The sequence below is a fragment of the Phyllostomus hastatus genome, unplaced genomic scaffold, assembly GCF_019186645.2.
Source record: "Phyllostomus hastatus isolate PE091 unplaced genomic scaffold, TTU_PhHast_1.1 phas_contig_80, whole genome shotgun sequence".
NCBI classification, from domain to species: Eukaryota; Metazoa; Chordata; class Mammalia; order Chiroptera; family Phyllostomidae; genus Phyllostomus; species Phyllostomus hastatus.
Genome location: NW_025333960.1, coordinates 25,620,364 through 25,692,452, shown reverse-complemented (window position 1 = coordinate 25,692,452; position 72,089 = coordinate 25,620,364).

Sequence of the window (72,089 nt, the reverse complement as noted above, 5' to 3'; positions counted from 1 at the left end):
TCTATTATGAAAAATTACTTTTAATAATACTTCAGCTAACAGCTAGATTAGATTTTTCTTCAATTTATTTGCTTCCAGAGAATTCTTAATTGCTTGTTGAAGCCGTTTTACGATGACTGCTTTAAAATATTTGTCAGAAAATTCCAACCTATGATTCATCTTAAAGTTGGCCTCTGTTCACTGTTTTTTGTCATTCATGTTGTGATTATATCAGTTCTTGCTTCCTGCATATCTTGAACATTATATTATCAGACTGGATTCTATTCAGTCTTTCTTTTTAGCACCTTGTTTCCTTTAGATTGTAGCATGAGAGCTGGGTGGGTGTGTAAGTTCAGCTCACTGACTCATGCTGCCTTTTAGCAGAAGGATGCCTTCGAAGTTCAACTCCTCTCTCTGTCCCAGAGAAGGTGGGAAGCTGACTTGCATCATTCGTGGCTTCCTGGGATGGAGACTCAGGGTGGGATGTAAGATGGGGTTCTTGCTGAGCCCTGAGGTAACAAACAAAGGTAGGCAAAGAGGAAACACTTCCTACTTTGTTGCTGCAGGGTGAGTAGGAAGTTTAGTTCATCTCGGGGCTCTGAGGACACCAGGTAAGGGAATGGGAAGAAGCACAGTGCCAAGCAGTTCCACCTCCCACTACCTCCTCTGCCTGGTAGATGCCAGGTGGAAGTGGAGGTCCAGTTCTCAACTGGCCTCACTGACATCAGTGGTGGCAGAATGCAGAGTACGTATCAGCCCTAACTTTCAGCGCCTCATTCAGTCTCGTTAATACTTTTAATACCCGGTGGAGCTAGAGGCTCAGAGCCCTACCAGACCCTGCTGACAGCTGGGAGGGGGTGACGCATATTGGTGATTAGCAGCCCACCTTGCCCCACCTTATCAAGTTGTTTCTTCTGTTGATGGACCCAACTGATACTTCCCTGGGATGAAACTCCAAGCACTGTCTGCTTTCTGCTGGTAGAGGCTGGATGATCAACTCCTTCCTCAGCCTCCCCAACTTGTGAGAGGGGTAAGGAAGAGTGTAAGGTAGGGGTACAAATCAACACCCTGCCTCTCCCTCCTGAAAACATAAGTGTGGTGGTAATATTTTTTCCATTAACTGGGGGAGGCAGTATTGCTAATGTTACTTATTGCTGTAAGAGCACTCTTCTTGTTTCTCCGGCAAGGTAGTAAAAGAGGCTTTCCATGAAGTTCTTTTGGTCTGCATCTCTTGGTGGCTCTAGGATGGAGCCTGCTACAGTGCCCTGCCTGTCATACGTGGGAGGCAATGAGAAAATCCGGGGACTCCCCAGTGGCCAACCTCAGGTCCCAAGGACCTTAAGCAGCCTGTTTTCTTTCCAACTTCCAGAGTCTTCCTATGCTTATTTGATGTGTTATTTCCAGTTATTTTCTTAAATTATTTTTTTTTTAATTTTTTAAGTAGGATGTCCTGGACAGGATAAAGCTACTTCATCTTCATAGAGCCAGAAGTCTCCTACCGTCAATTTTTTTTAAAGCAAAGAATTGGAAACCACTTGTCTTGCAAAAATATATATTCTCCAGTCCTAGAGTCAGTCGTTTTCTTCTTTTTAGGAAGGTGGATTTTAAAGAGTTTAATGATCCTTATTAAATAATTTAAAAATAGTTTTTAATTTTATTTGCTGTTCTTTTGATTAAAGCCACCTTTAATTAGTCCAATAAAATATTTTTTATTTTTATCTCATGCATTTTCTATAATTTTTCTTAAAAATTGTAGCTAGATATTGAGTTCATGGATTTTTGTTTAATGGAGTCCCTCACTGACACCTGTAATTACAATTTTCATTTTAACATCCTGGGGTACTTTCTGCCTCGAGATGATGTACTATGATAAGATTTGTTGTCTTTTTATGTTATTGTTGTGTTGGTGGTGGGGTGGGGTAGAAGAGGCAAGGAGAGGTAGGAAAAAACACAACTTGATGCCTAGACTCCAGGCTATTCTAGGGCAGAATCACTTTGTGAAGGAGTGCCTAAGGAGTAAGAATCAGACCTTAAAACTATCAGTGCTCATGAATCTGTTAAGGACATGTAGACTTGTTTAAAATCACAGATTCAGATGAATTCTTCTTGACTCTTTTGCATTTATGACTTTTTTTGCTTTCTCTCTGAGTATCTTTGCCTGAAATTGTGAGAGGGGAGTATTAACTGCCTGGACATATCTTGGTTGGATGACCCAAACCTCCTACATTTTCAAATGCAGTGGGCTCAAGGTTACTTCTTTTGGGTCTTGTATGCTAATCCTATTGTGTGCTAATGTAGGAGGTGCTGGATTTAAGAAAATTCCTTCAAAGTCGCCTTTAGTCTTAGAAAGTGTACTACTCCTGTTTCACTCAGACAGGTAAAATTGTTTCTTTTTCCCATTGTATCTGTTTCTTTCAGAAGGAAGCTCTACTATTCTTCATTAAATGGAGAACGTAAAGATACCCACTGTATGTTTCTCTCTGGGTTAAAAGAGAATTGATGGGAAGGACTGCAGATGCTACTGAATAATTTGAACTTTGTGTGGGTTGAAGCTGGGAGTTTTCCCATAATTTTTCTCTAAAAAATAAAAAAGTTGGGCCATATTTATTTAGGTTTAGGTATTATATTATGCCCTTCTTATGATTTTTGATGTTTTCCTTTTCTTATATTTTCATAATCCATTTTTCTTTTTCATGTTTGGAATGAGAGGATCAGTCAAATCAGCTTATGAAATACCCATTTTACTTGCCTAAAATATTATGTACAAGCAAGTCAGTGAAAGAATAATAGCTATGGGTAAGAAAGTGATAATATGCTTTTTCCAAAATAGTATTTTCATATAGTGCATATTATTATTTACCTAAGGCTGCCATACAAATAACCTCAAACAGAGTGGCTTACAATAGAAATCATTCTCTCATAGTTTTAGAAGCCAGAAATCCAAAATTAAGGTATTTGTCAGAGGGGCCATGCTCCCTCTGAAAGCACAATAGATTTCTGTCTTGCTTCTTCCAGCTTCCAATGGTTCTAGGCTGCCCTTGGCCTGTGGCTGTAAACCCTAATCAGCCTATGATTCACATGGCTCTTATTAACACTGCTCTTCCTCCCAGTCTGTCTTCTCTTCTGTCTCCTATTCAAACACTTGACATTGCTTTTAAGGCCCACTTAGATGGTCCAGGATAATTTAATTTTCAATTCATTAATTATATTTGCAAAGATCCTTTTCAAAATAAGTCACATTTGCAGCTTTTGGAGTTTATAATATACACCTATCTTTGTGAGAACCCCCATTCAACACATTAGAATAAATATGGCTAGCTGAATTTCCTTGGGTGCCTCTTAAACAATATTTGCTTTAAATAATAAAACCAATTTGCTGAGGTAAAATTCCATTTGCAATTTCAACAATACTATTTAGCCAACTGTTCCCCATACAAAAGCCAGAGGTATAAAAACAAATGTATATAAAATCTGTGGTTTCCTTCACAGCACCTGGTATGCCATTATATATCAGAAAAATACTCAGTAGGTAGATCATCTGCATAGAAAACATAGGCTTAGCCCTGGCTGGGTAGCTCAGTTGGTAGAACATCATCCCTACAGGCCAGGACTGTGGGTTCAATACCAGGTCAAGGCATGTAGAGGAAGCAACCAATGAATGCATAAATAAGTAGAACAACAAAATCATTGTCTTTCTCTCTCTCTTTCTCCCTTTCTATAAATAAAAAAATAAATAAAAATCATATGTGTTTAAAACTGCAGATTTTTAGAAGCCATTTCAGACCTTAAGCATTCCATAATTTTTGACGTGCACTAGAAATCTCCATTATTAACAAGTGATCCTCACACAGACTAAATTTTAAGAATCACCACAGATGTCATTTATTTCTTCCTATCCTTTAGCCTTCTAATGTTGGGTAGCATTTTTATCCTTCATGTTAGGCTGAGTAACAAAGCAGTCAATTCACCATCTTCATTGTGCACCACTAGAGATTTGCTGCTTGTCAAGAGTTTTTGTAAATTTAACGATACAAAAAAAGTGTGGGTAGAAGACCAGTTACCTGTCGTGGCACTCACTATCAAATAATTTTATTTCTAATTTGTGAAGCTTAAATTGGAAGGAGTACAGGTTGTATTTTTTAAAATTATTACTCTTTATTTCTCTGCTAAATTAACGATAAAGTAACAAACCATTTATTCCCACAGATTGACATTAATGTTACCTCTGAAAATAATTAACAAGACTCACAAGACCCATGTGGTCTTAATGAACAGTTTCCTTTTTTCCTTCTTACTGGTGAGTTTGAGGCAAACTATATAAAAATTAGATCCTTATTTTTGCTATTCTTAACAAGACATTCTTTATTCTTCACAATAATGCTTCTTATCATTAATATTTATTGAAATATAATGAAAAATACCAACCTACACAGTTTTAAGTTAAAACTTCAGAAATAAGTTTCATAAATGAAAAATCTAAGTCAGATTTTAAAGGAATGTGTTGGCATTTGAGAAGTCCATCAAAATGATCATTTTGTGATCATTTCAATGAAGTCTTCACTGAAGGAAGGAATATATAAATCAAGAAAAAAATATTTAACTAAGTCCCTAATGTTTAAATCTGTTTGAAAGGAGCTTTTGAAAACTTCAGAAACTACAAACAAAATAGTGATAATAGAAATCTATAAAATTAATGTAGAATCTTAAATGGAAGAATAAAATAACTACATTTTGTGCAGTTGGGTATTTAGAAGCTTTATATACCCTGCTTTAAAATTTTTATTTTTTGATCATTTTATTGTCTTTGGTTCCACTCTGAATGAATAGGAACCCTGGGAGAGTTGTGAGAGAAGGAGTGAGGTGATCTCGTGTATTTTTGTCAAATTAAAACAATTGGATTTAGGTACGAGAAGCTTCACATGAAAAGGTAGTGTAACAAGAGGAAGGAAATACAATGATTAGACAGAAAAGAACTTTTCACTAAGAAGGGACGAACAAGACTAGAAGGAGCCAGCTATGGAGGAGTGGGGTGACTCCTCCAGAAATATTTCCAGCAGGAAATATTTCTCTTGAGCTCCGCCAATTCTCAGGAGGTTATTTGCAGGATAGAAGAAGGGTGGTTCTTTGTAGTAAGCCACATCCTGGAACACAGAAGGGTGGGTGGGTGGGTTTCCAGGACACTCACTCTTTTCCAGGATCACAGGACTCAGGGGAAGTTCAATGATGTTGATTTTGAAGAGGAAACTCTATCTGACTGGTGTGGGAAGAGACTCCTGGGAACGAGGGTGGAATTAAGGAAGCAGCTTATCACAATGATGCTGACTTGGACCCAGTGAGTGGTCAGATTTTACATAAACTTTGAAGGACTACTATTAAGGTGTACCCATATTACCATGTGAACAGACAATCTGATACTTGCAACTGCTGCATTGAATTTTCTCTTCACAGTACATGGGAAAAGCAGTTACTTGGACATGGAGTATGCGCATCTTGACTTTACCTAGGTTCTTCTGGACTTCTCTACAGGAAGAATGCAAGTCTATATTTTTATCAATGGTGCATGGAGTTTCCTCTATCCCCAATACCCTTGAAATCATCCAATTTTATAGTTTTTCTAAAAATCCCACTTTTATCTGAATTGGCCTTTAAATGAATATTCGTAAGTTAGTGGTTCTTCATATGTATAAATAAATTTGGGTTTTACTCAGATTTTTATTTTGATTCTTTAATTTTCATTAACATTTTTTGTATTCCAGATTGGCACTACCCAGTTGTGTAACCCCTAACCACAGATGGCTTTTAGAGTTAAATTTAATGATTTAAAATGAAATAAATTTAAAAATTTACTTCCTCAGTTGCAGTAGTCACATTTTAAGTGCACAATAGCACCATTTCCATCATCAGCGTAAGTTTTTTTTATTTCTATTTTATTTTTTAATTTTTTAATTACAGTTGATATATATAGTATTATGTTAGTGTCAGGTATACAAACTGGTGGTTAGACATTTATATACTTTACAGAGTGATCACCCTGTTAAGTCAGTGCCCATCTGACACTATACAGAGTTGTTACAATATTATTTATTCTATTTCTCAGGCTGTAACTTACATCCCCGTCACTGTTTTGTAACTGCCAATTTGTAATTCTTAAACTGTTCACCTTCAGAAAAAGTTTTAAAATGTTAAATATCTTCCTTCATTCTCTCATGCCTGTAGGAACATCATTTTTGGTGTACTTTTTGAAATACAAATTCCAGTAGAAATTTGTATAAAAACTGAAAAAAACCCTCTTTATTAACAAAGTGTCCCACATTAAAGAGCACCAAAAATTCCAATCAGATGGGTATTTTCTGTATATAAAACAAACTTATGAGAAAACTTAAAGTCTGTCTATTGGATCTATGTTTTTACTACTTTATTGCTTGAAAAAACTGTGGGCCAATCTATCAGTTTTGCTACTTCCTTTGAGGGTATATAAATACAAATGTTTGCAGACAGTTGAGTTTTATGTTTAGGATTTAAAATGCAAATCCTGATGTTGAACTTGGACTCAACCAGTCTTTTGAGAGCACCTGGATAGATAGTAAGATTTGAAATTTGGAGGAAACGAGGTATCTGATTAATGCCAGGTTATCACAAATTTATTTTATGAGGGTATGTACCTGAGATAACATTCATCAGAATAATTTGTAAATCCTCAAGACACTGGACCAATGATAATTTCCTAAACCAGAAATACTTGATGAGAAAAATTATAAGACATGATTGAGAGTAATCCTGTAGAGATGAAATATACATTTTTATATGCTTGCATTTTGTTTTACTTTTCTTTTGTTTTACTTTTTTCTCTCATTCTTCATACTTTTCTGTCACATGCCATGTCAGAATCACATCTGATTGAGGCAAATGTCTCACTGCTGGCTGGAGAAAACCATGGTTATACTAATGTGCCGTGGTGAAAGAAATGAAAGATTTTTTCTTTTTTTTATTAAAGATTTATTTATTTATTTTTAGAGACGGAAGGGAGGGAGGGAGGGAGGGAGGGAGAGAGAGAGGGAGAGAGAGAGAGACACAGAGAGAGAAACATCAATGTGCAGTTGCTGGGGGCCATGGCCTGCAACCCAGGCATGTGCCCTGGCTGGGAATTGAACCTGCAATGCTTTGGTTCGAAGCCCCCACTCAATCCACTGAGCTACGCCAGCCAGGACAAGGATTTTTTCTAGTCTTTTTAGTTCCATAGTTAGCTCTTTTAGCTGCCAAAAATCAAAGGATCCCCCCTGCACTGGCCTCAGGCAAAACCATTCTTTATCCCCTGTTAATAATGAAACAGATCACTGTATGAATTTTATTTATGATTTATTTCATTTCCCAATATTGATTTTACCCACACAATTGCTTGTCCTTCTGCCTAAAGTAGGGGATTTTCAAATATTTTGGCTGTTTGATCCCTGAGATGCTGTGAAGTGACCACGGTTGGCAAAGGAAACAATGGCGGAAGGTGTCTGCTACACCAGGCTGCACATCTTCCCTAGCTCCATTCTCAGACTCGCTCCTCTGTGCTCGGGCCCCTCTCACATCCCGCCACACCTCTCCTCTGCTGCTTTTAGAGCATTGGAGAACAAGATCCTTCTTCATTTAGTAAATTAACCCAGTAATTAGTAACTCAATTAATGCATTAATAATAATTCACAAAGAAAGGGACTTACTGCATACCATCTTTAGGCACAATATAATTGTATCCAAAGAAAACTTCAGCAGAATCACCTTACTTACTGTATTCAATAATATATTTTTCACACTGACAATAGCAAAAGGATACTTTCCCAAGGTAATATAGGCCCTTGAATAACTTGCTTAAGGATAGTCCTACTCTACTGACTCCATCTACTGCCCACAAGAGAGGAAATTGTGGCATGTTGATGCCAGTGGGTTTTAATGAAACAGAAATTTGGCAAATCTTGGATATTTGGGAGGCAGCTAAATTATATTAAGTAAAATGTTTTGTTAGCATGTTTTAGTGCTTGGCTTAATCTTCATGAAAATGGTTAAGCATAAGGTATTATAATAATATCTGGCAGATGAAATAATAAGTATTCTTTTTTCTCACAAACAAGTTACACCATTGTAAATTCACAAGATGCTTTGCAATGTGCTGGAAGAGATTGGTTGTGCAGAATAATATCCAGAAGTAACCATGGAGACTGTATATTTACAAAGGAGGATAAACTTAGAGGGGAAAAGGAAATGGCACTTATTTGTTACATCTCTTTATTAAAAATGTTGCCATGTTAATGACAGGAAAAACTGGGATTTTTGAACGATAATTTTATCAGATCTAGTCTTTATTTACGTGCTAGTTGCCCAAGTCCAGCAGCCTTCTTTCATTAGAAACAGAGCCCAGTATCCGGTCCCTCTATTAATCCCTTTTTACCTTTTTGTTATTTTGGAAGTGGTGCTGAAAATCTGAGCAGTAGATGTTGCTGATATAATTTTAACTATCGAAACTGCCTAAGCTTGACATCAAGTGAGAACATAAAAATTCTAAGTATAGTCTTTTCAACAGTATTTCTGCATTGTGGGAAGTCTAGGGCACATCTAATGAAAACAAGCAGTTTCCCATTGTGTTGGATTCACAACTACCTTTTTATCTGTCTACATGATTAGACACTTCACTCTAAACTTTGGCATTTTGTAACATACATTCATGATTTTATTAAAATTTTAACACAATTTAACTTCGCATATGTTGAGAAAAATTGAATACTTTCAGCATATAGCTACTCATCCTGAATAGGCAGGTGAAATGCAAGATATGGACTTGTACATATTAAGCTTTATTTGTAATTTTATATTCCCCAAGTTTTATTCCTTTCTGTTATCACTATTACCACCATGAAATTATTTAAAATTCAAACTGTAATAAAATCTTCTAAAAGTTAATAAAATATAAAACATGCAACTCATAAATATTTTAATATTCACTGACAATTTTTTCAAAATGTCAAATGTGATTTGTGATCATTTAAAATTTTTCGAAACAAAGAGTCACAATGTTAAATGGAACATTATTCCTGCATAATTCTAATTTGTTTTTATAAAAACACAAATATCAGTGATAATAAGTTATCACCTTCATTTTTCAGTGTTAAAAATAAGCATTCATATGGAACAAGAAAACAGTTTATCCTCTTAATTGCAAAGAGTTTTTATTTAATTATGACTAGTTGTTAATCGATTTAGGTAAAGTTCTGAGTTAAATGCAAACAGTTTACTCTATTCTGTTTAATAACAGATAATAATACCTAGTACATAAAATTAACATCAGTTCTTGGTGGGGAGGGGAGAGCATTATTAAATGACATAGTAGGACATTTAAGAGCAGCATATGACTCTGAATGTACTGTTACTGAACAGAATGGGATGCAGCCACTTGCCTAACACAGGCATAAGTAAAGATTGATGGAGAGGGGAAAAGGTCTTTATTAAAATGCTGTGCAATTTGGGGGAGCAGGGGACTCCCTAACTCTGGGCCAATCACTTCTGCAAAAAAACAGTAAGAACGCAGCCACCCCCAGGACCACAGACAGTGTCAAGAAATCCCACTCATCCTTATCTGCCCTCAGGATCAAAGCTGGTACATGGATGGCTCACCAGATTCAGGCTCCCACTGCCATCGCTGTGCCACAGCTCCCTTTGCCTGGGGCCCCTTCCAACCTCGCAGGGGCTCCAAGGGCTAGCCTGACTCCTGTTCTGTTCTCATAGGAAGCAAAAGACACAGTCCAGGACCATCCGCGCAGAACGGAGCCACTGCCAAAGCACACATCCCTGTGAGGCTCAGTTCGTGGGACTCTATCTGATTGCCCTGCATTTAAATCTTTGCGCCCCCAAATCCCTTACACTCCAGAAGCATACAGTTTTCTCGCCAATCCAGGCTAGACTGGCAGGTCTGCACCTTCCCCTGACCTCTTGGGAGGGCTTTTCTGTCCATCATGCTCCTCATCAGCTCAGTCGGTGATGGGGGAGAGAGGAGAGGTCCCAGCACTAGCTCAGTTGCTGGGGCAAAGTGACTCATGCTGTTTTTGTTTACACTTTACACAGGGGTATGGAAATCTATCCTGTTCCGTGCAGTGCTGCCCTTCTCCCTCTGGCGTTTCCTGTGACTCCTCCCTTCTCTGGGGAGCTCAGGCTCTTCTGCACCTCTCCAGGGTCCCTCCCTGCCCCCCAGCAATCTCGCCAGATCCTTCTGTATCAGTGCTAGCCAGGTGTGCCAGTGAGAAGATAACACGAAACAAAGTAACACACAGTTCTCTTAAAATGTTTAGAATAGACAAATGCACTCTTTCTCTCACATAGATAAAGCATGATCAAAATCCAATTACATCCCAATACGAGTTTGAAATTTTCCAATAATTACGCGGTAGGAAGTGAAAACATGCATAAAGTGATGAGGGAACAGGGGGTTAAACTGTGCAAAATTCTCTAATCAGAGAAAAGGTCACAGACTGTTATTATCCAAATTTGATTAGACTCCGGATCCATGTACTAGAAATCAATGTTTTCCTGGGCTCGGCGTTTCTCCTCTAAAGTATGCCATTCTCCAGAGTCCTCGCTTCTAATAGGAAGGTAAAGTAGTGTTACAGCCTCTCCTGAGTACAAAGGCGGCAAGAAATTATGAAGGATTTTCGGGTTAAACAGACAGGGCTTGTAATTCCTACAGCTGAGGGACTGGGGAGGCAGGTGGGAAAAAACTAGCTGTGGCTGTAAAGCTGAAAGTACTGTCGTGTTGGCCAATGCCTACAGGAAAGAGAAAATTGGTCCTGGGATCTAACAGCTTTTCACAGCCTTCCAAGTACAATCTAGTCAAATTAGAATAAATCCACAGAGGGCCTCACACATGAAAGTGCTGCAAAGCGGTTGTAGAACTGGAAGTTACAAAAATAATAGGGTTTAACAAAGTAAAAACAAAAGCAATGAACACAAAACTAGTAAGTAAATAAGTCCATTTCAAAGGAAGATTAAGTTATATAGCCTGAAGTTTCATGTTTTTTTTATATAGAGAAAGAGAGCAGAACAATCTGCACTTTGATTACACAAACTTTATTTACCTCAGGTAAATAGGAATGACAGGTGGCATTTATTATACTTTTACTATCAGCCAGGTGAAATGTTACTTGAAGTGCATTATCTCTTTTTGATTTGCATTATCACAACAACCCTATGACATAGATATTATTCCCTTTGCATAGGTGAGCAAACTCAGTGTTAAGTAAACAGCGTGCCGGTGATGGTCACACAGCTCACGGGTATGCAACACCGAAGTTTCTGTTTGTGACCAGGGCCGATCTGGTCAGTGCTGATTTTGACGCTGATTATTTTATCCTTGTTTCACCCTGGTTACAATTTACTGCCCTTTATGTTTTGAACTTCATCCTTTCTTTTCTCCACAGATTCCCTTCAGCACTTATTTTCACAGGTTCTTTTTGATGATTACCCTTGTCTATCTGAGTCTATATTCTTTTCATTTTTATAGTTGCTCTTTATTCCTCCCTTTAATTTCTCTATGTTCATACACACTCTTTCCAAGAAACATATCCATCCCCCCCCATACTACCTGGTTTTCTTTGCATTTTCTGACCATGAAGATTTTTACTACTAGTCTTCTCCTCAGCGTTCAAATCTACATTAGATATCTAGGTCTCTACTACATTATCATATTTGGTTTCATAGGACTTTTTAATATCTGAAAATATTTTGCTTTTATCTGTTTGCTTATTAGAATGTAAGATCTATGAGATTATTTTAACCAAAAAAGAACTGTTTATAATGCCTAGTAATACATTAATAAATATTTGAAGGTAAGCACATGGGATGTCATGGCTGGAATGTCAGGCTTGCAGATGATGCAATGTAAATACATTCTGTTTTTCAGGAAAGAAGGAAGAGAAGGAAGGGAGGAAAGGAGGAAGGGACAGAGGGAGGAAAGGTGGAAAGAGACTAATAAATCCTATTTAGGTTACTGCAAGATTTATGTTCATATTTGGGGGACATAATTTTGTTCTGTTTGCTTTTAAGATGGCATTTGAGTCCGTGTACTTTTTTGTATAAGTTCAAGAGCTATCTCTCAGGAGAAAATGTTTGGAAGTTCTTCAAGGCAGTTGCTGTACCAGCTGGGAAAAAATAACTGAAGTTAAGCAGGATATGAAGTGGAACCTCTGTGTTTCCCTTCAGTTAATTTCACTGAAATTCAGTTCTTAGTAGTTCCAAAGTACTTTGTGTATTTTAGAAACGCAGGCCTTCCTCCGGACACTCTTTGAAAGTGGTTACAACTTTGCATGCAGAAAGATGTAATACTAAGAGAGGATATATTATATAATAATTTTATTTACTCTTCTATTTTGAAAATAATGCTGGCCAGACATTCCTCTAAGTATTCTGCCTGTGCTATAAGTGTGTAGTATGTGTATATGCCCAGTGCACTACATGAACTGAAGTCATTATGAAAAAAGAAGTCACCAACTCTCAACTTTCATAGAGTTTGGACTCCCATTGACATAGTTGAGGACAGCATTTCATGCCTTTCCCTAGATCTTCAAGAAATTTCTTGTAAGACAGAGAAACTCATTCCAAGTATTGGTCACCTTATATGTTCTGCCACGCAGATAACGATACTTGAGGGTGAAATGGTTTGGAATATATATCCAAATGGAGAACAAAAACCTGGCACAGAAAATTGATCACCAGAAGTTATATGAAAAAAGGAATTATTTGTAGTGGTATGGATTTCCTTTATTAATGTATATCATTTCAAAATTTTTACTTTATTATTAAAAATTATATATGTTCATTATAAAACATCTGGTGACTAAAAATTTTTAATAAATAAAAACAATAGACAATAGCAATTATTGACGATTTGTGTATATTTTCTCATAAACAAATTAAAATGCCCAGTCAAATAGCATTAGAATTAGTGAGTGGTTGGAAAACCTGTAAACAATTAAACTATGCATCAAGAATTTACTAATATTGTTCCATCATCAATAGTCATATTATTGAAAGGAGATTTCTAATACATTCACTATTTACCATATTGGTGTGGTAAATGCTGATCAATAGGGGAGGGACTGAAAAAGAGCCCAATATTACTTTTGGAGGTGATGAAAATATTCTAAATTATATTATGGAGGACGTTATACAACTTGGCAGATAAACTAAGTTTTATTGATTTGTGTAATTAAAACAGGTAAATTAATCTCAACAAAGCTGTTAAAAAAAGAAGTGTAGACAGGCAAGTGGGAACAGAAGACTGTGAAGGTGTAGGACAGTTAAAACCAATTCAATTTCTGCCAGAGTTGGAAATAAAGTCTCATGAATTTGAAACAACAGGTACATCAGAAGGAGGGGCTCAGAGTGTGCTAATAACTGGTGGAGTGGGTAGAAAGAGTAAGTCAGATAGCACTACTTACATCTTGACCACTGGTTCTCTTTCCTCCAACAGAAGGTGGGAAGTTTGTTCTGAAGAGACTGAAACACAACCTCACAGTCCTGGGAGATACTGGTTCAGCTGAGGGCTATAGTGAGGTATTCTCCTAGTGAAAACAGAACAATTAATGAATAGTTTGCATATTAAAGGTTTAGGCCCAGCCCCCTTTGTTCAACCTTTTTTCTCAGGGTAACATTTAAACAATATTGTTGACTAACTGCCTTCCTCAGATACATTCCTGGATTCTCCATTTAATCATGCCATGATCATTACACCCAGGAATTGGTAGCTCCCTCTGCTTTTCATACATACACATAGGACTTACAGTTAACTTTGAATGTGTTACTCTTAAATATACAATGATGGTCCATAACTATAAGGCATCCAAGAAAGTCCTCTTTTAGGCAAAACACATATAAATAAATATGTGAGGGGGAATCCTCAGATGAAATATACAATGAGAGATTCAAAAGAAAACTAACAATAGAAAATCAACAACACAAAACCAAATAAGCATCATTACATCATTAATTAGGTAACAGAATAAAATATTGCAGTTAAAAAATAATGGTACATAGAAAAATAAAAATCAGAGAAAAATGGTCTTGTAAACAAAAATAAAGCTATAATAGCAATATATTAATTAAAAGATTTGGAAATTGAAATTGAGAAACTTTTCCAGGAAGTCAAAGAAGCAGACAAAGCCATGCACATAATGTAGAAAATAGGAGGAACTTTAAGCACTAGGCTACAAGGTTCAACACTTAATAGTATAAAAGTTTTCAAAACAGAGACTAGAGGACAGAGGAACATATATTTCCAAATACATTATTTTTTTAAAAAATCAAAATTCTATAGTTGGAGGAAGTGAATTTCTAGATTCAAAGGTCCTGGAAAGAACTGGAGTGCTGGGGGCAGGGAGAAAAACAACACCTAGTCATGAGAGAACACTAGGGAAGAATGGATATTCAAAATGTTTTGTCAATGAAAAGTTCCACCAGACACTTGTTAAATACTGCAAGGCAAACTTTATTAAAGAATATCATAATAGGGTTCAATATTATTGCAGTTAGAGAAGAGAGACTGAATTCAGTTCCTCTAAAACAAAAGGCAGGAAGATTTTTGAAGGGTGAGGTGAACTAATGAAAAAGAACTGGAGAAGTCCAGAAGGGAGGCTGAGCATCTGCATGTTCAGGCCATCTGGGTTTGCAAATTGGTCCTTAGGAAAGTTCGGCTCCTACCTTCCCACAGAGACTGAGAGGTTGGCATGGGATGGCTTCCAGATCCTTGAGAAAGACATTTCTGGGCTCTAGAAGGTTTATATCTCAAAGAGGCATAGAAAGATTTTATAATTGCAAGTTTTCTAAAGTAAATGTTGTAAGAAAAGGGATATTAAAATCTTATAGTCAAGAATACACTTGTCTAAAGTTTAGTTAAGCTGACTGAAAAATTAAGGTCCTCTTGGTCAACTTTCAATATGCAAGATCTGTTACCTTCTCATGTTTTGGTATTCAGATGAGTGGGGATTTTCAGTGAGGGATAGGGGATGATGAAGTTGTGTTTTAATTCACAGAAAAAAAACCTTATTTCTAACCTTAGATTACATATTGAGCCACAAAATCAATCAAGTCTGATAGAGAATAAAGAAATATTAGACATGCAATGTTTTGAAAACATTGAATAACTCTACAATGAATAAACCTACCATCTCTAGGAATCAAGTAGGAAATATGATCCAAGAAAATAAATAGGAAAAAACAGGAAAAGTGTCAGGCATAGCATCTAGGAATTAACAGATATCACACACACACACACACACACACACACACACACACACACACACACACACACACAAATAGCAAAGCTAACAAGGAGAAAAGGCTCCAGAAAATATGTTTTTAAATAGAAAATAAGACAACATCTGAAGTATAAAAGGAGATTTTCAGCTTTATTGGAGAGCTGGGGAAGCAATTAATTTGCAAGTGATCTTTGGAAAGCAAAAATGGTGCAATTTGCAACACAAACTCCAAAGATATTAAAATGTATTTTAAATAGGAAATATATTTTCATGGTTCTACAATGAATAAAAGTTACATTGTAAACACTAAATATTGGTTTATCAAAAATATGATAATAAAGATGGTGAAGAGAGATTTCTTAGTTTCTCTTCTAGGAAATCAATTGATTTCTGGTAAAAACCATTATTTAAAATATAGTACTAAAGGATACGAACATAATCGGCTATGGATTTAAGAACTCAGAATGAGAAAAACAGAAATATACTTGTCACCTTATAATAAGAAAAATATATTATATTACTACTAATATGTTTAGTAGTAGTATAAACCTTATAATACCACTTGCCTTTTAAAGCAGTGAGTATATATTTTTAAATAAGAAATCTGAAATTCTACCTTAAAAAATAAGCATACATTTATGTATTTTCATGCCTATGAAGATGTTCTTTGAAGCTTGGATTTCATAGTGAAAAGGACAATCTAAATGCAGAACAAGGTAGGATTGGTGAAAATCTAATTATATATAATGGAATATGATGAAGCTATTAAAATAATGAACATTTAATGGCATGAATATTTATTATATATTGTTAAGCAAATATAAAACAGATTATGAAACTATGATTTCAACAGCCAGTTAACATTTGCTGATATCCTTTGATGTGCTAGGCACTGTACTAAATGCTGTAAGTGCATTTTTCCCATTTTCCATCCACAAGAGCCCCAGGAAATGGATAATACTGATGAGGTTAGGTGACTTTATTGTTTCACTTTTTCTTCTTTTTTCTATCTCCTCTATCCTCTCCTTCACCTCCCCCAATCCCACCCTCCCACAGTAGTCGCCATACTGTTATCTATGTCTGAAAGCTTTTCTTCTCTCTCTTTTTTTCTTTCGCTCAATCACTTCATGCTCCCACCCAGCCCTCCCCTTCCAGAGCTGAAGGACTGTTCTCTATCTATAAGTCTGTTCTATTTTGCTTGTTAGTTCATTTTGTTAATTAGATTCCACACATAAGTGAAATCATATGGTATTTGTCTTTCTCTGACTGGTTTGTTTCACTTAAGGTTAAGTTACTTTTAACAAGTTTGTGAAAACTAAATGAAATTATTATTTTTTAAATTTTATTGTTGTTCAAGTATAGTTGTCTGCCTTTCCCCCCGACCTCTTCCCCCAACCCCAGCCATCCCCACCTCCCTCTCCTGATTCCAGTCCTCCTTGGCTTTGTCCCTGTGTCCTTTATAGTTGTTCCTGAGAACTCTTCACCTTTTCCCCCTCTTTATCTCACCCCACCTCACCTCTGGTTACTGTCGGATTGTTCTTAATTTCAACGTATCTGGTTATATTTTGCTTCCTTGTTTGTTTTGTTGATTAGGTTCCACTTAAAAGTGAGAACCAATCATATGGGAAAACATGTTTGCCAATGATACTTCATACAAGGGTGTTATCTCCAAAATAAATAAAGAACTCACGTGACTCCACTCTAGGAACACAAAAAACCTCATTGCAAAACGGGCAAAGGACTTGAACAGACACTTCTGTAAGGAAGACATACAAAGGGTCCAGAGATATAGGAAAATATGCTCAGCATCACTAGTCATCAGAGAGAGACAAATTAAAACCACAATGAGATAGCACTTTACACTGGTGAGAATGGCCATCATAACCAAATCAATAAACGAGAAGTATTGGAGAGGATATGGAGAAAAGGGATCCCTAGTACACTGTTGGTGGGAATGCAGACTGGAAAACTATGGAAAACAGTATGGAATTTCCTCAGAAAACTAAAAATGGAATTGCCTTTTGACCAGGCAATTCCACTGCTGGGATTATACCCTAAGAACCTCAAAACACCAATCCAAAAGAACCTATGCACCCCAATGTTCATAGCAGCACAATTTATAATAAGCAAGTGCTGGAAGCAACCTAAGTGTCCATCAGTAAATGAATGGATCAAAAAACTATGGTACATTTAGAGAGTCGAATAGTACACAGCAGAAAGAAAGAAGGAGCTCCTACCCTTTGCGACAGCATGGATGGAACTGGAGAGCATTATGCTAGTGAAATAAACCAGGGAGTGAAAGACAAAACTAAATGAGATTAAAACACACAAGTGTATGTGTGTGTGTGTGTGTGTGTTGACACCCATATAACAGTGTTAGCATCTTTTTCTGAAAAGAATATTCAGTTTATTCTTCTTGATAATTTGTATTTGATATCCAAAATGAAGATATATGATATGTTTAATGAGAAAAAATTAAATGGAAGATCACGTAGTCTTTTATATATGAAACATTTATGAATCCCTTATGATGTGACAGGCACAATGCTGGTTTTGGAGGATACTAAAATAATTGAGACACTGTTTCTGTCTCTTTATAACTATATGTGTATATTTATAATATGATATAATATAATATGTGTTATATTATATTTTTTACTAAATGATCTATTGATTACTTGCATAATCACATGTGGAGTCTCCAAGGTTGATTATATCATTGTAAGATAGCTTATATTTTTTAAGTACACAGCATATTTCATAATATTTGGGAGATACTAAACTTTAATTTGATAGGAAGAATCAATATTTTACAGCTTTTAATAAGTAGACATATAAGCAAATTTGAAAGTTAACTTAAAATCTTTGCTGAAATATCTAACTTCAATTTCAACTTTAACATCTTTAGTTACATGGTTGAAATATTAAAGATATTTGAACTGCACTTTGGCAAATAAAACAGACAAAGCAAAATACTTTGACTTGTAGAATGTAAAGCCTTTTGAGTGTTTAGGCTGATACTTTTTCTATTTTAATATTTTAGTTATCTTACTTGGTTGTCTCCTTCATTCAACAAATACTAATGCAGCACTTCTTATGTGCCTGAAATTTTTTTTAAGGATTGAAGGCATGGCAGTGAACAAGAATGATAGCTTCTGCCCCAGTGAAACATACTCTGATGAGAGAGACAGATGTAGAAAAAGACAAACACACACACATAGGCAATCAATTTCATTTATTTGCATTAGCAATTATTATTGTGGTCTTAGACATACATCTCTTCCTTAATGTTTGTTTTCTACTGTGTTTCATGATTTCCCTAATGACATAAACCTTGCCACCATGTAAACATGACTTTGTTATTTCTATTTTTTTCATAACTAACCCTCTACCTTTAGACTCTCTTTAAGTCAATCTTTCCTATATACCACTGGTAGCTGATATTACTATGTTAGTGTTTTTCAAACCACAGAAATCCATTATGAAAGATGCAATGGGGGAAGATCAGCATTTTGTAATGAAATAAAATAGGAATTTAAGAGGACAGAAGAGAAAAAATTAGACTGCTTTAGAGCTAATAACAATAGGAAACATTTCATGCCATATTTTTATAAGTAACAGGATTAGGTTTAATGTAAAAAATATTTCTTACTAATAATCATGATCAAAATTTTGAAAGTCACTCAACACCCCTAAGTTGTAATGCCCCTATATCGCCAGTCTGATCAAACATAAATGTAACAGCATATTTTCTACCTGATTATACATCATATTATCAATTATTATATATGGCATGGAATATTGTCCATGGTTCCTCTTTACCTCAGATTTCTTTCTTTTTTCAACAATCTATAGAAAGATATAAATGATAGATATCTGTTAGATATATGTCTCTCTCTATATATAGATATACAATGAGGTCTGTCCAGAAGGTATCCAACCATGCAATATAAAAAATAGAGACATTTATTGAAGAAGATACAAGATACAAGAAACATTGTACACAGGACAATAACATCTTAGTCCCCTTCAAAGTAGGCACCTGGGGCCATCACAGTTCTCCCAATCACCATCAGCTGCCTTATCATATTTTCTTGAATCTCATTAATGGTCTGAAATCTCTTCCCTTTCAATGGTGATTTTAGTTTTTGGAGAAGCCAGAAGATACAGGGCACTGAATCTAGGCTTTAGTGGGACTGACTCACCAGTGTGATTTGATGTTTTGCCAAAAATCTCTGCATGAGGTGTGATGCATGGATGGGCACACTGTCACGATGAAGTTGCCAATCACCAGTTGCCCATATCTGTGGCCCTCTAAATCATCCAAATAGTTTCCATGGAGAAATGTTCAAGCTTAATACCAAATTTGATGCAGATCAGTTGTTCTACTCCTTTAGTCATTTTGAATGTGATGGCCACACAGTACACATGCTCACTCAACAGCATCAAGTTGTCATTGTTCACATGTGCACATTCCAGTCCACTCTTCTTGGTTGCCATTTACATTCATACAGCTCAAACTGTTCTTGTTATATCAATAATGGCTGGACTTTATCCAGATATATCTACATCTCTTTGTAGATAGCTCTATCTATCATCTATCTATCTATCTATCTATCTATCTATCTATCTATCTATCTATCTATCTATCATCTATCTATGAAGATATAAAGGTTAATGAAACCACAGGCTGTTTCACGCTCAAGGTTTACTCAGAAGATCCTCATACTCCCGTATTTCTCATCAGTATGTTCTCTATTTTGAATAGCACCGTCCAAAGCCATTTCAAGCCATTTCTTTATGAAACATTGTTTTTGCCAAAATTGAGAGCTCACATTTATCTTAACTATATAACTGCTTTATTAATATTCCTCAAAATGTATTTTTATAGGGAGGAGGTAGTTTTTTATTATATTCCTTTTGGGAACAGCATAATTATTATTTACTTATAATTCTTGCTCAGTAAATTAAGTGTATTGAAATTGAATTGAGCCCTGACTGGCATAGCTCAGTGGATTGAGTGCGGGCTGTGAACTAAAGCATCGCAGGTTCGATTCCCAGTCAGGGCACATGCTTGGGTTGCAGGCCACGGCCCCCAGCAACCGCACATTGATCTCTCTCTCTCTCTCTCTCTCTCTCTCTCTCTCTCTCTCTCTCCCTCCCTCCCTTCCCTCTCTAAAAATAAATAAATAAAATCTTAAAAAAAAGAAATTGAATTGAGTAGAGTTGCTAGATTTGGTTTTATAAAACAATTGTGGAAATACCCAAGATTTTTCCAAGTAACAAAATGAAAATCTGTAGAGATTTTAGTTTTATATAGCAATAGAACAGGAATTTAATGTTACTTTTCACTGGTCTATTCCCAGCATATAATAGACATTTAATAAATGTCATTTCTTCAAATAATTTGTGGTGCATAAAAAGTCTAATACTTTGATCTACTAAAAAGTTTTTAACTACTCAAATGGAAAATGTCTGTGGAAAGAAGAAACACGGCAGCGGGCTTTTGATTATGAGGTCACTCTGGCTTATAATGCTTCTCTGCACTTTCCTTTTCCCACTGTGTCAGAACTCTCCATGAAGAGCTTTGCTTTCCTATAACTTTCCAAAGTAAACTATTTAAAAAGATTATATTTATTGACTGTAGCATACATTTTGATAGACACAGAAAAAGAGAGGGTAAAGAGTGATTGTTTATTACAGCAGTATTTCATTTACTCTGATTTGGATTTCTCTTTCCCTCCGCTCTTTACTTGTCAAAAATATTTGTAATTCATTTTAGAATTAATCATCTCCAGATATAAAATAAAACATAAGTGAATTATAACTGTTATTTTTAATATTGATTTTCTGCACACTATTATCTTTGCGCCATTTCTATGCCAGGTGGGATTTCTAACTGGGTGTACTAGAAACCAAATCTCATAAAATTATGTTACACTCAAATGATGTAACACATCCCCATGAAGAAGCATATACCTAAAGATGGGATTATGCATATTAAGTGCAAATAATAATTTGATGTATATGCCCATGCAACACTAGATACGTAGCATGAAATACTTAGAACAAGATCTCAAAAATTCATCTTAATACTAAAAGACTGGCTGTTGGTATTATAATATTTTTAACACAGAAACAATATAGTATATCCAAAAACAATGATAAATTAGAAATCACCTCTCCCTCCTCTAGTTACATTACTAGCTATCATGTGAGAACTGCAGGAAAATTTCCAATTTAATAGTAAAGTTTGATATTCTAAATCCTTAAGTTAATTAAAAAGGGAAAAATACTCCATAAGTTATAGTGTGATTCTAACAGTTTAATTTCTGAAATATGGCTAAAGAGAAAAGACATACATTATTAATCAATGCAAAGGTAGAATATGCATAATCGTATAATGAACATTGGTAGGCATGGGGAATAACTCAGAGTATCTGACAGATGTGCTAATTACTAATTGCTCTTTCCATGCTAAATACCATCGACTCAAGTGAATTGGTAGATTTTCCTAAGTTTTGGACATCTGAGGACCCTTGATGTCCATATCAATGGAAGGAATAATAGACAGAGAGCATTTTACTGCAGTTATGGAAAAAACATATTTTGAGTCCAGTGTGATGGCACAGAGATAATGGCCCAAGGAAACTTGGATTCAAAAATAAGTAATCAAATTTAGAGTTGAATAGAAAGTGGGTTGGAGGAGCAGGATAGATGAGAAGCGAGATGAAGGGAATACAAATGAAAAATAATGAGCCATGAAGAACTGGGCACTTTAATGTTTTCTCAAGTTTTTGTTCTTCCTGATTCTTTTGTTTCTTAAAAATATTGAACTTAAAATAAGCAATATTGCCAGAAAGTCATATCTGGAGTGGCAAACTCTGCTTCCCTTCAGTGTAAAATTAATTTCAGGTTAGAGGGGGTTGGAGGACAAAATATACAAGTAAGTAATCTTCAGAGGTGATCACTACTGTGGTGGCCTTGTGTGGTGAAAAAATTCAGGTCTTCCTCAAAAGCCCTCATCTGTGTCATAGCATAAAAAAAATAACCATTTTTCCCTGGTAACTTCAACATAATATAATCATAAAAGTTCTCTTTAGTGTGCTCAGTTATTACCAGGATGGATCAGGTGAGAGAATTGATGCCCTCCTTTTTCCCTCCCACCTGCTTCCCAGACACTACCTAGCTGAAAGGGGAAAGGAGACACACTGGGAGATCAACACCCCCTCTACTCCTTTCAGCCACATTTCTGTCCCCTTGTCACTGCTTACCTTCCTGGCATTCAAGGCCAAATTACCTGAGGTGTTAGTACTTACCTAGTTTTGGCTTCCCTGAAAGACTTCTCTGACTGGCTAGCAGACAATCCAAAGCTTGGAGCCTCCTTTTCCTCACCATATGCTCCATGAGGTTTGATTTGACATGAGTGCTTGCCTGAGTTTTGGGGAACCGCAACTCAAAATTAGATCCCCGTTTGGAGTCCCCTGCCCTGCATTGCCTAAACAGCTATGAATGTGGTTAAGATCACCTTAATTAATATGGTGTTAAGAATATAAAAATACATTAATATTTCAAATCATTACCTCCATTTCACATGTAGTGATGATGTTACTATTAATTACAAAGGTACTAAGTAATACCTATCAAATTAAAATAAATAATTTCATTGGGGTTTGAAAGATACAAGCACAACTAATATGCTGATTGATCTTGAAAGAAAATATGCTGGGATTCCAATTTTTCTTGGCTACATAAATACTTTCTAGATCATCCTTCCTACAAGCATTTTAATTTAACTCCCCAAATATGTTTTTTAATTTTTTTCCACATTTTTAATGTGAATAGAAAGGTGAAGATAGTAAAGTTTTTTGAAAGTACAATTTCAAAATTACCTAGTGAGATTTCATTTCTTCTAGCTGTGATTATTGCTTTGCAATTTGTAATAGCAGATCATGCAATTTATACTTCGTATTATTGAATTCACACTTACATCAGATTAAGTCAGTCCATTATGTCCTGAATAGCTGCATAGCCACACGTTGGCCAGGTGTGCAGTCTTACTCTCTCATTAGCATCCCTTGGCTAGTCTCATGATATCATTGCAACACCCATGATTATTACTCCTCTGCAGACTTTCCCTAACTCTAGTTTGGCTGTTGCTCATGACTTGTTATCTAGCAGTCACCACAGCAATAAGAATTACTGAGCATTCCCTCTGTGCAAAATCCTGTCCTGGGTAGTAAAAAGCAGAGGGTCACAAGGTGAGTAAAATACTCATTCCCTGCTGTCAATGACATTACTATCTAATGGGTTTTTAAAACCTCTGCTGTCTGAGTGTTTAACCTGGTGCCATATTTTTACTATTAAACACACCAGAAACTCATTATAACACCTTTTATTACAGAGCAGACTTTGCTTTGAAGAAGTTGTATTTTGACATTATTCTTCATTAATGATAAATCCAGAAGCTTTTTTAAGATTCAGGTATTGAGGACAATATTTTGCCACGTTAGGATAATATTTTTAATTAATTTTAATAGCTTTTTACATTTAAATTATTAAATATATTACATATACTGTATGTATATATTTATTATATAAACATGTATTTTTATATTCATTTTATTAAACATATAAAAACATTTATTACAGAAAGAATGGTTGATGTTATGATAGTTTTAAAGTTGAGGAAATCTAGGTTCCTGGTAGATACCATGTTACTATGTAATGAAAATCATTTTGGATGTACAGTTAGAATTTAGATATAGTTCCTTTCATATTCCTTGTTTTTAAAAAAATATTTTCTTAATCAATGGTGCTTTTATCTAATTAAGAAAATTGAAGTTGAAAGCTAAAGGCTTAGAGACCTATCAAATAGGGATGTATGTCCATTATTTGGGAACTTTCCATGTAAGATAATAAAGCCATCATATTTCTAGACACTGGGAGTTGTACCAGAGTTACAGCTTAATTTAAAATATGTATCAAGTGCCTAATATGTGCCAGTCACTATTCTTTGCACTGAAATACCAGGTGTGGACGCTTTTTAATCGAGTGTGAATGGCAAACATATAATCATACACATATATGTGAAATTTTAAGATGTTTGTACCTACAAAGGAAACATGTCTGGTATTATGAAAGTAGAAGAGATTCTACTCTCTTCTACTTTCAGGAGAAGGAGGAGAAGGAGAAGGAGATTCAAAATAGTTAAGGAGATCAGGAAAGGCTTCCCTGGCAGGGGTGTCCAACTTGCGGCCCATGGGCTGCATGCAGCCCAGGATGGCTGTGAATGTGGCCCAACACAAAATCTTAAATTTACTTAAAACATGATGAGCTTTTTTGGTAATTATGTGTTGTCATGTATTCAATGTGTAGTCCAAGAGAACTCTTTTTCTTTCAGTGTGGTGAAGAGATGCCAAAAGTTTGGACATTCATGAAGGGTCGGTCCGAAATTGATAGCTAAGCATTCCATAGGAGTTAACGCAGCAAAGGAGGAGCAGAACATACCAGGCAGAAGAAACAGCACATATGCAAGCCTCGAAGGGATGGGAAATGGCATGAGAAAGAATTAGTTGGGCTGGTGTCCAGAGGATGAGGGAAAACACAATGAGCAGTGAGACTAAGTGTGCAAGAGACACACTATATGGCATTGCTGGATTTTGGCCAATACCTTTAACTTCTTTATTCTATAAGGTCCTGAAGCTATAAACCCTTATTTTTGAGATACTTATAATAAGGATTATTGGATTAAATGTGTCAACCAGCCCTGGCAAGTGTGGCTCAGTTGGTTGGAGCATCATCCTGTAAATTGAAAGGTCATGGATACTATTCCTGGTCAGGACACATGACTAGATTATAGGTTCTATCCCTGGTTGGGGCGTGTATAAGAGGCAACTAACTGATTGGTTTTTCTCTCACACATGTGTCCCTTGCCCTCTCTCTAAAATCAACATGCATGTCCTCAGGTAAGGATATAAAAAAAGTGTCAGTCAGAATATTAAAGTTATACCAGAGACATTGAAATGGAGAACAAACTGACAGTAACCAGAGGGGAGGTGGGAGGGAGTAATGGGGGGGAAGGGTTTTCAGGAACTACTATAAAGTACACATGGACAAAACGGGGGGAGGTGGAAGCAAGGGAGGGAGGTGGGGATGGCTGGGGTGGGGGGGGGGTGGGGGGGGGGATGGTGGGGGGAAATGCAGACAACTGTAATTGAACAACAATGAAATAATTTTAAAAAAGAATATTAAAGTTGTAAATAAACAACAAATAATGATGGCTAACAGATCATATATGACATGGTACATTGTGAAAGTTTTTAGGCAACTGTAGAGGTTGGCATTGGTTCAGTAAATATTATCTGAGACTGGGTGGAAGGGTTTCATGTAATAGAGAGATCCCATTTGTGAATAAGTAGTTGGCTAGATAATGGAAATGTGGAGCCCCATGATCTGGGGACAGACAGCTCACATGCCTTTTCTAGAAGATGTTTTTTGCTGAAGCATTGATGAATAGTTGGTTTGCCTCTGGCAGAAGAAGGAGGTGATAAGGACTAGCGAAAAAAAACTTTCATTTAGATGTAGGAACAGCAGAGTAGTTTCTTCAGAACTGGGAAGCTACGGTATAGATTTGATTTGTGAAGGTCATCAAGAAAGTGCTTTACAAAGTTGGTCTATGAAAATTCTCTGAACGAAATGAAAAGGAAATGATTAGATGTGGAAGACTCGAAAGGATATTCATAAACAAGCAAGAACTAGCACAGTGTTGTATATGTTGATAAGTAAATTGCAAGGTAATTCCTAAAATTAATGCAAAATAGGGCACATGATATTTCACAAATCCACATCATTATTAATCTTAATAATTGCTTCTTTATTCATATAGTCATCTATAAAACTTTTCATTCATATCTAAGTCACAAGACTAAATGACTATGTATAAAGTCAGCCCACAAGTAAAACTATTTCATATTATGTCTATTGTGATGAGCTTCATTAGTATGAAAATAAAGTGTAGCAAATTAATCAGAGGATTCATAAATATCTAAGTAGTAAGAATCAAAATGTGAATTTTAAAATACTATCACTATTGTCTAACTTTAAATACCTTATAAAAGCGTAAAAATATAAATAAACTCCAGACAGCAGTATATACATTTTTTAAGTGTAATAGCTAAAATAGAGCTTCAAACACATTATCGTGGCATTTGACACACAGGATATGCTTAATTAATAATAAATTTTATAGATTAAAAGATGTGAATAGGTTTTCAAGGGTTTTTTAGGGTTAGCCACCATCTAAAAATTCCGATTCTTTTCCTCATCCCGAGTTTTCTGTGACTGCACAGACATTTGGTTTATATAGAAATGTGCACTTACAATCAAACTTGGGATATGATAATTTTTCAACAGGGAATAAAATATACTGAAGAGAATAATGAGCATATTGGAACTTCTTTATCACTTCACTTTTGAGAGCTTAGATGGACTTCAGAAAGGACTTTGTCCAGAAGTGAGGCAGGAAAGACAAAGGAAGTCTTTTGGGTTTTTCTTTCCAAGATCATATAGCCAGCAGAGTATGGCTAGAAGTTAATGTCTTGTTTTCGAAACAAGTGTTTAGAATGAATCCCTGCTTTAAGAAAGGTAAAATGATAAGCATTTTCAAAGAACATGCTTGATTAAAAGTTCAGTTGAATATTTCGAGTGCTTGCTCTCTAATTTGGTTAGAACAATGCCCAATGTATTGCTGGCATTTTAAACTTGGTTCCTCTGGGACAAAGCTCCAGTCAATTATGGGGAAGGATATAAATTGTAATCTTAACTCTAACCAACTGTACTACAAATATAGGGGTCCAGCTTAGATAATTGCTATTTAAAGAATAATTCCTAGCAAAAATGTAACATTATAAAACACATTATGAGTAAATATTAAATCTTTACACAGAAAAATAAAATATATTCTATTAAAATGTATTTATTATATGTGGGGTGGGGTAAAAGTAGGTTTACAGTTGTGAGGATGTGAAACAAGAGTTTATTATTATATTATCATTTATTAATTATTGTATTATTTTCCAGATGAACAATTGTAAACCTACTTTTGCTCCACCTGTGTGGGTTTATCCAGCATTTTGATGCAGAACAGAAGGATTGCAGAACATGGACTTACAAAATACATGGGAAATAGTATATTTTATGCTATGGAGAATGAAGGGAAGACATGGCTAAATCCAGTTTTCTGAACCTGTCAGCATAGCGTATACTATTTAAAAGCCCTTTTTCTGTGTGTGAACATTGCTTTTGTGGTCTGTTGTCTTGCTTTTATTTTAAATGGTACACAATATATTATTGCTGTTACTTATACAAAAAATAATTATAAAATTTAGTAAATTATATTGGAACACATATAATAAGATTTAGTGTTCCCTGTTTTATTTAGAAAACAAACCACATTGTCTTTTTCAGAAAAAGACATGAATATGAAATGATAGACCTTGTTCAATTGACACAAAGTTGATCTTACCTGATTATAACATAACATAACATGTAAATCAGTATAGAAGCATGCATTCTTTGTTAAATCTTGAAGAATGTGCAATTAGTTTAACAATATGCTGAACAGAACCTCTAATTATTTAATGTCTCCCTTTACACTCCAAACACCATTATTGCTCTGTCAGCCAATAGCAGTTGCTCACTAACATTCAGTCTTCAAAAGATGAAGGCGCCCAGGTTGAGTTATTGTTGGTTTAACAAATTCTGAAGTATTTTAGAATGCCTTCTGATCATTATAGTTCATATCTATGCAGAGATCAAAATCTATCCCGAGAAAACCTTTGCAGTTCTCTTCTTCCCACAGGTAATTTCAAATAACATGTCTTGAGGCTGTAAAGTATTTTCTTTTCCTCCATGCTCAGAAATAGTTTTTTGTTTTAGAAGGAAGAGAAATAAGTTCACTTCTCAGTAGCAATTTTACTCTGTAAGCAACTAACAAGGTATGTTTATTCTTTTTTCAGGAGTAGAGATTTCTGAATATTATATTTATTATTTATACTTTTCAAATGCTGGATTGACATTTTAAAGTATTCATGGTAAAGTTCTGGGTAACTTACAGTCACAATAGTTTATTTTTTAATATTATCATAAACTCAATCCTTTATTTATATTTTATAATTGTTTTTCTGCCACTTTTAATATTCTCAAACCCCCCAAAATATCTTTCAAAAATAGAACATTTTACATTATTTTAATATGAAAATCCCCAAAAGATGTAGATTGCTTAATAAAACACAAAACAAAGGGCATTGTAAGAAGTGTTTATTAGATGAATCTTAGAGAAAATTGAATCCTTTCAAATCACATTAAAATGCAGTCAGTATACATAATCTAGCTACTGCATTACCCATGTGTTCTACTTGTAAATGGGAGTAAAATAGAATCTTGTTGTTATTATCTTGGGTCAACTTATTTTAAGTATTATTTGATTAATTATTAAATTAAACCCCCAAATGTCATATTTTTGCTAGTTGTTAGTATATGTATAATTGATTCATCAGTACATTTTAGTGCAAATTTGTATATGTTCACTGTTTCTAAGTATAACTTATATGACTTATATCCAGGTTTAGTCTTATAATTGATTATAAATACACCTTCCACTTTAGTAAACATGAACCATATATGCACATTTGTTAGATTTGATCAGATGGTATATGTCTTCTCAGTGACATTAGACCAGAATGAAATCATTGACATAAACATTGTCTAAGAGTCCAGAATATTTTGGTTTTGGTTTCTGGCAGGAGAATGGTTGCGTTTGCTTAATTTTAATCACCTCCCAGTTAAGAGTATCTTATACCAACTTAAATAATGAGCAAGATAGTCCACACTTCTAAGTTGATGAAAGAAAATTATTTGCATAACATCTGGAAATAGTGAGCATTTTCCCATGTTGCATGACCAAGTAATACGAGGATGGCAGTTATATCAATGCATGTGCCTGAATTCAGTGGTGGGAGGTCCATCTACCATCCTCGATTTGATATTTTTCACTGAACTAGCATGCAGATCAATAAAATGCAAAAATGAGGGACATAAAATATTCAATACTTTCTTACACATTCCCATTATTATTGTTGTTGTTTTATAATGAAGTAAAGAGAGTAGTAGGGAACAAAGCTAGTATAAGAGAAACACCTCAGGATCAGCGATCCTTCCATGTCATAAATAAAATTTGCAGTGATATTTTCTTATATTTTAATGTCAGTGAGACTCTAAATGGCACACTCACAGAAAACAATTTTCCCCTCTGGTTGGTGTAGCTCAGTGGATTGAGTGTGGGCTTTTGAACCAAAGGGTCACTGGTTTGATTCCTAGTCAGGGCACATGCCTGAGTTGTGGGCCAAGTCCCCATGAGGGGGTGTGTGAGAGGCAACCACACATTGATGTTTCTCTTCTTCTCTTTCTCCTTCCCTTCTCCTCTGTCTAAAAATAAATAAATAAAATCTTTAAAAAGTAAAATGAAATTTTCAGCCATTTCAAACATGCTTAACTATTATATTTTGTTTTCAAAAAGCTATCAATTTAAGTTACCAAAAAGGCAAGTTCATTGTTAGTGAGTATCTGCTTATAGACCCTGCATTCAAGAATAGACAATTCTTCCTCAAATGTTAGCTTTATTGAGACAAAAGTTGGTAAGGGTATAAACAAAGCAGAATAAATAGTCAACAGCTTAGCAGTAGACATAGAGACATTTCTCCAAAAAACTCATACAGATAGCCAATGTCACTAATTGCCAGGGAAATGAAAATTAAAACCACAATGAGATACCACCTCACACCAGTCAGAATGGCTAATATCAAAAAGCCAACAAATACCATGTGCTGTTGAGTATGTGGAGAAAAAGAACCCCTGTGCACTGTTAGTGGGACTGCAAATTGGCACAGCTACAGTGGAAAACAATATGGAGATTCCTCAAAAAGACTAAACCTAGCTCTACTCTACAACTCAATAATTCCACTTCTTGGTATATATGCACAAGCAATGGAATGTTACTTGACAATGAACAATAATGAAATCTTGCTATTTGTGATAACATAGATTGACCTCGAGGGTATTATTCTACATGAAATGTTAGTCAGAGAGAAACAAATACTATATGGTTTCACTTGTATGTGGAAACAAAAAAGCAAAACTAAACTCATAGAAACAGAGATCAAACTGATGGCTGCCAGAGGAGAGAATATAGTAAAAGACAAATACCATATGATCTCACCTATAAGTGGAACCTAATCAACAAAACAAGTGAGTGAAACAGAACCAGAGACATGGAAGTAAAGAACAAACTGACAGCAACCAGAGGGGAGGTGGGAGGGAGATAACTGGGAGAAAGTAGGGGAAGGGTCATCAAGGAACATGCAGAAAGGACCCATGGACAAAGACAGTGCTGGAGGGGAGGATTGAATGTGGAAGGTAAGGGGTGGGTAGGGCAGGGGAGAGTAATGGGGGGGAAATGGGGACAACTGTAATTGAACAGTAAAAAAAGACCAAAAAATAAAGACCCAATTCTTTAAAAAAAGTGTAGGAGAATATAATCAATAATATTATGATAAGTTTGCTTGGTGACACATTACTAGACTTAGTATGGTGATCATATTGTAAGGTATAAAAATGCTGATATTATATTATATACCTGAAACTAATATAATATTGTATACCAACTAAACTTAAATTAGAAAAAAGAATAGGCCATTCAGAAAGACATAAATTCTCAAAAACATTAATTATTCAGAAGAAGGAACTGACATTGAATAGAAAATGGTTTAAGCCTCTCTGTGTATTCTTTCCTTAAAAAGGCAAACTGAATTACAAGTATCTTATTGAAATATTAATGAAGTGGGGTTATCTAGTAATTTTACATGTGAAGTATTACTTATTTAAAAGATATGTTCAAAACCTTCCACCAATCCCCATTCTATTTGGAGCAAAAGCTGAAGTATGTAAGAGACCTGCAAAGCACTGTATCATTTGGTCCCTATTACATTTAAGACTTCATTTGCTAATATTTGTCCCTTCAACACACTTGACTTCAAGCACACATGGTCCTCTTGTTGTTTATTGAATACACTGAAATACTACTATATAGGGACTTCATTCTTCTTTTTCTATATCCCAGGATGCTCTTTGTGGAACTATTTTCTTGACTTATTTCCTATATTCTTCAAATCTTTTCTAAAATCCCAAAGGCTTGCTCTGACCAGCCTAAGATCTAAACCATCCCATTATCCCTTTAGTTTGACCAATGTCTATATTTTCAACAACATGTGCCATTTTATACAATATTCCTTTATTATTCATTGTGTTTTATATTATAACATCCTTGTTTTATATATATATATTCATATATAGAGATTTTGCATATATATAAAATATATATATTAGAGAGAGAAAGAGAGAGAATTTTTGCATTCTTAGTTTTTTAACTGATACATCCCAAACACTTAGAACAGTGCCCAGCACATAGTAGGCAATCATTAAATATCCATGGAATGAATACATTTTAATGCAAATTATACTTTGAAGAGAAACCCATGCAAAGATTTCATATGAGGGGTTATAATTGTAGGATACAGATGGAAATGTTTTCCTTGCATAGGAGAACTGAGTGTTCTCGTGTCCTTCCTGTTTTGGCATGCCATCCAGGAGAAGGCACTGAACACTATGATCCTTTCCACAAACCTCCATGGTGATGTGTATTCCCAACACTCTTAGTTGCTTAAATCCTCCAAGAATGTTCACTGAAAAGGAGCTCTTAATTCACCCACTTGTCATCCTTTATGTCTTCTCTTTCTGGCCTCATTCACATCTGGGCTCCTTGCACCAACAGGTGAGGAAAAGGTGGACTTTTCCATTGTTTTCCCTGAGAATTATGGCCCATCTCCCCTGGACAAAGTAGAACCTCTATTGTCTTCTTTGTGTTTGAAAAAAAATGTCTAATAAACAAATACACAAATGCATATATAAAGGTAATTTGATCTCAGAATTCTATTAGTTCTCTCCTTCTTTTTCTCTTTAAAAAAGCAATGAAAACCACATATTTCTGAAGCACAGTTTTTCCACTAAGCAATAAACATGTGCTGTAGGAGAAGCTGAGATGGGAAGCCCAGTCTTCTTCATAAATGACTAATGATGCCAAGTAGACTTAAAGTGACTATTAAGAAAGTACCTGCTTAACACTTGAATAGGGACTGTTTTCCTATATACAAACATTCAATTCCAAAACAAGTTTGAAGAAGCCAACAAGCACTATTAGAGACCCACAAAGCTGTTTCAGTGGTTCAGAACCCCCTTTGCCTTTATATTTTACAATAGAGCATTTATACATGAGTTTGTGATTTTGGAACCAAAAGGTAGGAGCTTACCTTTCTCAGAGGTGGGGGAGATTGAGGAAAGGATGATCCTTCTTGTAACCAGATCTATTTCCAAAATCTGTGATATTTTCCCTTCACCATGTTATCCCACATGGTCTCTTTAAAATTCTGTATAGATCCAATTCTGTGTTAAAGGGATCAAGCAAAAAGAAAACAAGAAAACAAAGTAGATACAGACAAGAGTAGGATGATTGCCAGAGGGAGTGGAGAGAGGAAGAGGGCGAAAGGGAGGGATAAATAGTGTTGGAAGGAGACTTGACTTTGTATGGTGAGCACACAATGCAGTGTACAGATGATGTGTTATGGAGCTGTACACTTGAAATCTATATGGTTTTATAACTAATGCCACTCCAATCAATTCAAATTAATTAATTTAAAAAGAAAGCATGGAAAGAAGATGATAATTTTTCATCCCCTTGTGGAATATTCTTGGCTAGTCAGTAGCTAAGTGATGATCCAAGTTGATATTGAAAAGTATTCCTAATGTGCCCACTAGTTCATAAAGGATAGGTTTTTAAAATTTAATCACATTTAAAATGTCTCCTTCGATCCTGTAACTCCATATGTGAGAGTGCATCCTAAATCCACACATCCAACACACATGCACATGTGCACACACTCATAAAATATGTTAATATATGATATTGATCTTCACACATTTTGCCGGTATGTAGTTACTATGAAATGTGACTGGGAAAGATACATAACAGATTCATGATAGCAACTCTCTCTTAGGAGGCAGGGTTGAGTATTCAACTACAAAGATCCGATAAAGAGTATTTCAACTCTGATGAATCATACTGAAGAAACAATAACACCTAGTAATTTTGGCAGACAGGTGAATAAATATATATATGACACCCTCAGTAGATTTCTCTGTTCTTAACTTATTAAAAAAATAAACAAGTACGCAAATGCCCTCATGTAAGACTTCATTTTCTGCAATGCCTTAACATAACCACAGAAAGCTGTGAAAGTCAGAGCAAACTATTAACTCTTGTATATCCTTCAAATGCTTCACTGGAATCACTTATTTTTAGAAGAATTCTTTCAGTCTCTGTATTGGTTTAACTGTTTTGTGAAATGGTGGAAACCCAATTTAGCTGCTGTGAGAAAATTAAAAAAAAATAGGAAACTGGAAAGGAATATATTTGTTAAATAACTTCCAGTAATGGAAGCATTGGGAAAGACTCTCGCTTTAGATAAAGCTGCAGTCAGGGTTAAAATAAGGTCATAGAATTGCTTCCACTGCCTCTTGGCTCTACCTTTTGTTCTATTGACTTGATTTTTAAATATCTCCACTATAATCATAAGTGTTTGAAGCAAACTGACATTCCCTGAGCTTCAAATCAATCATAAAATAAAGAGCAAGAGGTTGTATCAGGTACCCTGCCAAATTCTCACTGCAGCAAATTGACCAACTGGGAATAGGGGTATGAAAAGGCCAGCTCGCTGGTCTCAGACAGGGCAATCGTGTGGCCTAACTGCAGGGACAGGTTGAAATTTACATTCTCAGGGCTTTGCCTGTGCTTGTTCCTTGTGTCCTGAGTTCTCCATTCTATTAGCACTCTCCCATGGTAGTGCTCCATAATACATAACTTACACCTGAATCCTTGAATCAGGGTCAGATTTAGGGCAATCTTGCTCGATACAGGGTGAAATGAAGAATATGTAATAATAAAGCCTTGTTTCTGGAGCAAGAGTGAGGTCAGGCAACCAGAAACATGCTGGGAGAGTAGGCAGGGAGTTCTCTCTCAAGCAAAACTTGGAGTCCAGTTTCAACAGAATTGCTATAGTTTTATAGTAAGTTTTGAAATTGGGTAATGTGAGTTATTTGCCATTATTCTTATTTAGATTGTTTTGGCTCTTTGGTTCCTTAGTCTTCCCTTATACATTTTGTATATAGGAATATTGTTGCCTTTTGTAAGCTGACCTTGGATGCTGATACTCAACTAAATTATGTATTAATTCTAGAAAAATTTTTGTATGTTCTTTGTGATTGTCTATATAAACACTCAACATCTACACATAAAAACATTATTTCTCCTACTCAAATCAGTATGTTGACTTATTTTTTTTCCTTTATTGTGTTGCCCAGGGGTTCTATCCACTAAGGAAAATCTAATCTTCCACATAGTTTAAAATGCCCCAACTAGGTTTTAAGTTTCACTTTGAATTCTAATTCTCTTAAACAAAATGAATCTTTCAGTCCCTCAGAAGCTCCAGATTCCTCTCTCTCTGAAACTGTCTTTAAAATTCTTCTCCTTGAAACTCTCCTTTTACCCACCTGACTCTCTCACCTAGTTTAGTGCTACTTGTTCTTGAGTCTTGGCTCCTTCATAATGTTATTCCCTGAGTTTCTCGTTCTAGAAGAGACTTTCTTGTTATTGTCATCCAACACTCTGTTCATAGCACTTATTGTCATTGTAATTACATGTTCTATATCCATCTAGTCACTGTTTTCATTTAGGCAAAGACAGCTTTTCTTGGTTTACTCTCACATTCCTGTTACATAACAGTGAGAAGCTACTAAAAAATCTTCTTTAAATATTTCTTGAATAGCTAAATGGATCATATATAAGTTAATAATACATATGTAAATTGATTTCTGCAGTAAGTAATTAAATCCTGGAGTACCAAAATGTCTTTTTTTTCTAATTTCATGTTTCTGAGATATCAGGTTAATAACATCCAACTAGAGAAGCCTGACTAATCATTGTCATTACCAGCAACAGCAGAACAAATTTACTAACTGCTATTTATTGAGTTCATTCTATGTAATAGTCATAATATTGATAGATGCTATCATTTCTTAATTATAACAATCCAATATTTAGCTATTGTAAACTCCTCTTGCCATTAACAGAGCAACGATGTTCATATATCAGGAATTTTTGAAGTGATTCTTTGAATTTCACAAGTGAGATTAGATCGGCCTCACTGGTGAGATTCATCATTGCAGCGTGAACATGCAGCTCCATGTACACGTGGCCATTCTGAGTTCAAGACAATTCTATGATACCCAAGAATCATTGATCATTGGCCTGTTAGGCACTAACAGTTATGAATGCTACAAATGAATAAAATATAATCTCTCTTTTCACAATTAAAAAGGAGTGCCAATGAATATGTCAATGAGTCTACATTAAATCAAACAGTGGTGAATAAAGGACAATGTGAGCACAACGTGTCTGGGGGCTTGGGGGTGAGAACCGTTAGTGGTGAAGGCTTTTAGGAGGGGACAAGATTCAGGTACATCTTTAATCGACTGTGAAAGTAAAATATTTGCAAAGTGTAATGCAACATAAGGATTAAAATGATACTAGTAAGTTTTGCAAACTCCATTCTGCCTTTTTAATAATTAAATAATATGAATTACAGCTCTTGTTCTGTGCTTGAGAGAGGTGAAAACTCACCCTCAGTGAACTTTTCTGAAGTTAGTACTCACTATATGAATAACAGTCAAACATGTCCTGTGTATTTCCCAGAAATGCAGGCAATCAAAAGAAAAATACTTCTACTGATTTTGAAATATTGTCCTACATTCCCATCTTTATTTTAATATATTTTAAATGTAACAATTTTACCATTGGATGGCAATATTGCCTGTTACTTGTCTTTCAGTATTTTAATAAGCATTTAACTAGTGAGGAAAAAATGATACTGCCAAAGAAACAAGATCTATTATTCAACTTTACTTACTTGAGTTATTTTCTGTTATACCGGCATGCTATAATAAAATCATATGCAAATTATGTTCATCTGCAGACTGTTCATGCAATCTTAGTAAAGAAGTCAATAGGTCCACCATTCTTCCTCCTGGGTGAAACAAGAGGTTATCTCTTACACTGAACCTGACCTTACTCCTAGTTTTCTGTTATGGCTAAATAATCTACACCCCAGTCTTCTCAGAGGCCAAAATCCTCATAATGAAGGACCATATAAAATATTGGTAATGATCATTTGTTATGAATCATTAGAACCTCAATTCTTTGAATATCATCTTTGCTCAAGGAGTATTGTTAGAATGGCTTGAATTGGTAGATATAAATTTCAAAGGAGACAATTTATAATGTGTTACTACAATAACTGAAAGTTATGTTCACCAATCACAATTTACCTGCTTCTGAAAGTAGATCAGATCTAGCTAAACATGGAATGTTGAAGCCTTTCCAAAAGTAAAAAGTCATTGTTCATAGAATTTTATGGTAACCTACCATGCATAAGAAAAGGAAGAATAAGCTCTGGCTGGTGTAGCTCAGTGGACTGAGCATGGGCCTGAGAACCAAAGCATTGCTGGTTTGATTCCCAGCAACCAGTCAGGGTACATGCCTGGGTTGCAGGTCAGGTACCCAGTGGGGGGGTGCATGACGGGCAACCACATATTGATGTTTCACTCCCTCTCTTTCTCTCTCCCTTTCCCTTTCTCTGAAAATAAATAAATAAAATATTTTTTAAAAGAGAAAGGGAAGAATAAGAATTATTATAAAATATTTCTAATGTATGGAATGCTAACTGCACAATTTTTATTCAATTCAACAAATTTATATTACAAGTAAATTAAAATTGTGAGCTATAATTGGTTTGAAGTCCATGACCTAATTCCTACTATGCATATCCATTTATAGATTATAATTATTTATAATTAGAACTATAAGTAATAACTAATTAATGAATGATAAATAATTGAATATCACTGTGATTCACAATTTCAGACTACTTACAACTGCAAAAAATGTCTATATAAGGATTACTTTACTCAAATTAATATCTATAATTTATCTTTAGTAACATGTTCATTCATTTTTAATATATCTAATTCTTCTAAGTAAATTGGATATGCTGTACAAATAGATGTACAGATGGTCAATAGACATATGAAAAGATGTTCAACATCACTAATCATCAGGAAAATTGCTAATTAAAACCCAATGAGATATCTCACACCTGTCAGAATGGCTATCATGAATAAATCAATAAACAACAAGTGCTGGCGAAGATGTGAAGAAAGAACACTTTTGCACTGTTGGTGGCAATGCAGTTTGGTGCAGCCACTGTGGAAAGCAGTATGGAATCTCCTCAGAAAACTAAAAATGGAACTGTCATTGACCCAGCAATCTGACTTCTGAGAATACATCCAAAGGAACCTGAAACACTAATTAGAAAGAACATAAGCACCTCTATGTTCATTGTAGCATTATTCACAATTGCCAAGATATGGAAACAGCCCAAGTGCCCATCAGTAGATGAGTGGATAAAACAATTATGGGGCATTTACACAATGGGATACTACTTGGTCATAAAAAATAAGACAATTTCATCCTTTGTGACACATTATGGATGAACCTGGAGAACATTATGTTAAGTGAAATAAGCCAGTCAGAGAAAGACAAATACCATACGATTTTAGTCACATTGGAATCTAATGAAAAAAACTAAACTAAGATGGCAAATAGAGACAGACTTATATAGAAAGAGAGCAGGATGACAGACAAGGCCTGGGGGAGAGGATGGGGAATGGAGGGATTGAGCAAAAATGAAAAAAGACTCATGGACATTGACAACAGTGTGGTGGCCATGGAGTAGGGAATAAGGTATAAGGGAACTAAATGGTGATGGAAAAATATAATAAAAATGAAAATGAAAATGAAATTAATAAATAAATATTAATATAAAAAATAAAAAGTAAACATTGGAACCAGGATCACTTCCTAAGATCATAAATCATCTGATCTCCTGATATGTTCATAGTTTAGTTTTATTTATGGTAGTGTTTCATAAAGTTGAGCAGTAAAATTTAATAAATATAAGATTAGCTCATTATTCTTCACATTCTGTTTACTAAAAGTTGTTTTATTTGTCTAGGATAAATGTAAATAGCCATACAAACATACCATTCAGTCCAGATCAGACAGTGTACTGGGACATTTCATACAAGTCCCAAGCTAGTAATTGAGCAGTCTTTTATCATTCATACCAAAGGAGTCTACCTACTATGACCACTATAGTAACATTAATGTTTTGTCTGTTGAAATGACCTGATGATATACAAAAGTTATAGTACTAGCATATAGAAGGTTATAGTTGCATGTGGTTGTATAAAAGTTCACCATCTTTCTAATATCTCATGCAATAACTTATTATTTTTTTATGTATAAATCATGTTTGATGGATCTTTATACATGGTAGTACTAGATATATTTCTGGGAAATATATATGCATGGGATCAAGTTGCTTTATAATGTTTATGCACTTTGGAGTGTTAACACTTCTAGTTCTTGGTGAGTACTCTGAATATAAATGCAAGACAAATTAGAATTCATATTTCAATGTTCTCAGAGTCAGACATTATGAAATATTTATGGTCTAGGGTTTGTCCTTAGTAAAATATCTAATTATAAATTGAGCCCATTTTCCAGGGTATAATTTTTATAGAATTAAACATAATCATGTTCTGCAAATAATATTGAATTTGTTATATTTTAGAAATACAGGCTTCAGCTTTCTATATAAACACATAAAGTTTAAAATGTTTGCATTTTTTTGTAAGCTCAACTCAAGAGGAAAACTGCCTCCATGTTATTGCTGAATTCTACTGATTGAAATATATTTTTTAAATTCCTCCTCCTTTTATGCAATGGAGTTGCATAATGAACCAGTGTTTCTAAAATCATCTGACTATGAATTACCTCCTCATACCTTCATATGAGAATTCCCATTTTGTACTGAAAGAAGTAATACACTCATCTTTTTGTAAAAATATTAGGATTCTCCAATGGAAACTCAGTCATTTTCTAATATATAGCTTTGCCATTCTGCTAAAACTATAGGTAGCTTTCATGAAAATTGGGATGCATGCTATGATGATTAAAGTAAAATATTACATATTTTGTAAACCTCACCTCATTTAACAAATGGCAAATAACTTTCTTGGATAAATAAAATGAATGCAGTAAACTTTGTGAGTAAAGTATTGACTTAAAAAAGGAAAGAAAGTTGCTCTGGCTGGTGTGTCTCAGCGTACTGAGCACGGACTTATGAACCAACTGATTGCCGGTTCGATTCCCAGTGAGGTGTATGCCTGGGTTGTGGGTCACACCCCCAGTGTGGGGCACATGAGAGGCAACCATGCACTGATGTTTCTCTCCCTCTCTTTCTCCCTCTTTTCCCCTCTCTAAAAAATAAAAAAGTAAACTCTTTAAAAAAAAGAAAGTAAAGTAATTCTTCCAGCACATTATTTGACAAATGGCAGTGGAGTTTCTTATATTCTACTTTAATGTCCATGACCTGAAAATGACAATAGAAACAGCAAGAGCAGCCTACTTTTATGAGCTGGATGAATAATTAGATTTGTATGCAGAGATCAGTGTAGTCTTTTAAACTGAAGCATTCTAAGGAAAAGAATTATTGGATACATTGCTATGGTAAGGCTATATGCAAAGTTTCTATTTGCCCTCTGAGATGGGGAGTGACCTGAAATGTCCTCTTGTTCTCTTTGGGTTGTTATGACCTCGCTGGCCCCATGCTGCATGGGCCTCATTTCAATGAAAATGCACAAGTTGATTACCTAGTGTCAATGATAATGAAGGAGGATTTTGAGAGTTAGCTATTTATGGCTCAAGAAACTATCTGCAAACACAATTAAACACTTCATTTAAAACTTTATATCAGTTATTAAAAACTAACAGAATTGCTATGGTAACAGCATACTGCACAGAATCAAATGACTTTGTTAGGATTAATTTCTTGAATCATAAATAAGTGAATAAAAAGAGGTGACAAGGCTATTTGAAATGCTTAAACTTTCAAAAACTAAAGAAAATCCTTTTACCTGCTTGATATTTAGATATAAATAAAAAAGGCACTGACCAAATTTCTTTATTTAGAAGCCATTCACATTTAATTGCTGAACTTTACCATAGAAATTTCAGGGGAAAGTAATTATAGAGGCCATTTCAGTATAAAGCCACATAGGGAAGTAATTTAGGGTAATAATAACCATGGCCTCTAAACAAAGATATAGAAAATGGGCTCTATCTTATTTAAATGAAAGAGGTTAAAAAGAAAATAACACTGAGTGCAGCTTTAGGTTATGAAAAAAATGCAGTATTAATACAACATCTGTTTCCAGATACATGTTGCTCACACAATTATGTGTGGCAAGATTATGTTGTGGTGTCTTCTAGAGATATATATTTAAAATATGATATAGTTCCATGTAAATAGATTGCATATACTATTTCATATATTGGGCTAAATAATTGTTTTGGTTTGATAGTTCCAGTTCTCTGAACTGGATATGTGCTCTGAATGTGCTCTGAAAAGCACATTTCAAGGGCTTCCCCTTTAGCTCTCAAGTTAAGTTTGCAAGACAGGCATGGGGATTGAAAGAGAGGATATGGAGGAAGAGACAGTAATAAACACAGTGCAAGATAATATGAAGATATACGATTATTTGGAACAAGAGAGGCAGAATATCAAAATGCTTTAGTCATTTCAGCAAATAAGCATTGGGGGTTCCAATCCCAGCTTCACAATCTATGGGAAGTATGGTTTGGGTGAATTCTTTAAATCCCTTTTTCATTTTTAATTTGGAATAATAATTTCAAATAGTTTTTAACCTTTAACTTGAGATAATGAAACCAAATTTCATCTTTAGTTTACTTTGATACTATGGAGATAGTGTATTTAGAGTGCTTCATGCAGTGCTTGGTATGCACTTAATAGACTCCTAATGATTATTTATTATTATTCTAAGGTCCTCAACATTTTTTCATTAGCAAATCTTCCTTTCCACTCCCACTTTCTATTTTTCTCCATTTCTACTAAGTATGATCCAGTGATTCTGTACAACTGAGAGACAGATAGGCCTACTTGCTATGTGTTCTTTCTTTCGACAATTGTGAGAGATTCACTGGTCAGCTTTTCACTAGATTATGAGAAATATATAGCATTCCAGGTTATGTGAGAAAGATGAAGGGAGGGAGATACTGTTGTCTCTAAATATTCAATGGGATTTCATGTGCCCAGAAGAGATTTGGTCTCTAATATAACAGAGAACTAATGTATTGCCTGTGAATTGTGGTGGGCCTGGGCTGAGAGACTGTCAGGAAACAGATTTCAGCTTGCTGTCAAAAATGCTGTGCTGCCGACTTCAGCCAGGTAGTCCTAGAAAGACCTCTGTAGTCACCTAGAGGTCAGCTTGTACTTGAACAGGTCAAGAGGAAACCGGACATCCATTTGCCAAGTAAACAAGCATCATCCCTAAGATATATATAGGACACAGCAACAGATGGTATATTAATTTCATGTAGAGGCTATACATTTTTTGTAATATTTTTGGTTTTAGTCTGTTTTGTTTTATAATTACTACAAATGTGGTGGCTTAAAAAATAAATTTATTCTCTTATCGTTCTGGAGGACAGAAGTACAAAATAAGGTGACAGCTGGACTCCCGAGGGTTTTGGGGAGGGTTCATTCCATACCTCTCTCTCTCTGTTTCTGATGGCTGCAGGCAGTCCTTGATATCCCATAACCTGCAACAGCATCATTCAGTCTCGACCTCCATTTTCACAGGGACTTCTCCTCTTTGTGTTTTATTCAGACTTTTTCTGTCTCTCACTTATAAGTATAAATATGATTGCATTTATAGCTCATCCAGATATCCAGATTAAGATCTTTCTCTCAAGAGCCTTAACATAAGTGTGTCTTTTGACAGTTAAGGTAATAGTCACAGAACCCAGGAATTAGGATGTGTACATATAGTTTGGGGGATGGGACCATTTAGCCAATTACAGATGGCCTCAAAGGTTCAAAGTGTCATATTCTATTACTCTGTGATTCAATAAATGATTTCAGTTTTAAATTAGAGGAAGCAAGTGCTAACGGCAGCTCCAAAAATAGTTGCACAATTTTAGGGTCAATGCTACCAGTTAAAAACATACCATGTACTGAGAGTAGGTCAGGTTCAGCACAGCAGTAGAATGGGCATATCCTCTTGCCCTTCTAAGTTCATCTCTCTATTACATTGATTTTTAAATATAAGACTTTAATCATATAAATAAAATGATCTTAAAAATACATATATCTGTCATCACACAGATGAAAAACAAGATGACTCTGCTTTTGATAGGTAATATGAAAATATATATGTATTTTTAAAGTGTAGAGAAATAGTAAACTACTTAAAGATTTGAATATTTTATTAAAAATTAACATGTGAGAAAATACACATATATGCTTTACAAACTTGGTATATAGGTAAGGAGTAAAGTAAGGTGATTTCATTAATTCCACTTTCATATTTGTAATACATATAGCATCTTCATTCCCTATTCACTTAGGCTGATAAGAAGTACAGAACCATGTATCTTGTATCAGAGCAACTGCTCCTCTGGAATTTTAAAGATTCTAATAGCTATTTTTCAAATTATTTGAAGGCTTATGTAATTTAGTATAATTTTTCTAAATGGTATTTCTATATTTTGTAGAAAAGAAAGACAGATAAAAGCAGTTTTATATGATTCATTCATTTTTCCAAACTGAGTTGATAGTTTAGTCTCATGATTATATCCTCTAACTTTACTCCCTAGTGAAATAATATTCAGTAAGTTCACCTTGGATAATGAAACAAACCAAATATGAAAATTTTCAAACAAGTATTATTTGACATAAGACATTTCTATGCATGCATATACTATTTGCATGTAAACTTTTTTGCATTTAAAAATTGTTGAAATGTCTTTTGAAAAATGAGATCTCTTTTCAGTTTTTATGATGTGACTAGCAAGTATGAGTTACAAGAAAATTTTTACTTTTAAAGATACATTTAAATGTTTGAATACTCTGAAGAAACACATTACCTTATAAAATACAGAATTACATGTAGACTACAATGATGTGTTTGTTATATTTATTAACTCCATAAACAATATTGTTATTGATTTAATTTATCACTTAACTGAGCCTTTTGTGATTCACATTGTTCTTTTCATTCACCTCAAAGTCCTAAATTGAGTTAAGAGATTCAACAGTGTCCTGAAAGAAATCACTGCCTTACAGATACTGACCCTCTGTTGATGCCAGTAAAAAATTCAAAATCTTTAAATAGCTTACAATAGCCTTCATGATTTGGCACCTCTGTTACTCCATTCAGTTCTGAAGCCTTGTTATTTAGCCCTCTGCACATCCCTGCTCATGCTCTCTTGCCTCAGGGTCTTTGCACATGCTGTTTCTTTTCATGTGTATGCATCTCCGTACACTTTCCACTTTCTGGAAATTAAATGGGAATTGTCTTGAGCATAGGGAAAGGGGTTCAGATGCTATACAGCCAAAATGAACAAGAATCTACTACAGTAATCTTTGTAGAAATTTATGTATTTTCTAGGTTTTCATATTTTTGGCACATGTTTTCATAATGTCTTGTATTCTTTTTGTAATGTTATGTCTATAGATATAGCTTTTTCATACTCTTGTTTTCCACCTCCTCTGCTCCTTCCCTCCCACCCAGTCCTTGGTCACCTTGCCACTTTTCCCGTAACTTACCAGTTTTTTTCATAGAGCCAGCTATTGGTTTGTTATCCTTCTCATTGATGCTTGTTTTTTAATTTTACTTATTTCTATTCTTATTTCATTAATTCCTTTGCTCTTCCTTATATGGGTTTTGCAAGAATAAAAGAGGGAGAAAAATAAGGTGTTCATGAATTTATCGCTGGTTCTTAGAACAATGCCTGACATGTAGTAAGCTTTTAACTAACATTTGTTCAGTTCATGAAGGTGTAATTTTAGATATCAGCTTCTTCATGAAGTTTTATTATTATTACCACCCATCCAAGATTGTGTTCAGTACCCATTATACATTTTTTAAGATGTATGTATAATATGTATTGTATTTTTTCCATTACCTTCTAGTGCCCTTATATCCACCTCTCTCCAGCAATCACCACACTGTTGTCCATGTCCATGAGTCCTTTATCCTTTTTGATCAGTCCCTCTGCCCCCTTACCTCCCCCCACCCAACTAGTTATCCTCTGTTCTCCATGTTTGAGTCTGTCTTTGTTTTGCTTGTTAGTTCAGTGTGTTCACTAGATTCCACATGAGTGAAACATACTATGAATTGTTTACCCAATAAACAATGAAAAGCTAGAGGAAAACAGTATTTCTTTCAACATTTTTGAGCAAGCACCTAGCACATTTACTGGAAAATCTATTAAGAGACTGTTTGATAAATAAATTTTCATGAATTCAGAATGCAAAGTAGATCTCTTTAAACTATAATTTTTATGGTCATTAATTTTTCTGATTACCATAATGGTGTTTGGCAATCCTTCAGAAATATATGATATTCTATCTGAACATTATTAAAAATTATCTTCTAGAAAAACATACATGTTCTTAGTTTTATTACCCTAAAAAAAATCAGGAGACATGTCTTGTAAATAAATGTTACCCTGACCTGTTATCTGATATTTTTAAAGATCTAATTTTTAAAATATATCTTTATCAGGAATCAATGGTTTTTAGTGTTTTTATGTTTATATGTTTCACAACTTTTAAGATTCATATCATTAACATGTTGCTATTTGTGGGGTCGTGCTGGACATGGCTCCTCCAACCCCCATAGTGGAAGGCTGGCCGGAGAGCCCCTGGCCAGAAGGAATGTGTATTGCTTTGGAAATGGATTTTAATTCCCTCCTAATCACCTTTTGGGATCGGCTTCTTGTCCTATGTGACTGCTTCTTGACTTTTTCTCTGGGCACATACACACTGAGGTAATGTAGTTTAGAGTCACACATAAGACATGCGTTCTTCTTTTGGAACTCAGAAAACAAGTCTGGGACTCAGGGAGGTGTGGCTCTGCTTCCCGAACCGGGTGTCATCAGCGCTCTCTGTGATGTGAGTGACAAAGATATGTCTGCTCCATCGGGTCCTCCTGGTGGTTTTCTCAGCTGATCTGAAAGAGCAGTCAAGACAGCCAGGCTTGACCCCTTGAGTTACATGATTTCAGCTTTTATAGTTTTAATCTTATTTGTATTGTTTATGATATTAGAGTTGTTTCTGCTTTTTGTTTTTTTATCTCTTTTTTTCTTCTTATTTTGTTTGTTTGCTTTTTTTAAATATGGCCAGTTATTACAGAGACTGCATAACAAAAAGAAAGAAAATACAAAGGCATTCAAATCTAGGTTTTGGCCTTTTTTAAAAACTTTATTTATTTATTTTAGAGAGTGGAAAGTAGGGAGAAAGAGAGAGAGAGGAATGTCAATGTGTGAAAGAAACATTGATTTGTTGCCTGTTGCACACGCCCCAACTGGGGACCAGGCCTGCAATCCAGGCATGACCAAGAATCGAACCGGCAACCTTTAGCCTTGCACAATGATGCTCATTTAGCCACACCAGTCATGGTGGTGCTGGCACTTCTTATGTCATGTGATTTTCAGTAAATCACTTCACCTCTATAAGCCTGTTTTCTTACCTTTAAAGTAACAATGGTAATAAAATTAATAGTTACCTTAGAGGATTGTCATGGGGATTAAGTGACATAATGTAAGTAATGTTCTGGTACATAATAGGAGTTGCTCTATTTCTCTAGTGAGGAGTAATATTCAAAAATTGCACCCAGTATTAAGTGCAAACCCACCAATGTTCTATAAGGCTAAACTAATGGGTCCTATTGTTTCCTGATAGTTTTCCTGCTATTGTTCATCACTGAAATAGTCTCTTTTGCAGCAGCATAACGTTAAGCTGCTATCTTCAGAAAGCAATCTGGTGATTTCCTGGCTGTTGACTGAGGGTTCAGAGCTCCCATCCTAAAAAGTGGCATTTCATTTATACTAGATCACTGGCATTCTCCTCGAAGGGACCTGCACTGATAATTTCATGAATCTTTAAAACCCCCAATACTATTATAGAATGTAATTTCTCTCATAAAATTCAGTAAAAGATGAAGCTCTTAAGTGACCCCTTTGGATTTTTAATGATTCTATAAATGCTTAACTGAAATAATTTATCAGGCTAAGTGACTCATTCACATATCAGCATGGGTTATTCAAATAGGTGCTTCAGCAAAATTCCAACCTACAAGTCATGGACCTTATCACTTTACTCCACTTACTGCTAAATGCATCTCCTCCCCTACATCGTCGCTAACCTCACTTCATAAATTTTGTAATCCTGATGATTCCACGTCGACTTGCTCAGATCATTAAATTACATTAAGACTATACCATGAATGCCACCACTGCTTGCATTTCTTTACTGAGAGAATTCATTTATCAATCTTTTTCGGAGTTCTTTGTCTCTGAGTATTTTGATTAAATATTTTTGGGTTTTAAAATCAATAATAGTAAACACTTCAAGGATATTATCCATTTTACCTCAGAAACAAGAAGTCTTCAGTTATTTTTTGTAAACAATGCCTGATATTGATTTCCTAAACCCCATGGTGTAGTGGAAATTTTAGATTGAAAGAATACCTGAATTTTAATCCTACTACACTTTTTTTAAAGCACTGCGACTAGGTAAGTTACATAGACTCACATTCCTTGTTCATAAAATTTGATGCATTACAAGACTGTCAGGGGGATTAAAAACAGTGACATATGTCAACATTTATTTCAAAGAAAAGTACTCAACAAATATTAGTTTTCTTTTCATTTCCTTCTAATTACACACATTTTTATGTTTTCTCACATGATAAATGTGGCATTTTAAAAATAGAGAACAAGATGAGAAATGTATTTGTAAACCCTTCATGTTATCTTTTGCTTTTTTCTACAACAAACAAATAGTAAATATTTTCTTATTGTTCTTTTAGGTTTAACATCTTAGGATCATATTTTCTTCCCAATTTACTTTTTGGTAATTCTTTCAAAAAGGTCTTCTATCATTCCCTAATGTCACTGACATTTTTTTAAATCACTATTTTATAGTAGGCAGTATTTTTGTTTTTGGAACATGTATTATGTGACTTTCAATGCAGATTTGTTTCTTCATAACATTTGGTGAGTTTTACCATTGCTGGGCTAATTGATGAAGGAAGGCATTTCATTACCAGTTTCTTCAGATTTATATTGTGATAAGTAAGTAGTTAGAAAGTAGGAGAAAACTAAATTTTGGTGAAGAGTCCATTTATTGTCATTAATTAGCCATAATCAGACATTAAATATGCTCTTTGAAATACTAATATTGAAGAAATAATTCACAATTGATTTACAATTATCCACAACTTAAATATTCATTAATTTGCAGGGTCTCTCTCAATATTTAAATATCAGAGTAAGCAAAGCTCAAATGTTCTTTCTGAAAAATGTAGAGAACTATCACTTTTTATATAACTTCTTATACTCTTCCCTTTGTCCTAAATGTGTACCTATACCAAAACATTTATAAAAGAGAAATATTCATATTTTGTTCTTCTTCAATTATATTTATTTGCATTATCAATTTTAGTCCTGATAATATAGATCTTATTCTACATGGCAATTTAAGATAAAGATACACATTCACACCCTGTATTGAATATGTGAGTAAGTAAATTAATAATGTATATAAGGTAGATAAAGTGATACCACACTCTTTAGTGAGTAAAACAAGATTATTACCAATAACAATATGTATTATATATTTATTATATATATTTATCAAATTTTACATTAATAATATTAAATTATATATAATTTATTAAGCATATCATTTACTAATATTATGCACATATATATGATGTGATAAGGTTAATATTGATCTTTTCAATAGTTTTAATGAAAACTTTGTTATCAGCATATTTCTGTAAAATCAAGGATATTTATTAGCTACATTTAGTTGTCCTATGAAATTTAATATAGACTGAATTATTGGTTAATAATGTAATGTCATATCTTAGAGTTTCTGAAGGAAAAAAAACTTACCAATCTAAGAAGTCTCTAGTAAAATTTTCTTTTAATCTAATTGTTTTATTTGTGAAAAAATAAAACTAAAATGAGTCTATCTAAAACTTAATAAATTGGAAACAAGGGTTGGAGAAGATGTAGGATCAAGAGTTTTTGACATGCCATGCCATGTTTATAAATGAAAATGTGGACTAAGGAAAACCTTGGTGATAAAAAATGACGAGTTCATTCTGAGAGCATTTAGAACATCAGCCACTGCAAATACGCTTCTTACTGCAGCACTCATCCAAAATGTCTTGGAACTGCATCCTGCTTGCAGCAAAGTGTGTAATGTAAGACACCCTTCAAGTTTCAATTTAGTTTTCATCACTGAGGTGTTTTTATCACAATTTTCTTTGTTGCTTACAAAATATTTTTTCATATTCTCCTTCATTGATATTATTCTATATATATTCCATCTTCTTTACATATTTTGACATAATTAATTTAATTAATTTTTATTATGTTGAACTAGTATGTCTGATTAGAAATTCAGATAAAACTTGTGCACTTATGATAATATTTCTTTTTTAAAATTCCCATTTACTATGTTATTTACTACGGTCAATTTAATAGAAGCTTTTCCAATAGGAATAGCCTTCATAATTTCATAGATAATCTACAATCTTACCTCACACTCCCTTAAAACACGGTTGAGTTATTTGCTAGATTTAGTCACAGGCCAAGAAGCAGGAGAGGAAAAGGAAATGACAGGGCCAGATGGAAAACAACGTAAAGTGACATGTTACTCTACTGGCCACTGCCACACCACATTGCTTAACAGGTGCAGTCGCTGAGCAAGGAGACCAGAGAATATCACCAGACAGGCAATTGAAAAAAAATGTTGTGGAATAGTTAGTTCATAGGAGGGGAAAAAGATAAAGTTTTATTGTTCCTTCTACTTTTTCTTATTGATCAGAGTACATCATTCAAGGCATTAATGCTTTCTTTCAGCAGAGTTCTTTCCTTGGACTTTTTTACCATTGTCAACATCACCAGAAGCCATACCCACATCCCAAGCTGTTGGGCTTCTCCCATATCTGGAAGTGATTAAAAATGCCAGAAAGTCAAGGTATGTGGTCAGTTGGCCTTCCAGAGCAGCAGCGACCAAAAGTGAGCTCCCAGTCATCTCTGGCAAATGTCTAATAAACCACAGTGGTAAAATTGAGAGCATGAGTTTGGGAGAAGTAGCTACAAATGCAGCTGGAGCAGAACCAGTTACTAATGATGTGGAATTTCTCAGACAAATTTGTGAATGTTTGTCTGACAAATCTATAGTAGCACCTTAAATATTTTACATATTTCATTTATTTCTTATGTATTTTTCACAGCAGACTGGTACCTAACTTTTGGATGATATTCTAGTGCCAATAAGCAGCAGAACCAAACTAAACCAACTATGTAGCAGACTCTGTAGAGAGAGGGGAAGGGAGGGAGAAGGAGAGGGAGAGACACATCACTGTGTGGTTGCCTCTTGTATGCCCCCTGTATGCAGGCCTGGACAACAATGCAGGCATGTGCCCTGACTGAGAATCGAACCAGCGGCACTTCAGTTCATAGTTCAGTACTCAGTCCACTGAGCCACACCAGCCAGGGCTGGTGCCACATTTAAAAACACATTCATTACATTTTGATGTAATCACCTTTGCCACTGTTATTATTTTCCCCTTTAAACAGTAATGCATGTAACATGCAAAGATTTAAATATCTTTTTCCCCAGATCATCAGACTAACAATCATTTCATTTGTCAAATTTTCTTGTAAAATGTCAAGCTGCAGTAAATAATTATATAATACATGAAAATCTTAATATATCATTAATTTTTACATCACTAAAATCATACTTTTAGTGAAAAATGTATTTTTCATAACTTATCCCCTTTGATTTTTCCTCTTAAGCATAAAATATATTAATTCTTCAGTGTAAGTTTAGTGAGTGAAGTTATTTTCTGTTATTTAATGAGGAGAAACCTTATTCCAAAGATTTAGAATGACAGAATTATGAACTGTTCACAGTCTGTAGGTAGAACCTCACTCTCATAAATTGCCTCAGGAAATCATGATCAACTAGGTTTCTAACAAGCCTGGTTAAAGGGGAGCTCTGTGTTACTTCTGAAAGAATTAATGACAAGATACTTAATTTTTACACACTTCACTACATTAAATAGATTTTATATGGATGAGAAGAGCATTGGGGGCTGGGTGAAAAGGGTAAAGGAATTAAGATATACAAACTGGTAGTTACAAAATATTCACAGGGATATAAAGCTCAACAAAAAGAATGTAATCAATAATATAATAACTATGTATTTGGTGCCAGGTGGGTACTTGAATTATTAGTGTGATTACTCATAAATTACATAATTTTCTAACTACTATGCTATACACCTGAAACTTATATAAAGTGATATTGAATACCAATTGTCATTAAAAAAAAGAAAATATTGTGTTGGTCAAAAAGTTCATATTTTTTTCCATAAAATGAAACATGCACTTTACATTTTTACCAATGACCATTGATTTGGATATTTGGAGTATGTCGGCTGTCTCCCAAATGGCAGAATGTTGATTGTGCTCAATTACTGTTTCAATTTGATCACAATCAACTTCAACCAGTCTACCCAACTGTGAAGCATCATCCAGTGAGAAATCTCCAGCCCAAAGCTTCACAAACCACTGTTGACACATTCGATCAGCCCCAGCACTTTCTCCAAACACTGCACAAATCTGCTTTTGTGTTTCAGTTGAGTTTTTACCTTTCTTGAAATAATAAAGCATAATATGATGAAAATGTCATTTTCTTCCTTCTTCAATATCAAAATATCTACACAAAAATCCACCAGTTTTATTGTTTTTTAAAGTGCACACTGATATGACAGCTGTCACAGTACAATCTAACAGAATTGTTTTGAATGAAGTTAAAGACAACTAAGCACTAGTAGAGCCATCTTATAGAAAAAAACAAACAAACCTTTTGGCCAACCCAATATATGTAATTTTCTTAAATTTACACTTCCAATTATGCAATTAAATAAAATCAGAAAAAATGATACCCCAGATATAATACACACTTTGTTTCATATTTATAATATGTTAAAACAGGCTAAAACTTTGACTTATACTTCTGTCCTAGTAAGAAATACATTACTGATACTTCACCCTTACAATTAAGTGTTGGGAATACTAAAGCTGGGTGTCCAGACTAGTTGAACATGGGTATGTGTACTCTTAACACAGGTACATGTACTTTTGTATGAGGAGAAAGTTATTAATCTAAATTAGCAAGATTCATTTTCTACTCATGGTTTACATATGTGCTAAGTGAATATATGATTAACAACACTGTTTCTTCATCAGTAACTGGTATTTGTGCTACATGGGTTGCACACCAGGGAATAGTGCATAAGTCAGATTGTTTATCTCTGCCTTTGAGAGTGTTCAGTCTTTCCTTTGATGGCTGCATCATGCATTTGTGAGAAGCTTTGACTAATAACATTTCAGGAATGGTTACAGAAGAGAGAGAACTAAATGTGTGCCATTGAAACTATGATTTATAAAACATTGATAACTTTAACAAACTGAGCACCTAAAAGTTAAAAGGTATAGATTTATCATACATTTTCAAATTTTAAGTAATTATTTGAATAATTGAATCAAAAGTGAAACTTTAAAGTAAAAAGATTTTGTATCTTCTATGATCAGTGTCTTTCTTAGCAGTTTTATAATTAATATTGTTTCTTAGGTACAATATCTATATTTATTTAAGCAGAATTAAATGAATACCTTTATTTTTAAATTTTTGTGTTTATGCTATTGATGTCATATATGTGTGTGTGTTTATGTGTGTGTACATATATATACATATATATACACACAATGCACATACAATTGAAGAACAATGTCTGTTCTTCATAAAATAACTTGTATTTTATGCCTTGCTTTTTCTTAAGTTCAATGTTAGTATATTTTATGTAATTTAACAATAATATGGATTTATTTGTTCTTGGAATTTATATAGAATAAATTCTCTAACATTATATAATTTAAAGAAAATCCCCTCTATGATCATTTGGTTTCATATGATTATTTCCAGGACAAGCAAGTTCAATTTCAACAACCTTTCAAGACAAGTCTCAGGGTTTTCCTTTGTTTTGTTTTCTATAATAGCACCATTCTACCAATAAACATTACATATAGATTAAATCTACTTTAGTTAAATATAATTATTTATTATTGAAAGTGGAATTTAAAGAAGTTAATGTTTAAAGAGACTTATTTACCAATGTGGCTAGATGAAAACATACCAGCAGAACTGCATGTGGACCAAACAAATCAGGTAACAATGAGGGCAAGATATTTGATTGAATTTATGGATAATTTGATTAAGATTCCTTGGAGCAAACACTATGGAGTGTTGAAAGTATATGATGGACCAGAGTTCAAGAGATAACCCTCAAGATCAAGGACAGAAGATTTCAAGACAGAACGAGAACTAAATCAAAAGACTTTTTGTGATTTTTAACAAGTGAAGATGGCTTTAAAATTTTTTTAAAGGCATTTTTTTTGATCTGGAATCAAAGGATCGAAGCTGTAGTCCAAACTCAAGATTTTTCTTTCTTTGTAACAGGCAGCATTACGGAGTGTGCTGACCCTGATTCTCAGCCTATTCTCCAATTAGGTTACTTTAATTAACAAAATAACTGTATTTTCACTTAACAAATAACTAGAATCTCATAAATTTCTAGCTTCCCATATGTTTTCTTTAATATACTAAAATTTTTTTCAGTACTCTTACGAAGGTCAGCATTTTGACCTAGAAATTCTGAGGACCTGAAGGAGGCCCTCCTTTGCTCTCTGCATTGCTGGTTTTTCTCTGCTGACCATCTTTTGTCCTCTCTTTCACCATCTCTTCTTGCTCCTCTGTTCTGTCTTTGCCATAGCTTTTGCTTGTATCTTGTTTGCAACATTCATTCCTGATGTGGTGATTTATGTACCTATTATACATATACATCAAATACAGCAGAAAATCTCATAAATTTTAAAGACAATTCAATAGCTTATAGGAGAATACTTTTTATTTACTTATTCTAAGTTTCACATTTAAAAACAACTTATGTGCTGATTGGCATTTCTAGGCCATGGCTATAAGAAAGGTTTCTATGGAATGTGATGCATAATTTCACTCCTAATGTTTTTCCTTGCAAAGTTTTCAACATGATAATTTCCTAGATCTGCCTTTTCCTTCATATGTCTATGGTAAATATCTTAGGTAAATTGTGGTTGTAACTATTTTTTCTACATTTAATTTATAGTACATAAAGAATGTAGGATGTCAAGAAAACTCTGAAGTAAAATGAGGGATAAAGAAAAAATTGTGGATTTTGATAGAGCATCTTTTCCAGAATAATTAAATTAGAAAGAAAATGGGAGTAATTTCCTGTGTTCTCTTTTGCAAATTAATTATGACCTTATTTACATACACCAAATCATGCCTTCAACACACTGGTGGTATTTTAACCCATTTTGTTCTCTTAACTGAATTATATATTATAATGGAAAATATTAAATAGTTTTATTCATAAAAAATACATAACCTTTATGAAGCCCATATCCATGTATTTGTAACTAATGAAAATAAGACAAATACCAGTTCTGCATCAAAAGAATATAACATAATGTACATTTTACTGCAATACCAAGAGAAAAATAGATTTGCAATATGAGGAAAACATCTTAAAATTAAAGTAAAAATGTCTTGTCCCTTTTCACTTGTCCCTTGCCTTCATTCTGATCTCCATCAAATCACTTACAGATGAGACCAAAGAACTCCTCTCGCCTCTTACTGCAAGTATTTGTGGCTCAGTTCTTTGTTACAAAGATCAACTAACTCATGGCACTCTATTCATTTTTCCTCTTCCATTTTCAGCTTGGCTCACCTGAAAGCTGCAACACAACCACCTGCTGGAAGAGGAAAAGTTATGGTAGTTACTGAATCTGGATATGCTACTGTTCTTGTGAATCTTAACAATGCTTTGTTATTCTGCATGCACCTTCTGTATCTGGTGGTTTTGTGTTAATTAAAAATGCTAATAACACAACCTACTGAACCTAACATAGCTGGTGGCATTTCTTTGCATTTGAAACACGTTATCTCTGTTTCCTTAATGTGTTCTCCATGTGTTCTCCATGCTTTACTTCAGGCTATGGGACAGTAAATCTTAAAAACTTCCAGGGTTTTTTTTTTCTTCTAAAAACATGGTCCAAAGGTTTTAGACTGCAAGTATTGTAGCAAGAGCCAAGTCCCCAAGGATTTGGACACAAGGATTCCTGACCCATGTATGTCTGATGTCATTGTACAAAAAGACTAGTTTCTTAAGAATTAGGGTGTCTGTGGAGATTGTGTTAAAATTATTTTAAAATTTCAATATTACAACAATTTTTTTTACTTTTTCAATAACTACAATCAACAGAGGTGTATTTGATTCGAAGAGAGTTACCTACATCCAGTTGTATTTTACACACTGGTCCCAAAATTGTAACATTGATCTGAGTGATTTCCTTTATTGACTTTTAAATGTATGATAGTAGTCTGCAACTTTGATATTATCTCAGTCAGCTAAATACTAATGTTTCATAACAACTAACCTCACCACTTGTAGCACACAATGCAAACATCTAGTTCTCAGTGTCACTGTTATGGCTGAGGACTGGCTAATGTAGATTGGGTTCTAACTTGGTCCACATCAGCTGCCCATTTCTTTTCTTCTTCTAGGATCAGAAACAACCATGGAATGTTTTTCCTAAGATGACTGCAAAAGCTCAAGAAAGCAAACAGAAACACATTGTCTCTTGAGATTATAGCTTATAACAAGCACTTGTACCGCTGGCCAGAGAAGTTGCTGGGCTAAGTCCAAATCAATGAGGTGGGAAAATCTAGCCCACCTTAGTGGGATGAGAGGAGGGATACATGGCTGCTGAACAAGAATTCAAGTTTTACAATGTCTAGTACAATTATACTCTTTTTGATAGTGAACTCAGATTTGGCTGCCTTCCCCACAAAAACCAATAACCAAGAGACAAGGACTGGTGGAAGGAAAATAAATTTATCCAAGAGATGGCAGCTTGGGAAGATGGCAGACTTACATCACAAACATCGTCTTAACAATTGGGTGTGAGCAGGGGCTTTTGAAGGAGGAAAGATGAAGAAAAAATAGAAGGAGTCTAAAGGAGGGAGTTGAGAGTTCTGTGTTGAGGGGACTACGTGGAAGACAACACAATCTGTTCAGATAACTGGTTGAAAGTCAGCAATTATCCCAGAGCCAGAATGTCTGAAAGTCATTCTGAAGCAGAGTCTGCTTCTTTAGAAGTTAGTTTTTGAATTCTTAAACAAGCAGGCTCTTTATCTTCAGTCATATATTGGTTACACATCACTATTTACAGAAATTATATTAAATGAATGGTGGGGTGGGTTACATTTTCACCAGTTAGAGTCCCCAAAATGTGAACTAGAGATTCGATTAGGAAGCTTTTGGCTGTAAGTAAAAAAAGAACTTTTATTCATACTGGTTTGAATGATAAAGAAATTTTTAGGAAAATCGGGAGTAGTGCTGATGGTAAACTAGTTATTTAGTGCCCAGCAGGGTCCATCAACTTCCCTTATTCTTTCAATTCTTTATTTCTACTATTTCCAAAGATATCTTTACCTTCACATTGGTTGTAATGCAGGGTATACTTATTTCAGAATTTACAATAAAAGATGACAAAACAAGAGGAAGAAGGAAGAATATAACTGTTTGCACGGTCTCTATTGGTAGATGTAAAACTTTTTCCAGCAAACTTCAGCAAATTATCTCAGGCATCTTATAGGCAAAAAATATTGGGTTACAACCCATTTCTGCAACATGCACCTTTATTGAAAAATATTTTATTTTTAGATCAAGTCCTGCAGCTCTGGAGCTGCCAGAGCTGGCAGTAGGACAATTTTTTCAGACACGCATGGTGGTTTTTTGGTTTGTTTGTGGTTTGCTTTTTTATTTTTTGGAGGGACAATGACACTGGATCCATATTAGAGTTTTGTAAGGAACAAGGGGAAATGGGTATTGGATATTAGCAAGCAGTATGTGCTACATTTAACCAATGCCTATTGTTTATTTTTATGGTTTTCTTAAGACAGAATTGCACTCAAAGAAATATGAGATCATTTGGAGGCTTATCAGCTGGGAGGAGGAAGGGGAAGAATGGGAGAAAAGATGCAGGGATTAAGAAGTACAAATTGGTAGGTGCAAAATAGACAAGAGGGTGTTAAGAACAGTATTAGGAAATGAAGTAGCTAAAGAATTTATATGCATAGTCTATGGGCATATAATAAGGAGGGATTACTGGAGGGAATGGGGGTAACAGGTAGGGGTGAGCAAAGGAAGAAAAACTGGGACAACTATAATAGCATAACTAATAAATATTAACAAAAGAAGTAAGATTCAAGCACCCAAATAATTGTCAACCTTCCACTGAACTCATATAAAATCTCAAAGAGATATATTCACATGCAACTGTAACAAGTGTGGAATTAGGTTTAGGACAGGGTGTATAGGCTGAGAAGCCCCCAAACCGCACAGCCATGGCTTTGCGGATGAAGAAGTGGACAGACCAGTTGAGAGGTACTTCACATATTTATGACAGCTGGCTAGTATGACAGAAATGCTAATTGTTACTCTTCTGGAGCCAGGGATATGGGTGTGACTTTAACCCAGCATTTGATGTAGCTGGAGGCAGTTCCCCAATTACTGTGCCTTCACAGAAGACTTGGAGGAGGTTCTCCTTTGTCCTGGGGACTAACACACCTGCCCAGACTAACAATGACAGCCAGAGAAAGGCAGAATAGATCACAGTATTGGCAGAGGTAGCCTATAGTGGGAGAAATTGGAAATGTGGTTACAAAGTGTTGGGAACCGCCCTGACTGGTATCAGAGGCTGAAACCCCCGCCTAGCTAAGGCTAAGGGAACGCCCTTGGAACCGTAAGCTAGCAAGGAGACAAAAGCTTACCTCCCTGGCAGGAATGCTGCTTCTGCTGCTTTATTCATGACTGAACCCCCAAAAGCTTGGTCGGTTAGCCAAAGACGGGTAAGATTCCCCACAGGGGGAACGACCTAAGCCAGGCACGATCACTTTTGGGAGGCCCCCCAAAAGAAGGACTTGGGGGGCTGTAGCAAAAGGGGGTGATGGACCCTCGCTCCTCGGCTTTGACAAAGCCTGAGTTCTCAGCGTCTGGAAGAAAATCTCCTTATCTCTTGGTTGCCTTAGTTCCCTTGCTCCACCTAAGCCTGAAACAATGACAGGGTGGTGCAGCTCGGTACTGAGAAGTGCGGATTTCCCGGGGTGATCAGGCCTAAGAAAGAACATGTAAATTACTGTGAAACCTTCTTTGTTTAGAATGCTCTCAGTTGAATGAGAAGGGTCTTAGGAGGAAAGTTAGTTTGTTCCTCAGTCTTACAGCTCTTTGACCCCCCAACTCAATAGACCGGCAGAGTTCTTTGTTTTCTATGGTTCCTTACTTCCCCTAATGAGTACTGTACTTTACCTGAATTATTATGCAAAATGAGCCCAATAAAAGCAGGTATGGACGGTAAATCAGCGCGCTCCCCACTAGGGGGGGTGGCCATTTCGTCCCTACTTCCCCACAGAAACTAGTCTGTCTCTGTGCATGTGGTGTTTTTTCTCGCGTGTTTATCGTCGAGCCATCCACAGCGTTCCGTGGTCACTGCTGGCCGGTGACCTACGCGCAACAACAAAGGAGGAACAAGGTGAGGATTTAAATTCAAGTGTGGCAACCATGAGGAGCCTCTTAACCACGTGACTTGGTAACAGTCTTGGCCATGCAGTTTAGAAAGGAGAAGGAGGGTTTCTGCCATGTAGGATGTAGTTAATAGTGATGAAGAAGGCCATGCAGCCTGGGGAGCTGCAAAAGACTTCCTTGCAAGATCTTGTCCTGCTACACTTGAACTTTACCCGGACTTTTAAGACTTGTGCCTTTCCTGAGTTTCACCATGATCCAGAGAAACATGGTACATGCTTTTTTGGACTGTTAAATGGGGCGAATGACATGCATCCCAGAGCCTGAAGGAGAGAGCTGCTGTGTGAGGATGGCAACTTTGATCCAGAGAGACTCCAGAACTGTTTGCACAGCCAGCTTAAGGTAAGGAAATGGGGAACTTTTGGGGTTTCTGGCTAATAGCCTGGTGCTGGGTCTTGTGGGGAAGCGGGGCTTGGACTTGAGATGCTCTGATCCCCCACAAGGTTGAAATGTTTTAAATAAAGATCTGCTCCTTCCAGCGTTAATTGTTGAGTCTCTCACCAAGGCACTACAAGATGGGCCCTTGTCTGCTCATTTAACACTTTTGGTGAGCTCTGTAACACTGTATGTTGTGAAGTATTTTTTTTTCATTGTGATTATAAATCCTTTATAATTCCATTAAAATTTTCTAATACATGAGTTTTTGGTTATAGCTTATTCTTGCAATTACAATTTAGTGGTCCACTATACTTCATTAAACCAATGACCTACTATTAATACAAGTACACACATATCTAGATATAAAACTGTGTGTGTGTGTGTGTGTGTGTGTGTGTGTGTATATATGTTTGTCCAGAAAAAGTCCAACTGTTGTTAATATATTGAGAATGGTTTAAGTGACATTGGTGTAACCTGGCAGCCAAGGAGAGTGGACTGGAATGTGCACATGTGAACAATGATGACTTCACTGTACCAGTCAGTGGGGGCGGTAGACACTGTTGAGTGAGCATGTGTACTGTGTGGCTGTTGCATTCAAAATGACTGAGTGGAGCAATGAGTCTGCATCAAATTTTGTGTTAAGCTTAAACATTCCTCACAGAAACAATCCAGATGGTTCAGAAGGCTGCAGCTATGGGGAACTGGTGATTGGCAGCTTCATCATGACAATGTGCTTGCTCATGTATCACTTCTCGTGCAGATTTTTTGGCAAAACATCAAGTCAACAAGGTGACTCAGTCCCACTACTGCTCAAATTTGGCACTCTGTGACTTCTGGCTTTTCCCAAAATTAAAATCACTTTTGAAAGGGAAGAGATTGCAGACTGTTAATGAGATCCAGAAAAATAACAATGGGGCAGCTGATGGCAACTGGGAGAACTCTGTGAGGTTCCAAGGCACCTACTTTGAAGGGAACTGAGGCATCATTGTCCTATGTACAATGTTTCTGGTATCTTGTATCTTCTCCAATAAATGTCTCTATTTTTCATATTACATTGCTGGGCATTTATTTATATATATAAATAAATGTCCAGCAATGTAATATATGTATATATATAATATATATAATATATATTATATATATAAATATAAAATCCCCATATTCAAGTAATTATCTTTCACAGTTTATATATATATAGTGTAACAGATAATGACATATCCATGCAATGTTTTATACATATTCAATTGTATAAGATAATTACTTGAATGTGGAAAAAACATTGTATGGATATATCATTATTTGTTTCAGATAATTTCTTAAATATTAATTCCTAGAAAGACACTTTAGTTTTTACACAGAATATCAGATTGTCCCCCACAGAGATGGTACTAAGACAGGGTGCCACTGTCACTATTCCTTAGCAGAGTAGATGTGGCCATCTTCTGAAAATGCACACTGTTTAGCCAGAGATCAATAATATACCTCGACAAAGTTCCCATTTTTTAAAACATTTTTCTAATGAGTTTCTTATTTTATGACTTGCCTGCCTGTTTGTGTCCTTTATCTTCTTAAAATAATTTTCTGATTGACTTGTTATAGATAAAATATAATTAAATACTTTGCCATGTATTTACAATATTTATTTCACCCTTCAATTTTGTTCTTAGTGTTTCTAAAATGTCTCTGTGGTCCAATTTAGTGATCATATTCTTTACGGTTTTTCTCTGAAATCACTTCATAATAAAAAGAGATCTCTTCGAGTGAACATCAGAGAATCACTGGTATTATCTTCTACTCCTTTCATTTTTTAATACTAATTTTTAACCTGTCTAGAAATTAGGTACATGCATGTATCTGTGAGTGTATGTGCATTAATGTGTGCATGTGCACAAGCCTGTGGGTGTGTTTATGTAGCTATAAGAACCTAACTTGATTTTGATTGAAATGTTTAACTTATTTTTCCAGCACTACTTTCTTACTGATTTGAAACAATCTGATTCTCTTACTATCTTTGATAAGTTTGTCTAGTCCTATGTAAATACTAAAATTTTTCTTGAAGCTTAATATTTTATATAATAGCCTATTCCCTCCCATTTTTCTCATTTTCTAAATATACATATTTCAACTCTTTATCATCCAGATGAACTTTTATAATATATTTGATTTGCATTAAGCTTATGCATTTATTTGGGAAATGTTAACAGCCAGACTGTGTATTCATAAAACTCTCCTTTTAAATGTCTTCTTGGTTCATTTCTTATTTAAACACAAAATTATTTTTCAAAAAGAAAGAGAATCAATAAGTGAAAACTCATCTCCTTCTCATTCTATGCATTTTCTTTAGACATCTCATTCAACCTTGTGCTGATGACTGAAACTTCTATGCTAAATTTTCAAAATGTATAATAAATTCATACTCCTCATGGTAGTTTCATTAGCCAACAGTCATTAAGCACTTAGTAGGTGCTGATACTGGATGAAGTGCTCTATGTGGATTATGGCATTTATTCTAGAGAACAACTCCTTAAGTGAAGTATAAACAGTACTCCCACTTTACAGATGATGAAACTAAGACCCTAAAAGATTAAAGAATTTGTCTAACGTCATGAAATTAGGAAATGATTTAGGAATTTAATCCAATTCTACTCTAATGTCCATGCTCTTAATAACTAAAGTCTACTGTATCTCCATGTTTTGTTACTTGTATGTATTGTTGCCATTGGCACATCAAACTCAGCATGCTGAAAAGATTACTGATCATTCTTTGCCTTCAGTTATTTTTCTTTCTTTTTTAATTGATAATATTGAAATATTCCTAGTTACCTAAAATAAAGATCTGAGAGTCATTCTTGCCATTCACCCTGCATTTAATCAATTGTTAATCTTGTCGATAATAAAATTATAGGGTTTTGTTTTCTTAAATTAGACCTCATTCATGTTATATGCTATTGTTTTTGTTCTTGTTTTAAGAATTCATGTTTTCTGTGTATATTCACCACCGTGGTCTTTCAAGACACAAATATAAAAAAATCACCCCTTTAAAATTTCTCATTTATTTTGAAACTTTAAAATTGTATGAGATTAGTCCTGGCTGATGTGGCTCAGTGGACGGAGTGCCGGCCTGCAAAGCAAAGGGTCACCGATTCGATTCCCAGTCAGGCACATGCCTGGGTTGCAGCCGAGGTCCCCAGTAGGGGGCACTCTATAGGCAATCACACATTGATGTTTCTCTCTCTCCCCTCCCTTCCCTCTCTAAAATTAAATAAATAAAATCTTTTTAAAATAAAATCAAATTGTATGAGATTAATTAACAATTATTTTTCATTCCTCTGATAACTAGATTAAAAATTGTACCAGTAGAGAAATCTAATATGTTTTTACTAAGGTCAAAGTGAGATGTTGCCAAAACAAAATTCAAACACTAGTTTTTAAATTTTGAATTGACTGCCATATATTAAATGTGATTTTTCTGTACTAGTATGTGTGGTGAAAAAACGAACATAGTTTCTTTATCAAATTCATCACATTTCATCTATCAAAGACTAAATTGTAATTATAAAATGTAGGGGAAAATTAATTCACAGTAAAATGGTTATATTGTTTTAGGAGCTAAACTATGGAATTTCAGTAATGACTTCCTTGCACTAAAGGAACTTAGTTATTAGTAACTTACTTATTAGATTGAGAGTAACAAGTATTTTCAATCACTAATAATAGCATGTGGGGTTCTCATAAAGCAATGAACATTGTTATTGCTTGTTGAGAAAACATAGAAGTTTACAATTTAAAAAATATATGTTTATTGATTTTAGAGAAACAAGAAGTGAGAGAAGGAAACACACCCATGGAAGAAACAAATTTGATTGGTTGCCTCCCATACACATTTGGACTTTGGATCAAACCCGGAACCTATGCATGTGCCCTGGGAGGGAGTCAAACCCCCAGGTGTATGGGACAATGTTCCAACCAATTGAGCCACACCAGCCAGGGCTATAATTTTAAATAATTACAAACTTACATTCATAAGCTGCCTTATTTAGCTTACCATTATAATAGTTAAGACCATTATATGTGTATTTAAGTATAAGAAGTGTTTGTAACAGAACTGCCAGATGGCCCCTCAGGTCGATATTAGTATTTCAAGAGAGGATTTATATTTTTGTAGATAACACAAATTTGGTTATAATATGAGAGAACAAAAGAAAAGAAAAAATAAATATGCAAATATGGAGAGTGTAGGTTGCTATGAAATGTTTGTGACTGATTTCCCCCCACATATAAGAGGTCTTCAGCATGGTAGTTCTCAATATCTCCTAGGAAAATGATATAAATTGCCAAGAAGTGATGACAAGAAGACTTTGTGTAGTATATCCTTTCTTCTTAGGATGTACATTCTTATATTCTAAAGCTTTCATGTTACTGAGTTTCTAGAACATATTCTGGAAAGTAACTTTTATTTACTTTTTTACACATTTTTTTATTGTTGTTCAAGTACAGTAAATTTTAATCAACATATCCTGTGGTCTTTAGAAGATATTAGGCAACTTTAGCATGAATAGAACAGTAGAGAGTATATTTTCTTTTTGTAATCTTCTCTGTTTATCATTAAATGGGCCCTTCCTTTTTTCTTGTATGGGTAGCTATTTTTTGATAAAAACTATGTCCTTTTGCATTCTTACAATATGGAGGGATTTTTCTCAGGAATGAGGTAACTTTTGAGTCCCTGTAACTTGTTATGTTTTCCAATACATATATATGTTGGAAGGGTTTTGGCAATAGATTGTTTAAAAACAACTTTGAATGCTTGAAACTGTATCATATTTGGTCTCAAATGAATGTTTTTGTAGAGAAAGTAAATGCATGCATTGGTACAGTTAAATAAATGAATACTTTTCATTTTAAGGTATTAAAACCTATTTTTTTTTAGAAAACACACACGGAAAATATTGCCTAGGGGAATTCTAAACATGGTGTATAGAGTTTCTATGGAAACTTCATAGGTTATATTTCTTCAATATTGATATAAACAGAAATAAATTGTTAGGTAGATGATTTTAGAAGTAAAGGATGGGAACAAATTTTTTGAATGAGGAAAAAAAGCTGAGTTATTCTAGCTCCCCACCTCAACAAATGGGTTTCATAAAGCTGATATAAGCTGATATAAAGAGTCCAGTAAGTTTATTTTTCTATTGTTGTTGTTTGTTTCTTCATTTGTTTAAAGTCACTATGTGGATTTGGAAAACTAAAAACTCAAGTCTTCAGCCCTGATTGGTGTGGCTCAGTGGGCTGGACACTGTCCCTTGGACTAAAAGGTTGCCACTGGTTTGATTCCCTAGTGGAGGCACAAGCCTGGGTTGTGGGCCAGGTTCATGGTTGGGGACATAAGAAAGGCAACCAATAAAGACAACCAATCAGTGTTTCTCTACCTTTCTTTCTCCTTTCCATTTTCTCTAAAAATAAATAAAATCTTTCAAAAAAATACTCAAGTCTTCAATGTTTGACAATGATTATATAAATATGTGAACAAATACACGGATATTCATTCTGTGGTTCATAATTGCCTTATTTGCAATAACATTTAGATATTTCCTTCTGATTTCAAATGAAGATACAGATCATTAGATATGGAGTAGAGACAGGGGTTTAATGTCATGGTATTAGAGATAAATTGTGTGTGTTCAGTTATTGTTCCTGCCTCTTATTAGTCTTGTGAACTTGTACCACTTATGCTTCTGTGTTTCAGTTTTCTGAGAAGAGGAGATGATAATGAGATAAATTCACTTAAGCACTTAAAGTTCCTGGAATATAATGCAGGCAAAGTATTTATTTTTATAGACCATAAAGAGCTTATTCAATTGTTACTGAATTTAATTGATGTTTAGTAGGCCTTGAGAAAGAACGACTTGATTTTTATCATGTCTCTAGTGACTTAAATTTTACAAAATATCTCTATTTTTAATATCTACTAGGAGGAGACAGTGTAATTGAGTTAAAAGTTTTTTAATGAAAAAAAGTTATCCTGAATGAAGGAAAATAAGACTGGTATCGGATATAGAGTTTGTATAGCTTGTGTGACCAGATACTGAGTGCTTCTTCCTCTAACAATTCATTGTTTCTGACCTGCAAACAGGGGAAAAGAATAAAAACAAAACACAGTTAAGTGGTGAAAGCAAGTGAGAAAAACATTGATTTTTCACTCAAAGGAGAAATATCTCCTCTACAGGGTTGATTATGTTACACAAAAAAATTTCAATTGACATACCAGGAAAAATTTGCACATATACTTTCAACACATCCATTACAACAACTTCAAATGTAGGTACTACATTTATCAGCATTCCGTTTACAGAGGGGGAAAATAAATATCAGATAACTCAGGCAATAATTCAAATCAGTATTTAGTAGCTAAAGATATTGAGACAAAGAAATACGTGATTTCCATTGGAAAAAATAATGAGCATCAGCAAAAGCAATCTGAGAAGCTCACAATGATGCACATGCATGATGCCATAATCTACAAGTTCTTTTCTTCATTTCTTCAGTAGCTATAATGCATACATCTTATCCCATTAAGGTTATAAATCTTTCCTAAGAATAATCTTGGAGTTGTTAATTAAAAAGAATGATTTCCAGTTTTGTACCACATTTTATCTTTAACATATTCAAAATTTCAAATAAACATACTAGTTACCATTTTAACTGAATGCAAATCATTTATATTAAATTGCCATGCTTTTGCTTTTGAAATTAACCTTTGTAGTATTTCAGATATAATTTAGAATGAAAGAAAAAAGAAAGAAAAAAGAGCTATGCTTAACTTATGATTTTAAAGAGAAAAGTGTAATTCAGAATTAGTAGGCTCTTATTCTAAATTTAGAGCATATAATTGTCTGCTGTCTTCAAAAATTATTAAACTGCAGTTAATAATGTATTCTTTGCTCTTACATCAGGTCTAAAGAATTGCCACCATTTGGAATATTAGTTCCATTCTATCTTAAAACATCTTTTTTGAAGTCATGCCATCTACTGTATTTTTCTGTAGCTGTTACATCAATTTAGCCTGCAAAATGCTAAACATGATTTGCTATGCTCTGCCACCTCTCTGCTCTGTGTCAGAGAAGAAATGTCACAGGTTTACATGTGGGTAGATCTGTCTCCATTATGACCAGGTCTAATGATTAAATCTAGATTTTGAATGTCTGATCGAGCCAGAGTATTTCTAAATATCAGAGGAAAAGAGAAAAAAAGTGGCCTCTGCTTTTACTACTAAGGAATTTCCATAATCCTTTTCTGAAGATACGTAATGGCCTTTTGACAGTGGTAGCAGATATAAAACGTGTGCAGCTGGAGTATAGTGTATATGTAAACAAACAGGCAGGAAATCTAATTATTTCCTTAGATAAGAAGGTAAGTAAGTATTGGGAGTGAGGGAGTTAGAGAGGGAAGAGACCTTGCTGGCTGTACTCTGTAGTCCAATGGATTAAAAAGGGGATTCAGAACCTCCTGGAATTAAATCCCACTATACTATTTCCTCACTCTGTGATCCCAGGTACTTAACAAATACATATAACAAATACATATCAAATGTCTATCTTCAAATGTATATTTGATATGTATTTGTTATATATATCTATATATAGGTATATGGATATATATATATATATATATATCACAAATAGCAAAAGATGCATATTACTTCACTCCAAGAAAAGTTTCTAGATATTTTTGAGATTCTTAATATACTATTTATGGAATTTATGGAATTTATGACTATTTATGGAATATATAGCTATTTCTATTAAAATCACCTTTTGTTGTATTCATTATTAAGTCCTATTAACATATTTACAAAATGAACATCCACATTTTTACTTGAACATTTATTATATTTGCATTGATGTTAATTTAAACATTAAAATAATACAGAACTATTACAATGCACATGACTGTGAATTTAGAGGAAAGGACTTAAAAATTCCCATCCAGTCAAATGCAAATGGGCACAGAGTAGCTTTGTCATAAATTGCAGTTTCCAAACAGAATAAAGAAAAGATGCCATATCTATATAGAGGTAAAATGTATTTTTGTAACAAAGAAAAACTGAGTATTTATTGTCAATGATAAAAATCAAGCTTTGAAGTGGAAATTAGAATTTTGGGAAACTTGGGTCTTCTACTATGAGTTTGACAGCCTCCCAATCTTATTTTTTTTAAAAAAGATTTTATTTATTTATTTTTAGAGAGAAGGAAAGGGAGGGAGAAAGAAAGGGAGAGAAACATCAATGTGTGGTTGCTTCTCACACATCCCTGACTGGGGACCTAGCCAGCAACCCAGGCATGTGCTCCGACTGGGAATCCAACTGGCGACCCTTTGCTTCATAGTCTGGTGCTCAGTCCGCTGAGCCACAGCAGCCAGGGTGAGCTTTCCAATCCTTAAAGACGGTAAAAAATATTTGGCTTAGAGTGCTCACCCAAAGTCCTTAAGTCACTTGTTTACTTTTTCTATAGCTTAGATACTGGGCATTAATCATTGTTTTGAAATTATTCAACTAGATTTTTCCAAATTATAATCCTTGGATTAAAGATTTACAGTTTGTTTTAAGCTCTCAAAACTGTGTAAACATTATACAACTTATTTCTGAAATCACAGAAATACATATTTAGTCTTTTCTGTTCAAATCATATTGTATTTATCTGTTCTCCATGATTTTTTTAATCTATTAAGTAAAAAGGTCTGAATTGGAAAGAAAAATAGCTGATAATCTGTGGTATGTCACAGCTTTCCTGAGTCTTACAGCAACACACTGTTTCAACATCAAGCTTTGGTTTTACATTTTCACAATCTGCATTTAGTGTTCTTGTGTTCTGTAATCCTCGAAGTGAACTAATTAAAAATTGTTTTTATAATGCTTGGTGGAGTGGATATGTCTTCCAATACAAACCTATTAGTAGTAGTAAGTAGTTAGCTGCATTTATTGTTTTACCTACCAGATACTCAAATTCCACAGTTATCATGTTTACAATACATGCTGATCACTAGTGTCCTTCTACATCAAACATTTTATTCCAATTTTGTCCCAAATGTACAAAAGACCTCCACCCATGACAATAATTTACTAAAAAAATTTGCACATTGGGATATACGTATAAAATCATGTTGATCAGTTAAAACACCTTAATAATAATATAACCTGACTTTCTTACTACAAATTAATAAAAACAAAAATTCTTATTCTCAACATAATTTGAACATTATATTTGTTTAAAAGCATTTTATATTTTTCTTTCTGGTGGTTTTGTTTTGTGAGGGATCATAGGATAAATTGCAAGGAAGATCTTGAAATAAAATTGTTTTTAAGCCTTTTTTCTTAACTCACACTTGCTGGTTTCAGAGGAAGATTATATTAACATGTCTGGGAAATAGATGAAGTGTGTATTCCAGACCAACTGATATGCTTACCGGTCATCTAACATTGCAGAAAACATCCAAGAGATCAGATAATATACAGTTTTTAAAATAAGTAGGCTATTTTAAAATCTAGTAGAGAAGTTATTTTTTTTAGAAATCAATAGTTGAGAACTGGCCCATGCTAAAGTTTTCAAAAATGCAGTGGATGTAGCAACACTGGGTGAGATCGTATTGTTACTCCACTCATGCAACATACTGGGAAATGTACTTTATACACAGCCTGCCAAAGATGATGAGTGAGTTGAAACCCAGATAAAATAACATTCCTCCCACACCAATGCACATCTGAATTGGAATCAGCGTGCTCATACTTGACTACAGCCAAGCAGGTGTACAAAGAAACCCAGACACAGTGAGACTGTAAAACCTAGACACAACAAGAGAGGCCAAAAGACACCACTCTTGTTTACTTTTCCCTCACTTCTTCCTCCTTCATACTCTCCATCTTTTTATGTCCTGTTTCTTCTACCAGAAGGTGTTTACATATTTTTCTAATCATGAAGGGATATTTAATCATCAAGAGAGAAAAGGTAGGCAAAAAAGACAAAACCTTCCTCTATTTGTTTCCTAGAAAAAGAGTGACACCCATTCTGGGAGCGTGCCTGTCCAATACCTCGTGATAAAAATGCAAACAATGTCAGCGTGGCTGTCTGTGTTTACGGCTCCTTCTCCCATATTTACCTCTATCATGTCACCATCAATTCAGGCGAAGAATCATCTGTCAAGCAGTGGCACTCATTCGGTGAGCTGTTGATGATTGCTGCAAAGACGTTAAAATGTTTCTGCTCCCAGGACTTGCTTTCTGAAGCATATTGTGCAATTGTAAAGAGAATCAGTAGTGAAGACTTGAACACTTGAAACAACCTATCTACTAAAAAATATTTTCACTCAATACATGTATGTTGTGAGAGTTGGAGAATTAAGGAACCAGTCAAACTGGAATAGACAAAAGAATTTCCTAAGTGCTGTAGTGGGAAATGATAAAGGGGAATCAACGTCCTCTGGTTTCATTAGAACTCTGTGGTGGAATTTAACCCAACTCTACATACCTGGCTGTGAGATATCTTTGACATAATTACTTATTTAATCATTTTAATCATTCTGAGCTGTTAGGTTTGACTTTTTGCATCAGAAGGGGGGGAAAGTCAAGAACTCCTTAGTTCTGCAGTTAGATAAGAAAGTCAACAACATTTAAGATCTGGGTACAGCCGTTTAAAAAAAAATCTGCCATCTTAATGGTGACTAAAGGGAAAAAAATAAAATTTTGACATTCTTATTATGAAAAAGAAAGCTCTACCAAGTTTAAAATATACACTAGATTAGAAAACAACATGCATTGTCTTTCCAATTATATTCTAGTTTCAAAAAGGGAATGACTTCTTTCCACTTCACAGGACTTTTCAAAGTTATTTTTCAAAGGATAGATAAATGATTTATTAATTTATTTTCAATGAAGATCTATAAAGGTAAAAAAAACCCACCTTCCAATTAGTGTGGTTCAGTGCAATTTCTGAATGAATAAACAAACAATTAAATGTCAAGTTTGATCCAGACTATAGTACATACTTCTCACACACAGGGTTAGGTCATCGCTGATCTCTTATGTCAGCTGTTTTTTTCCCAAGCACCATTTGTGTGTGGCCTTCACAGCTTTGTGCAGATGCAAGCTGACAGCTCTTCATCTCATGCTCATACTGTGTGCTCTTGCCCCCCACTCAGAGCTTTTCCTGTAGATATTGAGCTTCCGGACACGTAAGACACAGACTGGTACCCTTGTACATGCAGTCAAAAGAACAATGGGTTTAATATTCCAAGGGATAAAGCTTTGCCCTGTGGGACACAGGAGCAAGTAAATATATCCTTCCTGTTTTATATCATTGAATAGATGGTCTTAAAATGTGTAGTGTCTTGGTTTTTAGCATCCAGACCCACGTAGCCCAGTTAAAACTAGTGCTTAGCAACAGTCTTCTCAATAGCATCATCTTTCTAACTCTTCCTTTCGCCTGGCTTTGTATGCTTTAACGTAATAGCAACACATGTCTTTACTTCACCCTCTGCATTCTGGGAAACCTTGGCTGAGGCATGGGTGATGCTACTAGAAATTTTATGTATTGAATTTGAGAATCTTTTTATTCCTTGTTCATGTGTGTGTGTGTCAGTGAGTGTGGATGTGTGTAGTGCTTTGAGTATATTTTAAAGCCCAATAAATGAATACAACAGTAGTACCTCACTTTCCGAGCAAATTTAATAAGTAGTTTTTAAGGCCATCTGAGTTACATACATTACCACTATAGGCACTAATTAAACTCCGAGTTATCCTTTGGCTATGAGAGACAAGGACAATCGCATTGGTGTTGGTCATAACCTTCTCATTCTTTGATTTAAATGTATAATATAAATATACATTATATAAATATTACATATTTAAATCAGTGAATAAGAATATATAAAAATATCTATATACAGAAACATATATACACACATATAAGTGTAGAGTCCAGTAATTAAATGTATTAGGCTTATGAATATAAAATGTAAAAGGTAACTTAGACTGTATCTTCACCCAGATACTCCCCCCTCATCCTGATGGGTACTTCCCTGTGAAAAAGCCCAAGACTTTTTGGAAAAAGCCCACATCTGCATCTTCTCTCTGCCCCTTTATTCATCTATTTTTTATTTTTGAAGTATAGTGACTTCTGTAATAAGTTTAGAAGAATAAACTGATAGCTCTGAAAGCAACTGCTTCTCCAGGCTCCCCATCAGCTCTGTGTGGTGAGTAGAACAGGAACACTTCATTTTCATATCGTCAATGACTAATTATGACACATTCTGTGTTCACTATTAGGGAACTCTGCTTCTGTATTCCCAAACATGCTCTCCAACCGAACCTTTCTCAATGATGAAGGTGGTATTTTGTACTTCATCTTTGCTTCAGTGGGATGTGGCAAAAAAGGGAATAAATAGTTATTATGGGCATTAATTGTGACTAATAATAACACTATGATTATATTCATGATTATCATGTATCAGGTGGGTTCTATTTAGCAAACAAACCCTATGTAATTATTGACAATTTCACTTTACAAAAAAATTAAAAGCTTGAAAAGATTAGTGAAATGCCCAAAGTCCCAATGTCTGGAAAGTGTTCAAAATTGAAATTTATAATTTTTAATAAAATTGTACATAACATTAGATTTGAAATTGATAATATTATTTTCTAAAGAAGTAATAAAAAACCCAAGAGAAGCTAATGTGACTATACATGACGCATTCACACCACTTTTGCAATCCTCAATCTCTCTGTCTCTGTCTCTGTCTCTCTTTTTATTACAGTTCAGCTTTCACTGTTAATGCTATAACAGCTAATAGCTGAGGTGTCGAGATGTGACCTATCAAGGTAAAATGTATGCATTAATTAAATGTTCCTAATTTATGGTAAATCATTGAAGGAATTGCAACTATTCCTTCAAATGTTAAGTGCTAGGTGTTACACTTCTTCATAATAAATGCCCCTAAAAATTAAGTCACAGTTTTAGAGTTAAATTTTATATCATTGGTAATTGGTGCCTATGTTATATCATGCCATTCCATTTTTCATTATAAATAAGCTAAATCAAAGAGAAAATAGAAGTGATATTTGCAGATAAGGCATATTTTATATTTTGACATTTTTAAATAAAATCATTTTAAGTTTTCTATGGCAACTTGATTTGAGAAATGTTTTCTAAGAGTCAAAGGGAAGCTTGGTAATACATTTATGTAAAACTAATGACCATG